Source organism: Cajanus cajan, chromosome 5, assembly GCF_000230855.2.
Source record: "Cajanus cajan strain Asha chromosome 5, NIPB_CcT2T_4, whole genome shotgun sequence".
Lineage (NCBI taxonomy): Eukaryota > Viridiplantae > Streptophyta > Magnoliopsida > Fabales > Fabaceae > Cajanus > Cajanus cajan.
In genome coordinates, this window is record NC_138521.1 from 21207892 (window position 1) to 21279980 (window position 72089).

Consider the following 72089-nt stretch of genomic DNA (forward strand, 5'->3'; position numbering starts at 1 on the left):
CAATTCAATACGGGCATACTGAAATGAATAACGGCCGTATTGGCAATAACAGAAATCCTCCCTCACGTCAATGACAAAAATTCCTCCAAGAAGAAGAGGATAGGGGGAGCCATTCATTTTTTCTAAAAAAAAAAAACAAATTAATAAAATAATTAAACTTGCATTTTGTGCATCACGCACATTAATTGCACATTCAAAGACCTCATCATGAGGCAGTCGCATAAAATAGAAAAAATAGAAAAATTGCCTGTGTATGACAGCAGCAAACAAAATGCAGAAATTCAGAAAATCAATAAAACGTACAGAATAATTGAGCCTGGAGAGGCTCGCCGAAATAATACTCCCTCGTCATACAGAATAATTGAGCCTGGAGAGGCTCGCCGAAATAATACTCCCTCATCATACAGAATAACTGAGCCTGGAGAGGCTTGCCGAAATAATACTCCCCAATCATACAGAATAACTGAGCCTGAAGAGGCTTGCCAAAATAATACTCCCCAGAGACATTTCTGTACAGAAAAAGCCAAAACCAACAAAAAAGGCAAAAATACAGAAAAAGCCAAAATCAACAAAAAATACAGAAAAAGCCGAAATCAACAAAAAGGCAAAAACACAGAAAAAGCCAAAATCGACAAAAAAGGCAAAATACAGAAAATCCAACAAATCATACAGAATAACTGAGCCTGGAGAGGCTTGCCGAAATAATACTCGTACAGAATAACTGAGCCTGGAGAGGCTTGCCGAAATAATACTCATACAGAATAACTGAGCCTGGAGAGGCTTGCCGAAACAATACTCCCACAGAATAACTGAGCCTGGAGAGGCTTGCCGAAATAATACTCTCAGAATAACTAAGCCTGGAGAGGCTTGCCAAAATAATACTCCCCAGAGATATCTCAGCTTCCACTCACGGGCCAAATTCCCCAGTGAAAGCTATCAAACCAAGATCAGCAAGATTCCCCAAGGAGGGCTTGATCGTCTAAACAGAATATCCAAGTCGAAAGGACTATGACCTCCTCAGTGGAGGATAGCTTTCCAACTCGAGCGACGAGTGAAGCTAAGCCTGAAGAGGCTTTCTAAATAATACTCTGGAATACATAAGATCTTCAATCCCCATTCGCCTACTCAGAGGCACCCCTTCAAAAAGCAAAAAATCAAAAACATCAATAACCATTCCCCAAGCGGAATCTGGCACTCAGCCGAACACTGAACATCAAGATAATTCGCCTACTTAGAGGCACTTCTTCAAAAAGAGAAAATCCAAAAAATAAGCGGAATTCGGCATTCAGCCAATCATTAAAACGTCAAGATGATCCGCTTAACAGAAGAGGCCAATCAAAATTAACGACAGAATCCCTCAGCGGATAACAGCCTACGCAGAGGCAACAAAACCAAGAAAATCAAAAAGAGTCACCCGAATAAGGATAACCGGGATACTCCACCAACGTCGAAAGGACGTCAGCCAATCATAAGGCACCGCTCACATCAGAAAGAGCATCTTTGTGTCTGCACCCCCAAGGAATCAGAAATTCCCCAGCGGGCACCAACTACGCAATGGAAAGTTGGGACACAAGAACCTATGAGTAACTGCTCATCCCCTAGACGGATCCCTGCGTTATCCAGCCCTCAGTGGCACAAAAATCAAAAACAATCGTCGAAGCAGCATCGTGGACTGTGGAGACAAAATCATCACAACAGAATCCCCCAGCGGATAACAACCTACACAGAGGCAACAAAACCAGAAAATCAAAAAGAGTCACCCGAATAAGGATAACCGGGATACTCCACCAACGTTGAAAGGACGTCAGCCAATCATAAGGCATCGCTCATCTCAGAAAGGGCATCTTTGTGTCTGCACCCCAAGGAATCAGAAATTCCCCAGCGGGCACCAACTACGCAATGAAAAGTTGGGACACAAGAACCTATGAGTAACTGCACATCCCCTAGACGGATCCCTGCGTTATCCAGCCCTCAGTGGCACAAAAATCAAAAACAATCGTCAAAGCAGCATCGTGGACTGTGGAGACAAAATCATCACAAAAAGCCTGGAGAGGCGGTACTCAGCTACCCAGATGTCAAGAGCACCGAGGTATGCACAAGCCTGGAGAGGCGGTACTCAGCTACCCAGATGTCAAGAGCACCGAGGTATGCACAAGCCTGGAGAGGCGGTACTCAGCTACCCAGATGTCAAGAGCACCGAGGTATGCACAAGCCTGGAGAGGCGGTACTCAGCTACCGAGATGTCAAGAGCACCGAGGTATGCACAAGCCTGGAGAGGCGGTACTCAGCTACCCAGTTGTCAAGAGCACCGAGGTATGCACAAGCCTGGAGAGGCGGTACTCAGCTACCCAGTTGTCAAGCGCACCAAGGTATGCACAAGCCTGGAGAGGCGGTACTCAGCTACCCAGATGTCAAGAGCACCGAGGTATGCACAAGCCTGGAGAGGCGGTACTCAGCTACCCAGATGTCAAGAGCACCGAGGTATGCACAAGCCTGGAGAGGCGGTACTCAGCTACCCAGATGTCAAGAGCACCGAGGTATGCACAAGCCTGGAGAGGCGGTACTCAGCTACCCAGATGTCAAGAGCACCGAGGTATGTAATGACCCTGGAGAGGGCAAACTCAACTGCCTAGGTTGTCAGAAACACCAAAGCAGAGCCTGGAGAGGCGGTACTCATGCTACCAAAGTGTACAGAAGCACGGAGGTATGCAGCTTCCGGCTCGGGCGGCGAGCGAAGCAAAGCCTGGAGAGGCGGTACTCACAACTTCCAGCTCGGGCGTCGAGTGAAGTTGAGCCTGGAGAGGCGGTACTCAGCTACCCCGAGGTTGTCAAGAACACGGAGGTATGCAACTGCCAGTGTCGTCAAGAACACGCTGGTATAGCCTGGAGAGGCGGTACTCAGCTACCCCGAGGTTGTCAGGAACACGGAGGTATGCAACTACCCCGAGGTTGTCAAGAACATGAAGGTAAAGCCTGGAGAGGCGGTACTCATGCTACCAAAGTGTACAGAAGCACGGAGGTATGCAGCTTCCGGCTCGGGCGGCGAGCGAAGCAAAGCCTGGAGAGGCGGTACTCACAACTTCCAGCTCGGGCGTCGAGTGAAGTTGAGCCTGGAGAGGCGGTACTCACAGCTTCCAGCTTGGGCGGCAAGCGAAGCTAACCCTGGAGAGGGCAAACTCAACTGCCTAGGATGTCAGAAGCACCGAAGCAGAGCCTGGAGAGGCGGTACTCACAGCTTCCAGCTTGGGCGGCAAGCGAAGCTGACCCTGGAGAGGGCAAACTCAACTGCCTAGGATGTCAGAAGCACCGAAGCAGAGCCTGGAGAGGCGGTACTCACAGCTTCCAGCTTGGGCGGCAAGCGAAGCAAAACCTGGAGAGGCTACTCAGCAATATTCCACCGGAAGACACTACAAGTCGGAAGGATGGCCTTATTCCCCGGACAATTGGGTCAACTCCTTTACTTATCAACCGGTACACTAAAAGGCCGTTTGACTAAGTAAAGGGGGGGCAGCTGTAGACCCTTAAAATTGTCCGGGTCGGAAATAAGACTCGAAGACTCTCGAAGACCAAAGGAAAGTCAGCCGGAAGGACTCCTAGAAGACCCTGGAAGACCCTAGGATGATTATTCGTAGGTTTAGAAGTCTTAGAATAGCTTAAAATAAGGATGTGGAAGGATTGAAGCCCAATACGGCCTCCCAGAAGTTCAGTACGGCCGTACTGGACAATTTGAACTACAATACGGCCGTACTGAAGCCAATACGGCCATACTGAAGTTTTTGAACTTCAGTACGGCCGTACTGAAACCAATACGGCCGTACTGAAGTTTCAAAAACTTCAGTACGGCCGTACTGAATTCAATACGGCCGTACTGTAGTTCAAATCTTCAGTACGGGCCGTATTGATGTCAGAGGCCGTACTGCGCCTCATCCCTATATATAGGACGTCATTTGGATGTCATTCCACACTTTTCCACACTTCTTGGACTCTCTTCTTGAGTATTCTGGGGTTTTTGAGCAGTGTTCTGCCCTAGAATTCTCTCCGAGAGCCGATCCGACGAAGTTCTTGAGTTCTGAGCATTTAGCTTGAGAATTCGAACTAGTCGAAGGGAAATCTTTTTGATTTCCATAGTAAAGATTAATTTTTAGGGAAGGAGCGAGCGAGCGTGTAGTGGGAGGGAGCGCCAAAAAGCCTCCTAACATTTGAATATATAAAAGCACGCTTCAAAGGTTTCTTCTTCAAAATCCTTCCTTTTACTGCTTTCTGATTGTTGCATCGCATGTTTAATTTATTCATCATGTAGATATCTTATTCATAGCCGTTTATAATAAATAGGGGTAATTTAGTAATTTCACACTGTTATTTATGAAATAATCCGTCATAGGGAACCCGAAAGGGGCGTTGTGGGGTGCTAACACCTTCCCCGCACGTAACCGACTCCCTTACCCAACTCTGGTTGTAATGGCCAAAGTTGATTTATAAAATCAATTGCCTTATCCCTTTTTCCAATGTTTTGAGTAAAACATTGGTGGCGACTCCAAAGAACCCTCCTTTTGCGAAAACCACTAATCCATGGAGGGTCCCGCTTGGGATTAACATGGATTGGTGAATCATTTAATAAAATTGTTAGTTCGACAAGGTCTCAGTTTGAGAATAAGTCGTTCTAACAATCCACCACTTTTAAAAATTAAAACGAGTCATGACCATCGTCGCGAATGCCAAGGTCCATTTCGGCGGGTGGCGACACTCACTAAAATCCTTTTCAACAAAAAGTCTTTTCACGTTTTTGTAGGGATAAAAATACCGAGTTAGGAAAAGAGTGCACCTAATACAAAACAATCAATTAACTATAATGTTCCCAGAAATAACTTGCAACGAACCCTCATGCTCCCTCCACAGATCAAAATTTGAGTGCGAATGTTCGTTAAATGTTGCTTAGGGTCCTGTGTCCCATCAAGTGGTTCCACCTGAGGTATTTTGTGATCTTGCGGGATGGCTTCAGATTCAATTGCCTCCGAAAATGGTCTAAAGTCCCTCAAAATATCCATCATGCTATCTTCTCCCATTGTCCAGAGATTGGTTGTGATCGTTGCTTGTATCTCATCAGCTTGTCTCTGAATTTTTTCATTTTCCCGTCTGATGGCTTCCTCCCTCTCCCTAGCTCGAGCTTTTTCTTCTCTTAAGTCGTTGATTAATTCCATCATCTCCTTCATGGTAGGGTGTTGCACGTCTTGATTTGGTGCACCGCCTCTCGCCATTTTTTGCAACTTCCGTTCCCTTTCGATTTGTTTTTTTTTTTGGGGAGGGGCGTAGGAAAAGTTTTACCGTAGCCCCACGGTGGGTGCCAAAATGTTCCGGCCAAGGGGGCATCTAGGGGTCTTCTCCTAGGTCAACCTTCCCAAGCCAGAGCATTCAAGTGTGTAATGTGTAATCTGCCTTCCTAGCTTTAGGGTTTCAGGTCTTATACTTTCTTCACCATGGGCCTCATGAATGCGGAGATTTTTATGACGGCTTTATTTGGGAATATTTGGTCATTAAAGATATGATTTTATCCTTGATATCGGATCAGTATCTACGTGGGAAGGTCATATCAGATTCTAACCGAGCCAACGCACCTACGCAAAAGGGTAAGATCAGATTCTGACCGATTTCATCCATGTAGAGGGGTTAGATCGGATTCTAACCGAGTGCACCCATGTAGCAGGGTCAGATCGGATTCTGTCCAAGACGGTACACTTGCCTTCCAGCCCCAGGCCTATAAGGCGTAAGGGCTCAGCTAGCCATGACATCAGATCAATGCCTACATGAGAAGGTCAGATCGGAATCTGACCGAGACGGTACAATAATAAATGTTTAGCCTGTCCAAATACTAGTATAATTTATATGTTTAAAAAAATTATTGTAAATTTTTAATTAAAAAATATAATAAAATTTATGTATTTAAATTTAATTATAAAATAAAAATTAAATCCGTATATCAAAACACTAAAATGATAGTAGTTATATATTTATTTTAATAAACTTAAGAGGGGTGGTATAACTTGAGGGTCTATGAAGTTGATTGAAAAAATTATTCATTATTTTTAATATTTTTATATATTTTTAAAAAGGTAGAGAAGTCAGAAAAACAAAAAAGGAGAGAATCTGATATTGAGGAGGTAAATAAATCTGACTTTAAAATTCTTGAGCATGCATACAATCAACTTCTATCAAATCTAGCAAAAATTTCTAATGCGTATAAAGATCAAAAGAAAAGAATTTTGGAACTACTTGAAGAAAATCGTTTGCTGAAAAATGAAAATGCAAAACTTTTAGAAAAGACAGAAGAAGATTTTTCAACTTCAGAAGAAGTAATTAGGCTTAACAAAGAGATTGATCTATTAAAAAAGGATCTATCAAAATTCACACTCAGAACCAAAAATCTCGAGCATCTTCTGAAACACTCTAGGAGTGGGAAAGATAGACCAAGACTAGGATATGTTAAATCTGATTTAGAAGCTAAAACAAGAACATACGCATCTTCTTCGTATGAAAAGAACGAACATTTTATTACGTCCAAGTGCAGTCACATGCATAAGAAGAGGGATTCCAAAACCTCCTGTACTAATACTCATGGACCCAAATCCATTTGAGTACCAAAGACTAAAATAGTGCCTGTTATAGATCTGTTCAACAAGAACAAAAAATGTCCAGTCATGGTACTTGGATAGTGGCTGCTCGCGACACATGACGGGCGAAAGGTCTATGTTCCTAGACCTCAAGTCCAAGAAAGGAGGGCAAGTCACGTTTGGAGGAGGATAGAAAGGACTTATCATGGGGATAGGTAAAATAGGTATCAACTCCTCTATATCCATTGATAATGTTCTGTATGTTAAAGGACTAATTCATAATCTACTAAGCATAAGTCAATTGTGTGATAGTGGTTACGAGGTATCCTTTAACAAAAATAAATGTACTGTGAGTCAACCTGATTCATCCGTATTATTTATAGCTAACAGATGCAACAACCTGTATAAAATAATGCTTAACGAACTATCAATGGTAAAGAGGAGTTCCTTGCCAAGGCCAAAATGGTGACCTTAATGGTGGACGTTTCTTCAAGGGAGGGAAAATAAGGAAGGTGGGCGTGATGATGTAGGTTTTGGGCGAATAAGAGAAATGAAAGGAGGATGGTGTTTTTGGATGTTCTAGTTGGCTCTCTTCACCAAGTGGAGATGAAGGCCACTCAATAAACCCTAAACTCACTCAAGGGAGGAGATAGGAGGGGTAGGCCGTGTAGACCTAGTGACTAAGGAGAGGATTTGAGGCACAAAAGGCTCACTCAAATTCATATATTCCAAAGTATTTACAAGGTGTGGTGCATTGGGTATTTATAGGAGTGGGAGGCATCTAGGGTTGCATTTAGGGTGCCTTGGCCGAAATTCACCTTGCCAAATGCACACCAAATGAAACCTAAATTAACCCTAAATGCAACTTGGTGGCCAAGGATTGAATCTTTGGGTTTAGCTAGGCTACATCAAGGTGCATCATAAGACCATGCAACCTTTGCCCTCCACTTGGGCCTAAGCCTTTCTAAGTCCAAAAATAGGTCCAAAGCTACCAAAAATGCGTCACCCTCCTAATTAAAACCCTATTATCTAAAGAACCCCATAATACAAGGGTAAAATGGGAAATACAAAAGAAAATAAGTCCTATGACTAAGATACCCCAAAATACAAGGGTGAAATTGGAAATACAAATAAAATAAATTCTATAACTAAAATACCCCAAAGTACAAGGGTAAAATTGGAAAAAATCAATAAAATTCTATGTTACTCAAATTAGGCATAGGAGATGGATCCATACATGATATCTTTTTTATCTTCCTCCATTCTCCTAGTCATGAACCATGTGATGGGTCTCACATGAAGCACCAAGGATGGTCCTCCATTAGAAAATCAAAATGTTGATTGTCTAGTTTCATATGAAAATCAGTGGGTCTGGCACAAGAAACAAGCCAGAGATTAATCTCAAAGCTGAAAATGCATAACCTTGTGAAAGGACTACCAAATCTTTGTACATCAGACGAATAGTATATGTGAAGCATGTCAAAAGGGGAAACAAATTAAAAGTTCATTTCAAAGTAAAAATCATGTTTCTACCTCAAGACCTCTTGAACTGCTCCACATAGACTTATTTGGTCCGACTAGGAAAATATTTATAAGTGGTAAAAGATATGGATTGGTCATTATGGATGACTGCACCAGACATAGGTGTTGCTCATAACCCACAAGGATGAGTCTTTTAAGGTATTCCATGTATTCTGTAAAAGTGTTCAAAATGAAAAAGGAATATCAATCGTTTCTATCAGAAGTGATCACGGGGAGAATTTGAAAACGATCAATTTCAAGAATTTTGTGAAGAAAATGGAATTAAACAATTTTTCAACACCTAGAACTCCACAGCAAAATGGGGTTGTAGAAAGAAAGAACCGCTCGTTACAAGAAATGGCAAGAACTTTATTAAACAATTTCTCCACCCCCAAACATTTTTGGGCAGAAGTAGTTAATACTTCCTGCAATATTCAAAATAGAATATATATTAGTTCCTTATTGAAAAAGACTCCCTATGAATTGTGGAAGGGACGAGCACCCAACATATCATATTTTCATTTGTTTGGATGCAAATGCTTTATTTTGAATACCAAAGACAATTTAGGAAAATTTGACTCAAAAACCGATAAGGGTATCCTACTTGGATATTCTAAAAGGTCAAGAGCCTATAGGGTATTCAACAACAGAACCAAAACTGTTGAAAAATCCATTCATGTTAAATTTGATGAAAACAAGCCTGATAAAGAAATATCAGAGCTAGGCAATTTCTTCGAGAACATGCAGGTGAACAATAATCAGTCGAAGAAGCCTGAGTCTAAAGAAACAACGACTCAACAGGATGAAAGAGAGGAAAAAGAAATAGTCAATCGCAACAGGCAGATGAAAGCTCATAACCTATAAGAAAAAATCATTGGAGAAGCAAAAGATGCAATAAGAACTAGAAGTTCGTTCAAAACACAAGCACAAATCGCACTGTTATCCCAAATTGAACCAAGAACCAAGGACAAAGCCCTATCAGATGAAAGCTAGGTTCAAGCCATGCAAGAAAAGTTAAGTCAATTCCAGAAGAATGATGTCTGGAAGCTTGTTCCAAAAATTGAGGACAGGAAGATCATAGGAACAAAATGGGTATACAAAAATAAATTGGACGAATCAGGCAACGTGGTAAGGAACAAAGCAAGGTTAGTTGCAAAAGGGTACTCTCAGCAGAAAGGTATAGACTTCATTGAAAATTTTGCACCTATTTTCAGAATAGAAGCCATTAGAATTTTACTTGCTTTTGTTGCATGTACTGGCATGAAATTATATCAGATGGATGTTAAAAGTGCATTTCTAAATGGAACAATTTCAGAAGAAGTTTACGTATTACAACCTCCTGGATTTGAAAACCAATTATTATCATCTCATGTTTTCAAACTAAACAAAGCCCTGTATGGACTAAAACAGGCACCCCGTGCATGGTATGAAAAATTAAGCTATTTTCTAACAAATAATAACTTTATAAGAGGTAAAATTGACAGCACCTTGTTTAGAAAATAAATAAAAGATTATTTCATAATAGTTCAAATCTATGTAGACGACATAATATTTGGCGCTACTAATGAAAATCTTTGTCAAGAATTTTCCAAGCTTATGCATGATGAATTTAAAATGAGCATGACGGGAGAACTGAAGTTCTTTCTAGGACTTCAAATCGTCTAATCGGAAGAAGGAATCAAAATTCATCAGACAAAATATACAAAAGAATTACTGCAAAAATTTAAGATGGAAGATACGAAACCAATGAAGACACCAATGCATCCTTCAACTACTCTTGGTTTGGATGAAGAATCACCAGACGTTGATAGCACGATGTACCGAGGAATGGTTAGTTCTCTCTTGTACCTAACAACGTCAAGACCCAACATCATGTTCAATGTCTACGTCTATGCTAGGTTCCAAGTACGACCTAAGGAGGTACACTTACAAGTGGTTAAAAGAATTTTAAGATACCTTAAGGGAACACCTAACCTAGGCATCAGCTTCTATAGAAGCCATAATTTTTCTCTTCTAGGATATTGTGATGCAGATTATGCAGGAGATAAATGGGAGAGAAAAAACACTAATGGAGGATGTCATTTCCTTGGTTGTTGCTTGGTTTCATGGACTAGCAAGAGGCAAAGCACGATTGCCTTATCAACTTGTGAAGTTAAGTATATTGACACAAGGCAGTGCCTTACACAATTGCTTTGCATCAAACATCAGCTGGAAGACTACGACAATTATGAAAGTAGTATTCCTATACTCTGTGATAACACTGCTGCAATTAACATTTCTAAAAATCCTATTTTGCATTCTAGAACTAAGCATGTAGAAATTAAACATCATTTCATTAGAGATCATGTGTAAAAGGAACATTTGAACTGGTTTATGTTAAGACTGAAGAACAACTAGCTGATATCTTCACCAAACCCCTTCAAGAAGATAGATATGTTTGACTGAGAGATAGGCTAGGAATGGAATTGATAGATGATCAATAGTCACTACAAGAAAAATCAAGATTATCTACGGAAAAATCCGTAGATAAACATAAAAATCCGTAGATAAGTGTCAATTATCTACGGATTATCTATGGAAAAAAATCCATAGATAATATGGTCGTAGATAACGTTATCTACGGAATTTTTCGTAGATAACGTTATCTACGGAACATTATCTACAGAATTTTTCGTAGATAATGTTATCTACGGAATTTTCCGTAGATAACTCACGAAATTTTTTATCTACGGATTTTATCCGTAGATAACTTTCAAGAAATTTTTATTTAATTTTAATAAATTTATTAATGTAATAACCCTCATATTTGGCCTCTCAAGGATGTTATTTCATTACACTTCACTTTTCAACATGTTATGTCCTTATTACACATTTTCTGGGAAACTTCCCAGAAGGTCACCCATCCCTATACTACTCCAGGTCAACCACGCTTAACTGTGGAGTTCTGATGAGATAGGCTACATAAAAGCTAATGCATGTTATCAGTATAAGTAGTACAAATTAATTCATTTAAGTATAATCTCATACTTATACTATTTTTGGATCCCTCTCATTTTGGTATGTCCAGACCGCTATAAAAATATAAAAATATATATAATAATTATATTACCAATAATAATTATTATTATATTATATTTAATTAATATTTATTTATATATATATACTTATTGTATAATTAACAATCTACTTATTTCTATTTAAAATTAATATTATGATACAATTTAAATTAATTATTATAAATTTAAAAGTTTAAATAATAATTTATATATTTTAAAATGATAAGGGCTGAAATAACACTAGTGCAACTTTTACTAAGTATTACACCGCTCAATAATGTTATATTAAATGTGAATTTTGTAAATTCAACCATTAAATTTAAAGTTCATATCACTTTATATGTTTATATCCAATTTTGTTAAAATTGAACAACAATTTGAATGTAATCAAAGTGTTCATATTTTAGTATATTTTGAAATGTATATATTACATCAATTTTATTTTACAAGAATGAAGTATCAAATCATCTTAAATTAATATAAAATTTTGTATATATGAGCTCAGAGTAGAAAACTTTTAATCTAACGGTTGAATTTATAAAATTCACATTTAATAAAAGTTACATTGATATTATTATAACCCTTCTCTTTTAAAATATTATTTTTATAAATTAAATTTTAAAATTTTAAATAAATTATTAATTAAATTAATATATTTATTCATCTTCAATCTAAGATATAAAATTCAAAAAATCTATTTATTCTTGTTTTATTTTCTAATTATCAATCATTAATAAAATACTAATTTAAAATCTTATCTAATTATATCATAATATTTTCATATCAAATTTAAAACCATATATTAGTATGTTATTTTTTTTATCATCAATTAATTTATAAAAATAAAAATTTTAAGATGACAATTTTTAATAATATTTATTTTAAAATATTATAATGAATTAAATAAAATTTTAAAATATATTTTAATCATAAATAATTTTAAAATATATTTTAATCAAAAATATATTTTTTTGGTCAATACGATAACTAAAAGTATTATGTTAAATAATTAAATTAAAAAAATTAAATCTTATAATGATTATTTTTTTAATGATGCTAAATTAAATATTCTGATTATTTTACAATAAATTTAAATGAAAAGATAATAAAATATGTTAATTGATGTTTCAAATAAATTGTAACCTAAGAAATTTATTTACGGGTGAAGTTATCTACGGAAATTTTTGTAGATAACTTATCTACGGAATAATCCGTAGATAAGTTACCTACGGATATTTCCGTAGATAACTTATCTATAGAAAAATCCATAGATAAATTATCTATGAAAATTTCCATAGATAACTTATCTGCAGAAATTTCCGTAGATAACTTATCTAATGACAATTTTTAATAATATTTATTTTAAAATATTATAATGAATTAACTAAAATTTTAAAATATATTTTAATCAAAAATAATTTTAAAATATATTTTAATCTAAAATATATTTTAATCTAAATATATTTTAAAATATATTTTAATCTAAAATATATTTTTGGTCAATACAATGACTAAAAGTATTATAATAAATAATTAAATTAAAAAATTAAATATTATAATGATTATTTTTTTAATGATGCTAAATTAAATATTCTAATTATTTTACAATAAATTAAAATGAAAAGATAATAAAATATGTTAATTGATATTTCAAATAAAATGTATTACCTACGAAATTTATCTACGGGTAAAGTTATCTACGGAAATTTTCATAGATAACTTATCTATGGAAAAATCTGTAGAAAGTTTCCTATGGAAAAATTCATAGATAAGTTACCTACGGATTTTTCCGTAGATAAGTATCTACGAAAATTTCCGTAGATAACTTATCTACGAAAATTTTCGTAGATAACTTATCTAATGACAATTTTTAAAAATATTTATTTTAAAATATTATAATGAATTAACTAAATTTTAAAATATATTTTAATCAAAAATATATTTTTTGGTCGATACGGTGACTAAAATTATTATAATAAATAATTAAATTTTAAAAAAATTAAATCTTATAATGATTATTTTTTTAATGATGCTAAATTAAATATTTTAATTATTTTACAATAAATTAAAATGAAACGATAATAAAATATGTTAATTGATATTTCAAATAAAATGTTTTACCTACGAATTTTATCTATGGGTGAAGTTATCTATGGAAATTTTCGTAGATAAATTATCTACGAAAAAATCTGTAGATAAATTATCTATGGAAAAATTCGTAGATAAATTATCTACGAAAATTTCTGTAGATAACTAAATATTATCTAGGGAAATAATTCCATAGGTAATATTCCGTAGATAACTAACAATTATCTACGGAAAAAATTCTGTAGACAATATTCCGTAAATAACTAGACATTATCTACGGAAAAAATTTCGTAGATAATATTCCGTAGATAATAATAATTTTTCTTGTAGTGAGTATAATTGATAGGCTAGCCCTCTATTTCTTTTTGATGATCACAAAGGGGGAGAAAAATCACCACAAAAATCTATCAACTGAAAAGGCCACAAAGTAAGGGGGAGAGCATAGACATAGGGGGCGGATCCCTAGTACTTTAGAAAACGCACATAGAAACCCCTTCACTACAATATCAAATGATATTTGTTTACTCTTTGTTTGATCCAGGATGCTTGATATGTATAAACATGTATGATAGATACATCTAAAAATGACTTGATAGATTATATTTGTCATCATCAAAAAGGCGGAGATTGTTAAGTCAGACGAAGCGCATTTGCAATTCCCACCAAGGTTTTGAATATGACAAATATAATACATATTGTTATTGCTAACATGTGTATTAGTGTTTCAGATAAATAACAATAAGTTCAAGAAAAATGAAGGACAAGTATGATCAAGCATAATCGAGTTGGACAAGACATTAGACAATGGCAAAAGCTAGTATTAAGACTAAAGTTGGTCCAGGCCTAAATCAAATACAAGATAAGATGAATCTATCAGCTGAAGCCTGAGGAATCAGATGTAATACCGAAACAAGCATTGTATGAGACTAAGTCAAGCATGAGACGAAAGTTGGCCAAACATCAACATGAAGGGGCGAAATCACCAGATAGAGCCTAATGAACTAGAAGACGAAGTTATCTCTCTCATGACCAGACGTAAAGGGTAGTCAAGATCAGATGAAGTATCATATATCCAAGCGCAGTTAAAAATGATGAAGTGCGTCTGAAGTCCACTAATCACAACTGAGTGAAATCATACAAGAAACACCAAAGTACATCAAACCAGAATACAAAAACGAAGAAAACTAGGCAAGCGTGGAGTTACAAGTCAAAGCTGCGTATGTCAGAGAAAAGACACATACTTTTCAGAGATAGACAGCACCGCAACAGCTAAACTGATGAGAGAAGTACAAAGATGCCTAGATTATGATTGAAATCAGACATTGGAGTAATCAACTACAAAAAAAGACTTCACGTATACCAGCAAAAATTTAATGCAAGATCAAATGCATTAAATGAAGAGATTCACATGGCCATGAACAAGCTTCCATCTGCAACGAAATGAAGCTACGCTCCAATGGGAAAATTTGAATTCAAACAACAGACAGATTTACTAAATGGTTATAAGTATCAAGGCAAAGAAAAAAAAAAGAGAACGAAGAAGTAGAGAAAACGTGCAATAAGAAAAAGAAAGCGAAAAAGTCTAAGCTATATTTCTTCTGAAAGCATTTCCTGTATATCTGTGTAAAAACTAAGATAGCTTATCTTAGTGAGTGTTGTTAATAGTCTATCCTCTCTACGAGAGTAAACAAACACTTAGACACTTATTTTTCAGAAACTAAGGTTACGCACCTTAGTGAGTGTAGAAACTACCCTATCCTCTCTGTGAGAGTTGCAAACGCACTCAACACCTTTATTTGCTGTAAAGCCTGAAAAGACTGATAGAAAGTGTACTTGTGAACCAGAAGTGGTTGAGAATACTAGTGCTAGTAAGTGAAGCTAGCGGGCCAGAAGTGGTCAAGAATACATGGAGAACTAGAAGTGGTTAAGAATACTAGCGTTGACAAGTGAAGTTGACGAGCCAGAAGTGGTTAAGAATACTTGTAATCCTTTGTGATTAGTGGAACCCTTCAGTTGAAGGAGATTGGACGTGGCTCAGATTAAGTGAACCAGTATAAACATTTGTGCATATTTTTTTTCTCACTACTGACTTTGTTTTCATCCATTCTTTTTTCAAAAAACCGACAAATTTACTAAATGGATATAAGTATCAAGGCAAAGAAAAAAAAGGAGAACGGAGAAGTAGAGAAAACGTGCAATAAGAAAAAGAAAGTGAAAGAGTCTAAGCTACATTTCTTCTCAAAGCATTTCCTGTATATCTGTGTAAAAACTAAGATAGCTTATCTTAGTGAGTGTTGTTATTAGTCTATTCTCTCTACGAGAGTAAACAAACACTTAAACACTTATTCTTGGGAAACTAAGGTTACGCATCTTAGTGAGTGTAGAAACTACCCTATCTTCTCTGAGAGAGTTGCAAACGCACTCAACACCTTTATTAGCCGTAAAGCATGAAGAGGCTGATAGAAAGAATACTTGTGAACCATAAGTGGTTGAGAATACTAGCACTAGTAAGTGAAGCTAACAGGCCAGAAGTGGTCAAGAATACATCAAGAACTAGAAGTAGTTAAGAATACTAGCATTGCCAAGTGAAGTTGACGAGCTAGAAGTGGTTGAGAATACTTGTAATCCTTTGTGATTAATTAGTGGAACCCTTCGTTTGAAGGAGACTGGACATAGCTCAGATTGAGTGAACCAGTATAAACATCTGTGCATTTTTTTCTCACTATTGACTTCGTTTTCATCCATTCTTTTTTCAACAAACTAACAGATTTACTAAATGGCTATAAGTATCAAGGCACAAAACAAAAAGGAGAACGAAGAAGTAGAGAAAACGTGTAATAAGAAAAAGAAAGCGAAAGATTCTAAGTTACATTTCTTTTCAAAGCATTTCCTGTATATCTGTGTAAAAACTAACATAGCTTATCTTAGTGAGTGTTGTTAATAGTCTATCCTATCTACGAGAGTAAACAAACACTTAGACACTTATTCTTCGGAAACTAAGGTTACGCACCTTAGTGACTATAGAAACTACCCTATCCTCTCTGTGAGAGTTGCAAACGCACTCCACATCTTTATTTACTCTAAAGCCTGAAGAGGCTGATAGAAAGAATACTTGTGATCCAGAAGTGGTTGAGATTACTAGCGCTAGTAAGTGAAGCTAACGGGCCAGAAGTGGTCAAGAATACTTGGAAAACTAGAAGTGGTTAAGAATACTACCACTGATAAGTGATGTTGACGAGCCAAAAGTGGTTGAGAATACTTGTAATCCTTTGTGATTAGTGGAACCCTTCGGTTGAAGGAGATTGGACGTAGCTCAGATTGAGTGAACCAGTATAAACATTTGTGCATATTTTTTTTCTCACTACTCACTTCATTTTCATCCATTCTTTTTTCAACAAACTGAAAGATTTACTAAATGGCTATGAGTATCGAGGTAAAGAAAAAAAAAGGAGAATGGAGAAGTAGAGAAAACGTGCAATAAGAAAAAGAAAGCGAAAGAATCTAAGCTACATTTCTTCTCGAAGCATTTCCTGTATATCTGTGTAAAACTAACATAGATTATCTTATTGAGTGTTGTTAATAGTCTATCCTCTCTACGAGAGTAAACAAACACTTAGACACTTATTCTTGGGAAACTAAGGTTATGCACCTTAGTGAGTGTAGAAGCTACCCTATCCTCTCTGTGAGAGTTGCAAACGCACCCAACACCTTTATTTGTTATAAAGCCTAAAGAGGCTGATAGAAAGAATACTTGTGAACCAGAAGTGGTTGAGAATACTAGTGATAGTAAGTGAAGCTAGCGTGCCAAAAGTGGTCAAGAATACTTGGAGAACCAGAAATGTTTAAGAATACTAGCGTCGACAAGTGAAGTTGGCGAGCTAGAAGTGGTTGAGAATAGTTGTAATCCTTTGTGATTAATCGAACCCGTTGGTTGAAGGAGACTGGACGTAGCTCAGATTGAGTGAACCAGTATAAACATCTATGCATATTTTTTTTCTCACTACTCACTTCGTTTTCATCCATTCTTTTTTTTAACAAACTGTTAGACGAAAACACAACTGCTTATCTTGTTAAGAAACAACTCTTTTTATTGGACGATAAAACCTTTTAGACAGAAAACAAACTCACTCAACTTGTTTCTTGAAATAGATGATCAATTTTGTTAGACAAATTTTTAATCAAACAAGGTTGCACAAGTTTTTCAACCGTGATTGAACACTCTATTCACTAAAAAATTATCGTTGCAAAGCAACTTTGAAAAATCTACCTTTAGAACATGCACACATACATTCAACCCCCTTTCTGTGTGTATTTCCACTAACTTCATCCATAAGTGGCTTGTAAAGAATACTTGTATCTTGGATAAGATAGTGGAACTCAATCTAGTTAGATTGAGAACTGTATGTAGTCTTTGGGTAAGAGATGAACCAATATAGAAATACTTGTCGCATTTTATCTACTTCATTACTTCGTTTGATTACTCTCTAGTACTCCGTCTGTTAGTACTCTTCACTCCTTCACTGCAAAAAAGCACAAGTTTTTGATATACACTATTCAACCTCCTTCTAGTGTGTATCTTTTTCTCCAAAAATTGGTATCAATGCTCAGGCTTTGACGGGGTTGAGCATCTAATAGTTCCAAAGGAAAAGATTTAGAATGGGAAGTAGTGATAGATAATATCTAACAAAAGGAGCTTCTCTCACAAGTCATTCAACCTTTAATTGAGAATCCCTACTAGAAGAAAAAGATGGAGATGTTCATCAACTCCACCCAATACCAACTCTAGAGGATCATCACAGAAGGAGATGTAGAAGTCACTAAGCCTGAAAATCAATATACTCAAGAAAACTACTACATCTTGTAACTAAATGCAAAAACAAGATATATACTTGCTTGCTCCTTATCCAGAATAGAGTACAACAAGTTTTACAATTCTCCTACTATAAAAGAAATGTGAGAAGCTATCAGGGTAACTCATGAAGGAAGTAAAGATGTTAGACTTAGACGAGTTGTCAATCTTCAAATACAAAATGAGTTGTTCTTAATGAAGGAGAACAAAACCATTGACAAAATTTATGAAAGATTCCAAACAATCCTAAATGGGCTAAAATCCCTAGGAACTGAGTTCTCTAAAGCTTAGAAAATTCTGAAGATCCTGGATAGCCTATCCGAGATTTGGGAGACAAAGGCCACAACCATTGCTGAAGCTTGAGATCCTAAAGCTCTCACTCTTCATGAACTTCTCAGAACTCTTAGAGTTCATGAGATTCACCTAAACAATAGAGAGGGATCTAGTGCAAATATTGTTATTGCTTTGAAGGGAGGTAAATTTGGAAAGAGTAGAGAAAAACTAAAATAGCTAACAGTTGTGTCTGAATCAAGCTCAAAAGAATGTTCTAAAAGCTTCACAAAAAATTCAAGAACATGTTGAAGAAGAAAGCAAGGTTGAGGGTTTTTCACTTGAAGAATGAGAGATCCAAAAAGCCTAGATCCCTTGAGAACAAGGACGTCACGTGCTATGAATGCAACAAACCTGATAACGTGAGGACAAATTGTCCCTCTCTCAAGAAGGAATATTAGACAAAAAGAAGAAGATCAAAAGAAGTATAATGACTACTTGGGAGGAATATGAAAATATAGTTGTAGTTCAGATGAAGAAAAGGCTAACATTTGCCTTATGACAGATGATGAGTCAAACACAACTAACTTGGAGCTAAACTTTGACTCTAAATATTATTCATATGATTTTGATAATGATGAAATGTATTTTGAGACTCTCCTAATAAATTCTCACATGATTTCTTTAGAGTACCAGAAGCTTAAAGAAAAATACAAAGCCTTGTCAAAGGAAAATCTTGAACTCAAGAGAAAGATGTCAGATGATGCTAAGGAGAAACTATGTCTAAAAAGTAAGATCACTAGTTTTATTCCTCTTGAGATAGACATTTTGAAAAATGAAAACATTCAACTCAGGAAGGACTTAACTAAGTTTGTAGATGGATCTTCCAAAATAAATCTATTTTTAAAATATAGAAGATTACCATCTGAAAAAAGTGGTTTTGGCTTTGGGTTTGACTCAATGACCTTCTCAAATAAGCCTAAGTCTATTTTTGTTAAGTCAGACGAAGTAATTCCCAAAAAAGTTTTGAACATGACAAATATAATACATATTGTTATTACTAAAATGTGTGTTAGCGTTTTAGATAAATATAAGATCAGGCAAAACTGAAGAAAGAAGTATGTGATATTACACATACTATGATCAAATCAAACGAAGCCTGGTTGGGCTATACAAAACATCAGAAGAATTCATCAAGCATCAAGATGAAGCCTGAAAAAAGCTAGACAAAAATACAACAAATGCAAGACAAGGCGCACTACTAGTCAAAGGTCAATAAAGTATCAAACGATGGATAACATAAGGCGGAGAAACATTCCAGACGAAATTAAAGTATTCCATCTTCACAACTGACCAGACGAAAGGAAAAGTTCAACCAGACGAAAAGAAAAGTCAAACCAGATGAAAGGAAGAGTCAAAATAGACGAAAGGAAAAGTCAAAGTCTATCCTTTAGACGAAGACTCAAATTCTAGACGCAAACGAAGAATATTGAAAAAGCGTCTGAAGTTTACTATTCATAACAAGAGATATCATATAGCATCTACACTCACAAGAAGAGCACAAGAAGTCATCAATATTATGAAAAGAAAGAAGAAAAATAGGCAAGCGCGAATCCACAAGTCAAAGTTGCGTGTGTCAGAGCAAGTACACCTACTTTTCATAAAAAGACAACGCCTTTGCAACTACAATGACGGAAAAAGAACAGATATGCCTAGGTTATGATTGAAGTCAGGCATAAAAGTGAACAAATTACGCAAAAGACTTCACGTAACACAGATTCGGCAAGAAAACATTTAATGCAAGATCAAATGCAATAAATGAAACATCTACATAGCCATGAATGAACTACTATCTACACCAACGGGAAACTCTGCTCCAACGAACACTTTCAAATTCAAATAAAGGGCAGATTTATCATAAGGCTATAAATATCAAGACAAAACAAGAGAAGAGTAGAGAAGTGATGCAACAAGCAATAAGCAAAAGTGAACGTTAAATCTTTTCTTGTACAGTCTTGTATATTTGTGTAGATTTAAGATAGCTTATCTTAGTGAGTATTGAATTTATCCTATCCTCTTTGTGAGAGTTATACACACACTCAAACCATTCATTTATTGTAAAACCTGAGAGGCTATTTAAAAGAATACTTGGAGAATCAGGAGTGGTTGAGAATACTCGGTGAACTAGAAATGGTTTATGAATACTAGCGTTGACGAGTGAAGTTGAAGAACCAAGAGTGGTTGATAATACACGAGTGTTATTCTGTGTGGCATATTTACAGTTGCTTTCAGCTTGGCCTCACGCGTCATCCTAATCAATTCCTTCTCCTGCTCTTCGTATTCCTTGGCGTGCTATTTGGCTTCTTCCATCTTCATAGCTTCTTTGACAACACTCATTCCTCTTTTGCTTCTTCAGCACTGACTCTAGAACAATTATTTTCACTTTTTCACTTATCTCAAGTCATGACCTCCTTTGCGAATCTTTGATGTTAAAATATCCGAGGATTTCACAATTACTCAAATCCTCGTAGATGAGTATTCCCCATTTCTTCATCTGGCTTATGTTGAAGTGATGTTCCTAGTGCATCATTTGTTTTCCCTTTGAGAAGAGGGCATGAGCGTAAGTGATGGCTTTACGCATTTTAGTAGGGATGATCATAGTTGGAGTAGGGTGAAGATGGTTTAAGGGACATAGCGATTTGGATTTCAAAAGGAATTTTGAAGTCTTTAGAGTTTAAGGTAAGTGAAGTAGGATACAGAGTGCAAGGGAATATATAAGGATTTTTGAATAGAGAAATTTTGTTTTTAATATTATCATTATGACATGGTGCCCTTTTATTTTCCTCGTTTAGTGAGACGTGCGACGTGCATTAAATTTGGGATAAGGGAACTATCTTTTCCAAGAAGAACCCTGAGTGACAATCATGCTACTCATTAATTTAAAGATTTTATCTTTTAAAAATAGAGACTATTTGTCTCTGATTGATTTGATAGGCTCTACGTTTGATAATGAAGGCCATTCATTAGGAGTATGGTAGACTGAATTCTTAGACGTCAGAACTGAATGTTTAGACGCAGGGAAATCTTCCTAGACGCTTCATCAGATAAGGATTTTTTAGACGCAGTAATTTCTTACTACGTTGGTTATCCTATTGTATTTCAAACAAAATTGGATATAAACATATAACATCCTAACCTATCAGATGTGATCTACTCTTATAACATAAACAGCATGCATCGTTAAAGTAGATGATTTGATACTAGGTTTACCAATACCAGTTGTTCGAGTTCCTTGCTCTTCAACTTTTCATTTTTCCTTTGTTCTTCCATGGATCGTTATGTACCCCTGCATTGTTAGATGCTCAACCTAACGGGTTAAGCTCTGATACCAATTTAAGTTGGATGAAAAACACACAGAAGATGGGGTTGAATGTGTGTGAGTGTGAACAAAGGAATTTTAAAAGCATTTTCACAAGAAGGCTCTTTTTTGTCCCATAAAAATATTACTTTGAATGTTTAACTAAAACTGCCCAGGATTGGTTCAACAAAATACTTTATTGGAATTAAATGTTTTCTCGTCGAGTTTGTTTTACATGAAGTCTTTCATACTGTTTGTTTACTTTTATGTCTGACTTTAATCAGAACCTAAGCATATCTATACTTTATTGGCATTGTAGCTGCAAAGGCGTTGTCTTTTACTGACTGGTAGGTGTTCTAGCCCTAACACATACAGCTTTGACTTGTGGATAAATGCTAGTCCTTTTTTCTTTTCTCTTTTCTTCTATTTTTTGATAACTTCATATGTTCCTCTGAGAGTGTGGATGATAAGCATTACTTCTCGTTGTGATTTGGTAGACTTAAGATGCAATCTAACATCTTTCATTTTCGTCTATATATTTGAGTCTCTCTCTAGGATGCTTTGATTTAGATTGTCCATCGTCTGTGGTCTTCTATCATCTGAGGCTTCATTATTTTCCTTCTTATGCTTGGTTTGTTTTTGTTTGATCTCTTCATTTGATGTCTTGTAGCTTTTACCCTGTATCTTTGTTGTTCGTGCTCTGTTCTTTATTTTGCGTTGCGTCTGTGTTGGGAAGGAAGGATTGAATTTTGCATGCAAGATTTGTAGTTTGTGGGTAACTTTGTCTAGTGTATATCTTTCTTTTGATCAGACTTCATCCAGTGCTTAGCTCATTTTGTCTTGGTTCTAGTGTAGAAGGTGGTATATGCATATTCTCTATTCTTCAACTTGTTTGTACTTATGTTTTTTTGAAACACTAACACATTTGTTAGAGATAACAATATGCATTATATTTGTCTCATTCAAAACCTTACTAGGATATGCTTCGTCTGGCTTTATAGATATCTTTACCAAGCCCCTTCAAGAAGATAGATACATATGGCTGAGAGATAGGCTAGGAATGGAACTGATAGGTTAACAATAAATTGTTTCTTTGTCTACCCCTATTTCTTTTTTATGATTACAAAAGGGGAGAAGTAGGAAAAAATCTATCAAACCTATCTAAGGGAGGGGTAGGAAAAGATCTATCAAACTTCCTATTTAAGGGAGAGGTAGGAAAAGATCTATCAAACTTGTCTAAAGGATAATCAAGTGAGGGGGAGAGCATATACTAAGGGAAGAAATCTTAGAACCCTAAATCCTTAAATACTTACTAATTGCTCAAATGTATGCAAAGCATGAACTTGATAAACCATATGATATGCATAAACTTGTATGTATGCTATATTGTATCTGAAACAAATTGATAGTTGATAGAGTATATTTGTCATCATCAAAAAGGGGGAGATTGTTAAGTCAGACGAAGCAATTCCCAACAAAGTTTTGAACATGACAAATATAATACATATTATTATTACTAACATGTGTGTTAGTATTTCAGATAAATATAAGATCGGGCAAAACTGAAGAATGAAGTATGTGATATTACACATACTATGATCAAATTAAATGAAGCCTGGTTGGGCTATACAAAACATCAGACGAATTGATCAAGCATCAAGACTAAGCCTAAAAAAGTCAGAAAAAAATACAACAAATGCAAGACAAGGCGCACTACCAGTCAAAGGTCAACAAAAGTATTAGACGATGGATAACATAAGACAAAGAAATATTCAAAACGAAATTAAAGTATTCCATCTTCACAACTGACCAGGCGAAAGGAAAGTAAAACTAGACGAAAGGAAGAGTCAAAACAAACGAAAGGAAAAGTCAAAGTCTATCTTTTAGACGAAGACTCAAATTCCATACGCAAACATAGAATATTGGAAAAACGTCTAAAGTCCATTATTCACAACGAGAGATATCATCTATCAACTGCACTCACAAAAAGAGCACACAAAGTCATCAATATTTTGAAAAGAAAGAAGAAAAATAGGCAAGCTTGAATCCACAAGTCAAAGCAGCGTGTGTCAGAGCAAGTACACATACTTTTCAGAAAAAGACAACGCCTCTACAGCTACAATGACGAAAAGAGAACAAATATACCTAGATTATGATTGAAGTCAGACATAAAAGTGAACAAATTATGCAAAAGACTTCACATAACACATATTCGACAATCAAACATTTAATACAAGATCAAATGCATTAAATGAAAGATCTACATAGCCATGAATGAATAGCTATCTCACTAGTGCAAAAATTGGATTTAAAATCAGTAACCGATCTTAAAAGTGACGCGGTGGAAATTTTGTAAATAATATGAACACTTTTAAGACCGGTTCAAATTTAACCGATCTTAAAAGTACTTTTATGATCGGTTATTTTATGACCAATCTTAAAAGGTATGTCTGACACAACTTTTAAGATCGGTTACAAAAGAACCGATCTTAAAAGTTATATCAGACATAACTTTTAAGATCGGTTATAAAATAACCGATCTTAAAATTTTAAGATCGGTTATTTTATAACCGATTTTAAAATTACTACTTTTAAAATCGGTTGTTTCAGAATCGATTTTAAAAGTAGCACTTTTAAAATCGGTTATTTCAGAACTGATTTTGTATGTAGTATACAAAATCGGTTCTTAAATAACTGATTTTAAAAGTATCGTTAAAAACCTTTTATATTTCCCTCCAATCTCATTCTCTTTAATCTTTCCCTCCATTCGTTTTTTTACTCTCTCACGCTCTCATTTTTTAAAGAGGTAAATTTCGTTGTCGTTTTCGTTTTCGTTTTCCTCCTCTTATGTCTCTTTTTGTTTTCTCATGTGCTTCTCTCGTTTCTATTTTTGTTGTAGGTTCATTTTAGCTAAATTTCGAAGCTAGAACGACCCATTCTGAAAGGAGAGCGGCTCGTTCTGCATGGAGAACGGCCCGTTCTCCTTTCAGTATGGGCCGTTCTGCTTGGAGAACGACCTGTTCTCCAAGAAGAACGGCCCGTACTGAAAGGAGAACAGGCCATTCTGATTTCGTTCTTCAAATAGTCTTTTTTCACAATCTGGAACGGCCTGTTCCAGTTTTGGAACGGCCTGTTCCAGTTTATTTTTTTTTCTTGGCCAGAACTTTTAAGATCAGTTATAAGACAACCGATCTTAAAAGTTAACTTTTAAAATCAGTTATTTAACCGATTTTAAAAGTCTAACTTTTAAAATCAACTCTTTTAAAATCGGTTACGGAACCGATTTTAAAAGTTAAAAATAACTGATTTTAAAAGCCTTTTTTCCACTAGTGTCTACACCAATGGGAAGCTTCGCTCCAACGAACACTTTCAAATTCAAACAACGGACATATTTATCACAAGGCTATAAATATCAAGACAAAACAAGAGAAGAGTAGAGAAGACAAGCAACAAGCAATAAGCAAAAGTGAACGTTAAATCTTTTCTTGTACAATCTTGTATATCTGTGTAGATCTAAGATAACTTATCTTAGTGAGTGTCGAAATTATCCTATCCTCTATGTGAGAGTTATAGACACACTCAAACCATTCATTTATTGTAAAGCCTTGAGAGGCTATTTGAAAGAATACTTGGAGAACCAGGAGTGATTGAGAATACTCAGTGAACTAGAAGTGGTTTAAGAATACTAGCGTTGACGAGTGAAGTTGACGAACCAAAAGTGGTTGATAATACTTGGGGAACCAGAACTGATTTAAGAATACTAGCGTCGACGGGTGAAGTTGACGAACCAGAAGTGGTTGATAATACTTGTAATCCGTTGTGATTAGTGGAACCCTTCAGTTGAAGGAGACTGGACGTAGCTCAGGTCGAGCGAACCAGTATAAAACTCCTTGCACTCTTTTTCTATTTTCAGACGCAATTTTATTTAGATGTTATATCATACTAAAAATTTCATCTACTAATTATTTTTCACTACAACTATCTTCAGACGAAAAATATATTTGCGTAACTTATCATCTTAAAGAACATTTTCCTTTTGAGAAACATTTTCCTTGTGCAGATGATAACCCTTTTTATGAAAAATCTTTTCTTGAGCCAACCTTGCACATTTTTCAAGTGCTCAAGATAATATTGTTTGTAGACAGAAAAGAGTCTTGATGTGAAAATGATTTTGAAGTCTAATGAAAAAAACATAGAATAGAGTGTTGAATGTGTGTGTGTATGTGAACAAAGGAATTTTAAAATCTTTTCGCAATAAGGCTCTCTTTCGTCTAGTAAATAATATTAGTGAAAGCTGAACAGAAACTACCTAGGGTTTGTTTAACAAAATCATTTTTAGTTTGGGAGTTTCATCGTCTGTTTAGATTAAATGGTTCTTTAAACACAAACTGCTCTTTAGGGTGAACAAATATGGTTTTCGTCTGAAGATGGTTTTAATAGACGATAATCATTGGACGAATTTTTCCATATTTAAGATCAATCAAATAAAGTGCATCTAAAACATTAAAGCGTGGTGCAAGTGTTTTTATACTGGTTCACTCAACCTGAGCTACGTCCAGTCTCCTTCAATCGAAGGGTTCCACTAGATAAACAATTAAGTACAGGTATTGTTTGTTCAACCTCTTCAGGCTCGCAGTGAGTATTATAGACCCCCAGGTCATGACCACTCATGGTCCCAAGTATTCTCAATCACTTCTGGCTCGTTAGCTTCACTCGCAGATGCTAGTATTCTTAAACCACTTCTGGTTTCCCGAGTATTCTCAACCACTCCTGGTTCGTCAACCTCACTTACTGACGCTAGTATTCTTTGCTCAGCCACTTCTAGGTCTCAGTGAGTATTATCAACCACTCCTGTCCCGCCAGCTTCACTCACTAGCGCTAGTATTGTTTAATCAGCCACTTCTAGCTCCCAGTGAGTATTCTCGACCAACTATTGGCCCGTTGACTTCACTCGTCAACGCTAGTATTCATTACTCAGCCACTTCTAGCTCGTAGTGAGTATTCTTTGACAAGCCTATCCAGGCTTTACAAGTATTATTTCCCTAGCCTCTTCAGGCTTTACAAGTATTTTAGACAAGTTTGGTTTGAGTGTATGGGTTACTCTCATAGAGAGGATACATATAGGTTTCTACACTCACTAAGGCATGCAACCTTAGTCTTTACAACGATTGAGTGTTTGGTTTACTCTCATTGAGAGGATACATAAATTGGTACACTCACTAAGGTTTTGTTCCTAAGATGCACGTGCTTGGAACTCCTTAGTCTACAGAGATGAATATCCTATGATACATTTGAATTTACACGCTTTATCTCTAGTTTCGTTGCTTCATGGGCTGGATATCACTCTTTTTCTTGGTTGAACCATTTCGAGCCGAACAGCCAACCTTTCCAGGTTTGATGTTGTGACCTATATATAGTATTGTAAAATCTGCTCGTTGCAAGTGTCTATTGAAGCGGATATAGTCGTTCATGACTAGTTTAATCTTTCATTTAATGCTTAGAATCTTGCATTAAATGTTTCTTCCTGTTCATAGACATTGCGTGAATTCTTCTTGCCTTGTTTAGCAACTGTGTCTGAGTTTAGCAAAGACCTAGGAACCTTTTTGTCCTTTTCTTGTCACGTAGCTATGGAGTGTTATCCTTATATGGAAAAGTGATGTACTTTTCCTGACAAATGCATGTTTTTACTTCTACACTTGATTTTCTCTTTCTTTTCTACTTTTATTTCTTTTTGATCACGCGTTTACGTTGAGAGCTTTTGAGAGATTATAGACGATGCCTTGGTTTGTCTTTTTGATTCTTTAATTGCTTGTGTTGCAGTCTTTGTCTGCGTCTATTAGTTCTATGCGTCTCACTCTTGACCTTCGTCTTAGTCTGATCATTTTGATAGATGGACAGACTTTGTTTCTGTCTGGAATACTTTTTAGTCTGTGTTATCTTTCATCTAATATGTTATTGACTTTCTTCTGATCTTTGACCAACCTTCATCTGAGTCTTTATGTTGCGCTTTAGGTTGTGCATGACACACTTTTGTCTTGTTCTTGATTTGTCCTTGTTGGATACTTGTGTTGGCCTGAAGCTTTTCTTTCTTTATCTTGGCATCTGCACATTCTCTATTCTTCAACTTGCCTGTACTTATATTTTTCTGAAACACTAACACACTTGTTAGACATAATAACATGTATTATATTTGTCTCATTCAAAACCTTACTTGGAATTGCTTCGTCTTCGTCTGACTTAACAGATTTTAAAATTCCTTCGTTCACGCATACACACATTCAACCCCCCTTCTGTGTGTTATTCCGCTAACTTTAATCTTTTATACTTTTGGCAGACGAAAGGGATAAACTAAGGCTAATGGGACTAATTATAAAATACTCAAGAAAATCTAGGTACCAAAATAAAAAATTATTCCCATTTCAAAGCTTTCTAAAAGAAAGAAGGAAGGGCTTAATCTGACAGTGGTTGTTCACAATACATGATGGAAGAAAGACCTATGTTTCTAGACCTCCAAAAGGGTCTGCCTCTTTTGGATAAAATAAAAGTATAGGTAAAAGCAGATCAAGCAGAAAGGTCATCAAAAGACAAATCAAACCTTCTAAGATCTTACCTTTTAATTTTTTTGTCTAAAGAGCACACTCTTCATCTGTTACGATTTTGTCTAAAGCTTATATTAAATTTAATTATGGATCATTTGTATTTGATTAATCTATGAAACTTGGCCATAAGTATGAGAAAGGTACACGTGAAGACGTGAAAGGACAGTTATGTGTCACATCATGCTCAATCTTGCTTGCTCACCTACCACATTTGCCTTGTTTCTCTCTCCCACGTTCTCTAAGTGTAGTAATGGACAAATACTTTGCCAAAATCATTTCGCATTTCACTATTCACTCGTCTCCTTCATTCACTCCCAAACACTCTCAAAAACCCTAAAATCTTCAAAGCTCATAACCATGCCCCCAAGAAAACCGCGTCTGGAAAGAAAGTTCCAATAGAGGCTTACTCAAAGTCCATCTTCCTCCTTGGGAAGACCATTGCCATTTAGTAAATGGAAAATGGATGTTTTCGTGTGAAACACTTTCTAGATTGTGTCAGATGGACTCCCTTTGTGGAGATGAAGTCTGATTGGTTTCATTCCCCATATGTTAATTTCTAAGCATCTACGATTCAAGAAGCACATTCTATCTCTGGAACCATGAAAAATGTGGCTATCAGAATCACTCCCTCGATCATCGCCATTGTTTTTAGAAGGATTGATCTACTCTAGCAACTAGGAGAGTGCCATCACTCATTAGAGAGAAAATATTTTATTTTATTTTAAAATTAAATTAAATTACTATAATATCCTTTATACAAATTAACCAAATCAAAAGAAATGAGTGGTTTTTTTGTCCTAAAACTTTGGTGTAGGTTGGTAACATACTCTAACTAAAAAATAGGTGAAAGTATATTAGCATTCTCCTATATATATATATATATATATATATATATATATATATATATATATATATATATATATATATATATATATATATATATATTTAAATACTAGTTATTAGTTGTATTATAAATTCTAATCCTAATCTAAGTTGCTCAGTCTTTTGCTTTATAATAGTTGTTTAGTAACAAGTGTGATGACTTATCAAGTCGTTACAACTATTAAAAAGAAACTCCTAAAAAATGACTAATAATTATAAAAAGTGATATATTAAATTACGAAGTAATCCATATTATTAGATACTAAAATAGTCATCGTAATAACTATATATATATAGTGACGGATCCAGAAATTTTAGATAGTGGAGACAATATTTATTTATATATTTATATTATTAAAAATTTTACATATAACTTTTAAAATTATAAATATATATTATAAATATTTTTAAAAACTTTAATATCAACGATTACGATTAAGGATGAAAATAAATTAGGTCAAACTATATTATATTATAATTTAGTAGGTTTAAACCTAACTTTTTTTAAATATGTGTCCTGAATATGTTAAATTGTATAAAAATCAAGTTTAATTTATTTATGATATAAACATACTTTTATATCTAATATAATTTTTTGGATGATAATTTATTTCAAAACAAATTTTATAATTAAAATTCTAATCAATGTATATATAAATAGATATATCTTCCAATATTTCCTATTTTGAATTTTTTAATCAACATATACAATCTTACAATCTTTACTATTTTGATTTTTTTAATCAATGTATACATAAATAGAAAGTATAAAAGGTAAACATACATGTTAAAAATTTTATTTTATAAAAAAATAAACTTTTTAAAAAAATTAATTTGTTATTAAGGAATACTTTTTGTCACATATAAGAACTGATTTCCTTCGAAAGTTTGATAAATATCAAATAAATGAACAATTATTTTAAATTTATATTTTATGCAAATGATAATTTAAATATATATTATATTATTATAATAGAATATTTATTTTTAAAAATATATTATTTTTTTATAAAAAAAATATATGTGTGTAAAATGGTAGTGGGGGCACATAGATCTCTCTCTCTCTCTCTCTCTCTCTCTCTCTATATATATATATATATATATATGTATATATATATATAATTGCAAACACTAAAGAGTTATAATATTTTATGGGCTAGATAATTTAATAATTTGATAATAATTTAGTATTATCATCATCCTCATAATTAATTTGATATGTGTAATTTTAAAGATAGATAGCAAAGTTTTTCAATAAAGATTAATTATAAAAAAATAAATAAATATTTTATATCAATAATATAGTGAAAAAAATTTTATTTGAAAATTTAATAAAATAGTATATAAGAATTTATATAAATTTAAAATAAAAAAAAATATTTTATTTTTGTAACATCCCGAATTTTTCTACTAATACTACGAATAATTATTATTTATTTTTATATTTATGAAGATTATTTCCTTATAATTATTGTGATTAATTAAATGGGTTTGATTGAAGTTTTAAAGGTTTTTAATAATAATCATTTATGAAAATTATTTTGTATAATATTATTAATTATGATATTTTTTTATAATTATTATTTGAAGAAAATCATGTTTTAAATTGTATTGATATTTTATTTTGATATATATATATATATATATATATATATATATACGTTATTTATTTATTTATTAATCAGTAATTTGGATTTTCATAGCTCTGGAACGGGTCGTTCCACTTTGGGAACGGGCCGTTCCAAATCAAGCATTCGTGGGTAAAATTTTAACCCAGAACGGGCCGTTCCACTTTAGGAACGGGCCGTTCCGGATGTGATTTTTAAAAGAACAAAGTTTGACTCAGAACGGGCCATTCCACATTGAAACGGGCCGTTCCGGAAACCCCAGAATGGGCCGTTCTGATTTTGGAACGGGCCGTTCTGGGAGAGGCTTTTGTACCTATTCCGTGTGCCTAGAACGGGCCGTTCTGGATTCGAAACGGGCCGTTCTGGCCGCGACCTGATGCCTATAAATAACGCGTTTTGCACTCTCTAAAACTCATTTTTTCATTTTCTAATCTTCTTCCTCCTTTCTCTCTGAAGACGAAGGGGAACCTAGAGGGGGCGACCAACAAGATTCGGCTCCTACTTATCGAGGTAAGGGGGGAGTGAGAAACCTCGCTCTGGGTGTGGGATTGTATGCTGGGTAGTGGGATTGGCCCCCAATCCTGTGTTTGCTGTATTTTTATGTATGCTCATGTATGAGGGGTTTCTCCCAATTGTATCTGTTTTGCTTATTATTTTTCTTATATGCAATTAATTGTATGACTTGAGATCTCTATGGGTTCCTATGGGAAACCCTATGAGAAAACAGGCAAAATATGAATGTTTTCTATTTTGCCTTCTGATTACTTTGTTGTGTTCCTTGTTGGATGTGATGCACGAGTATGTGGTTAATTTTGAAAATAAAGATGTTTTAATATGATGTAGAGTGCTATGTGGGTTCCTGCGGGAAACCCTATGAGAAATAGGAAAAATATGAATTATTTTCTGTTTTGATTTCTGATTTTTCTGTTATATTCCTTGTTTGATGAGATGTAAAAATATGTATTTAATTTTATAAATAAATGAGTTTTGATATAAATTAAAGTGCTCTGTGAAGGCTTGGTGAATATGATGAGATAATGCGATAATGTGAAATGTGATTGAGACATGAGATATGAAATGTGATAATGAAATATGATGAGATAATGTGATGATGTGATATGACCATGGGAAATGATAATGTGATATGAGAATGCATATAGTCTTGATTGACATGCATCATTTGCATAAGTGTTTTAAGGGTACGATATGGAATACACCGCCAGAGAAGGCCCCCTAGTGTAAAAGCTTTGGGGATTAGTCCTTGGGGATAGCTCGGTTTGGAAGTCCCAGTCTCGCCCATTGTGTGCATGGGATGTATCTTGCGCGGCTTAGCTATCCCGACGAGACTCTGGTAGTATATCCTTCTAGTGAGAGTGCGCAGAGGGTGTGACCCGGCATGTACTCCTAGACTACTCTTCGTGTATTGCTAGCGGCAATATGCCATGTGATGTTTTACTGGCGCCACATGCATGATAATGTGAAGTCCGTGTCCATGCATGTGCATCCTTATTATTAAATGATGATAAATTACTATTTGTATGACTTGGATGATTGAATAAACTATTGTTGTTGATTGATCTATGAGGTAACTGTATTGTTTGTGTTTGGCTATCCGGTGTGCGTTCTTACACCGTGAGCCAGAGTGAGATGTTTCTCACTTCCTTCTTTTGTGTTGTTTCTCTTATTTGATATACAGGTGATCATCAGCGTGAGGCTGAGGATGTTGGTGATGAAGCTTAGGCTTCTATGTTGGGTTTTGCTCTGATAGGACATGTGATATCGGGACATAGATCGAATTAGTTTAAAGATGTTCTTATTAAAGTATTTTGGAAAATTCAATTTTATTTCTTTGTAATTTTACCGGCATGTTATTTGGATTAAGTTTATGAATGTGAACTCTTTACCCTTATGTGGCTGGAAATTTGATTTTTAATGATGAAAATTCTTATATTTTTATAACTACTATATATGTATGTTGGGGTAGAGGGTGTCACAATTTTACTAATATTTTTATAATTTTTAAACAACCTTATATATATCATTTATGAGTTTTAATAGATGTTATTTTGTAAATATGAAGAAAAATACAAAGATTGTTACAATAGATATTAAATTTAGGTCCTCATGCTTCTATTTACTCCAACCTAACAGTGATAATGAATCAAATTAACTCAAAAATAAATAAAAACATGATTTGATAATTAACTCATTAGATTTACTTCATGAATCAAATAAGTTGAACTTGAACTAAAGATTGAACTTGGTAAATAAATTAATCAAACTTAGGTTGCATATAGTTTGACTCGCTTAGTTCATGAATTGACTTAACATATAAATATATAATTTATATAATTAACTTTCTATTTAATTTTACCTTATTAAAATTTGAAATAACTTTCAAAACTTAGTTATAAGTTAATAATAATAATAATAATAATAATAATAATAATAATAATAATAAAAGAAATAAATACTCTAAAATTTCATGGTTATAGATTGAAGGTTCTATTATTTTATGTAAGGTGCAGTAATTTTAATCTATATGGACTTTAATTGTAATTGTGTCTCATTAAAATCTTACCTTGTAATCTTGCAAAGTTAAGTTAATAGAATGAGTTATATTTTGTCTTCTAAAACAATTATTTTATCTAAAATCTATTATTAAATTAAAAATTTGAAGTGTATAAGATCAAAAATGAAAATTAAGCCTTAATTCATGTGATTTTAGCTAATAAATTTGAACCAAATTGAGTTTTAATTAAAAAAAAAGATTTGTTAAATTTGAGTCGAGTTAAAAGTTGAACCAAATATTATCAAATTAAGATAAATTAACTTAATTCAATTCGACACATTTTCAGTTCTGCTTTAAATGGTTCTTTAAACTACTAGAGTATCCTTGACGGTTTTAATAGATTGTTTTAATCATTATTTGTTTTAAAGTTTTTAATGAAAACAAATAGTTCGAATATCATAGCATTGAATGATTCAAAATTAATTCTATTTCCAAATTAAATGAGTTTTTCTTTATTATCCAGCCAAAAGAAATCCTAAAAGGATAATTTCTTTTTCGTTATCATATGTATTAGTATTATAGTAATCTGCAGGTAACCTATACACAAAATTTCTTTAAAAAAAATAATTAATGATAGAAAATGTCATAATATAACTTTCTTCAACTTTAATCCATATTCTCCTTCCTTATCGATTGCTTTCATTCTTCTTTCAATTAAATTATTTCACTTTTATATTCGTTTCCTTATCAAACACGATCGCATTGTCCAAGCATAAAAAATAAGGGTAAGATATATATACACACCAAATCCATCTTAAAAATATCTCAAGAGAAAACAAATATATATATATATATATATATATATATATATATATATATATATATATATATATATATATAAGGGAGCAATTATTTCTGCATAAAGACTAAATGATCATATTCAATGTGACACTACAATTTATACAGGTTAATATCAATATTAAATTATTCCTATTCAAATTTTACGTATTAAAAAAAATAAAGTGGCACCGATTGATTTTAAACTCAAATCCCACTTTCACTATAGTGCCGTTCTTACCAATGTTCTTTACTTCATAAAATACGATTCCACTGATGATACGTGACAAATAATAAAAAAATATAAAATCAGAAAGTTATGCATGAACAAGAACAAGAGGTAATCTAACTCCACAGCCTACCTTTTTGAATTCGTGAATCGAAATTGGAAAGGGGTTAAAAGTTAAAACACGAAATAAGGACAAGCTGTGGCATATCCTGGACCATTGAAAATGGCACTTCTGGTTGCATGTTCACTTTCAATCTTCCCACCCTTTCCATCGTTCATTATAAATAATTGTTGCACTTTGTTTCTGATAGCAAACACAACACCACTATTACAACTATAATTATAACGGCTCAATAGATAGCACACACACCAAGCTGTACTCAACTAAAACCACACCACTTCCATTTTTCTCTTATCTCTTCTATAACTATGGCTCATCTGAGCCACAAGACCTTGGTTTCACTTATGTCTGAACATGAAGCTGAGGAAGGCCAATCCAATATTCTTGGTTCCTTTTCTTCTTGGCCTCATCGTTTGGAGAAAGCTTTCCCCGTTTATGCCATGGGAATTCCCAACCCTGCGTTGGATTCTTCACTTCACAATTCGGAATGTCTTGATCCTATCTGGGACGCTATCAGAAAAGAAGCTAAGTTAGAGGTACACATCAAAGTGTAATTTTTTTCTTTCTTTGCTCTTTTATGCATTATGTTCCGTCACCTTTATGTTAGGATATAATCAAAGACTCACATCATTCAAACATAAAGATGAATATATATATATTTGTCTCCATTGGTTAGAGACCTTTTAAATGATGGGTACTAAAAACAAAATCATAAGTACTTAAGTATAAAGTGTACATTATCTTACCAATGTAAAAATATGTATGTGTGAGAACTCCTCGTGCACAACAAGTAATATCAAAACTGATATTATGATCAATTGATCACCAACTCGATCAGTATGATAGCAAGTAGATCCAAGTATAGGATTTCATGATCAAGAGTTTTCTCGATAATAGGGAGGGTTAAGATATGTGTATCAAGAGTTTTCTTAATAATATGAAGGGTTAGGATATGTGTTCTACTATCGTAAGTTAACAATGGAATAATGGTGCAAACACTTAAAGCGTGACTATGTTCTATGAGACCACCATCAAATATACCCGTGAAATAATCTATAGGGATAAATCATGGTTCTTTGTTTGAGGAGAGGGCATGAGTTTATATGCACACATGTCTTCATTGGTTAAAAGGTAAAATTATGAAAACTTATGCCTAAAGTGGACAATTTCTATACTAATATGGAGACATGTGTTTTTCTTTTAACAACAAAGAAATTTTATTAATAAAAGAAGATAAAGGGGTACTTGCTCTTACAAATCTATGATTGAGATATGATGATATAGTTCTATCCTCTCCTTCAAAAGTTGACTTCCCTTGCAAATTGCTAGTTACATATATATAGAAAATAAAACCCAACTTGGCTACCCTTCTATTTATGAAAACCAAATGCTAGATAGCATAAAACTATCCTATGCAAGGAGGTATGTGTGGGGACCGTATGCGCAACACTTTGGTGGCATTAGTGGGAAATGGAAACAATGAGAATAGATGTGTGACAACACAGAACAATTAATATAATGATTCTATATGAAGACACAGTGGTGTGAAATGATTGAGAAAAATATGATAAAAAATTAGTTAGAGTAGTTTGGACTTTCGACACATAACTGAAACCACGAGCCAAGAGTTTGATTGTATGATTTAGATGTGAAAAGGAGAAAAGGAAAATAAAGAACATTGATGGAACTTGTTAAGATAAATCTCATATCATGAATAATAATTCGGAAGATTTAATTTTTGGCAAAATCAACTTTATCCGTGACTAATAATCCTGGAAAACCTAACTGGTCACATCTTTAATAAAAAAAATTATAATCACATTTTTTCATTTACAATACTTGAATTAATTGGAGACTTTTTTTTTTTTTAAGAAAATTGAATCAAGTTCCAGTCAGACCAACGACTTATTAGTCAAAAATTTATTGTTTGTGTGCATATTGGATACTGAGAATTGGTGTGGATTATTGAGAAGTTCATGAATTGTTTGTTTTGTTCTTATTTACAGAGTGTATACTTTATTAATCATTTGATAAAATATGCATTTAGATGTTTATTCCTCTCATAATGTTAAAATAATGTTTAATAGTAAAAATTATAGTTTATAAATATATAAATTAGTCTTTCATTGTTAACTTTAAGACATGGTTTTAAATTGCGGTTGCGGTCGCGGTTGCGGTCGCGGTTACAGTTACTGTGGTTGCGGGTATTGCGGGTATTGCGATGCGGATTGCGGTTGTTGCGGTGTGAGATTATTAATTATTTTCACTAAATATAAAAAATTTATAATTATCAATATATATTTTATTTTTAAGGATTTATACATTTTAATTCCTTTTTTTAAAATATTCTATTATTTTAATGAATAATTTAATTTATTTTAAAATTATAGTATCAATTTATCGTATTGCGGATGTATTGCGGTACATTGCAGATGTGTTGCGGACGCAACACCGTTTACGTTGCGGAAAAATGTGTGATTTCCAGTATCATCGCAATTGCGGTCCGATGCCGTTGCGGACAAGGCCGCAACAACAATATTGCGGCCGCAACACGTGTTGTGGTCCGCAATTTAAAACCATGCTTTAAGATATGGATGAACTATGTCCATAAAAGAAAATGCTTATCGATCGATTTTGCTTAATTGCATATTTGATCAGTCGTGGGAACATTTATATGTTTCATATATATGCATCATGATATACCAGTATTTGTGTACAGGCAGAAAAGGAGCCAATTTTAAGTAGCTTCTTCTATTCCTCTATTCTGTCTCATAATTGCTTGGAGAAAGCATTGGCTTTTGCTCTTGCTAACCGTCTCCAAAAGCCTACTCTTTTGGCAACTCAGTTGATGGATACATTTTTTAATGTCATGAAGCAAGATAAAGGTATCCAGCAATCGATTCGATTGGATATCCAGGTGAATTAATGTTCTTTGTACTATTAGTAGTAAGACAAAGACACTCCGTACTTAAATTAGTACACTGTATTAAAAAAAATATTTTTATAAATAATTACTCACAAATAATTTCATTTTAAAAGCAAAAAGGATAGTATGAAAGTGATTTTAAGGAGTTGTAGAAAATAAATAAAGAGTAAATAACGGTTCAAATAAAAATAAAAATCACATGTAGTTATCAAAATGTGTATCCCTGTATAATATGTATTGATGTATAAATATAGGATTAGTATATGATGTTCATTTCGTGTATGATGGAATTTGGATTCTGTAGTGATCGAATTCAATTCATGTTGGTACTATTTTCTCACCAGGCATTTAAAGATCGGGATCCTGCATGTTTGTCATATTGCTCAGCACTTTTATATATGAAGGTATATGCAGTTTCGTTTTGGTTAAATTATATATTTTTTCTCTGTTTGTTTTTAAAATTTAATTTCGTGTTCATTGATTGTATATTTTTAAATATTAAACTATTTAAAAATAGTTAGATTAAATTAAATCATAAAAATAAATAGAAAATTCAAAATATAATTTAACCTTCTTATTTTTCATCAAGTTTCAAGTAGTATGCACTTGACTAGCGTTATTATGTGTTTTGATTAAATCCTATAGTATAAATGTTTGTTTTAAATCCCAAGTACTATAGCATGAGGGTGGTATTACCGTATTAGTCAATATTTCTGCATCATCTAATGGTACTGATTTGTTCATTATGCTGAAGCATTAGATTGAATAGCATGGTGCTTTTATGGAACATTCAATACATTTTCTTCTATAATTTGTGCATCTTCTCCAACATTTTCCTTTGTTCATGGGATTTATTCTCTGACAGGGTTTCCAGTCTTTGCAAGTATATCGAGTAGCCCATGCTTTGTGGGGCCAGGGACGTAAAATTTTGGCCTTAGCTTTGCAAAGTCGAATTAGTGAGGTAGCCTTTGCCTGTTGGTAAAAAATGGAGAAATATTACATAAGGGTATTTCATATTAATTCTTTTGCTGATGATCCAACCCCTTATTTTCTCTACTGCAGGTTTTTGGAGTTGATATACATCCCGGTATGTTAGGTTAATCTTTGAATGCAAATATAGAAATACTTTAGTAAGAATGATTTGACATTTTAACATTTAAAGGGACAATGTTCTTTAAGGTTCCCATCTCTCTTATATTCAAGATATTGAAAGCATTATGGTCACTTGTATCATTAAACTTTACATTTTTATGGTTTGTTATATAGCTGCGAAAATTGGGGATGGAATTTTAGTAGATCATGGGACAGGTGTTGTTATTGGTGAAACTGCTACTATTGGAAACAGGGTTTCATTGATGCAAGTGAGTGATCTTTCTTCATTATGTTTTCTTTGGTTATCTTTGGCTAGTTCTTTTCTCAAATTCAATTCAATTACAAATTCAGTTTTTGGTGGCCTTTGCTGTGAAGCATGTATGAATACAATTATATACTTGGAACAATTTTTGAAAGCTTTAGCCCTCCTCTCAAGAAATTACATGCTTCAAAAATCCTTTCAAAAAATTCATTTGTCAGAATTTCTAATAGAACAAACTCCATTTGATAGAGTAAAATGTCCGTAATTCTTTAAATATGTTATCATTAAATTAATCGCCTAAAAATTTTATGAGAAAATCTTTAAAAGATTATCTTGTGACGATTTAAAGTATTTTTAAGTATCAATAAAATATGACATAATTAGTAGATAATTTTATTCTTTAACATATGATCAAAGATTTAATTCTTGTTGGGTGGTCCAACATTTTAAGCACTATGAATATATGGTTTCAATCTATTACATTTGACACATTGTTGAGGTTCTTAATTTATGAAAGAAAAAAAAAAGTTGATAAAACTCTTATGTTGCATGGAGATTGAATGGAATTAAAGATACACAGTAGTACCTGATCATACAATAAATTTTCATACTAACTATGCTAATTCAATGATATATTTGATTTGACAGGGTGTAACCTTGGGTGGCACAGGAAAGGAAACAGGTAATCGGCATCCCAAAGTTGCTGAAGGTGTGCTAATTGGAGCTCATGCATCTATACTTGGGAATATAAGAATTGGCGAATGTGTGATGATAGCTGCTGGCTCCCTTGTGTTACAAGAGGTCTCTCCTCACAGGTAAGTGTAAATTAACTTTTAACAAAGTTTTTATTTAACAATGTTTCTAGTACTTGCAACTTGTACCAAGATATGTATTGTAATAAAGGGAATGTTTCTTCTGTTAAAGCATTGTGGCTGGTGTACCAGCAAAGGTTATTGGAAGAGTACATGACCACTATCCATCCTTAACCATGCAGCAAGGTAATTAAGCAACCATTAGAGCATGCATTGCCGTTGAAACTTGAAAAATCCTTTCTTTTACTATTTGAGAGAATTTTTATTGAAGGTGTTAACATTTTGAAATGAATGGACAGATGAAACCACAGAAAATGACTACATAAATTGAGGTTCTGAAAAAGGAAAAATAAAAATAGAGACAAGTGAAGAGAAGTGCAAATAGCAATTCATATTAGTTGAGTAAACACGTGTCGCTGCGTCCATCTCAGATTGGTGTACTTGAGATTTTTTACTGAAAATCTCAAGCTTCAATAAGTGCTTCGTACACTTAATAATTTTGGAGCACAACTCAAAGTCATGGAAGTCTCAAACATACTCAACCTTTCCATTCTTGAAGGATACATCACCCTCTTAATAAGTTTCAGTGAAGAAAGTGTTTGAAGTTTGAACTCTCAAACTCAAATAGTAGAAATTTGGAGTCTAGTAGTATAAATAAGTAGGCTCACTTTTTCTCAAAACCAGAGAATAATTGATTAGAATGATCGAATGATGAAGCTCAACAGATCCTATGTAGATGTTTCATCAGTTGAAATATATCTGCCAAGTATACGTATTAAATGAAAAACCAGAATAATTGATAGAACGATTGCGATCCATTGGTTGCAAAATCGTCAATTTTTTTTTATAAAGATAAAAAAAATTAAAAAATTTAGGAGGAGCCAAACACTTTGAATTTATAATAGTTATACGTAAATAGAATATTAGAAGCAAGTTATGTGTAATTATATTTTATTTTATTTTTTTTAGAATTATTTTGATTTTTTTAATCTCTTAAAATGTTACTTTTACTTTAAGATCATTTTCAATTTTGCAACACGATATTGAATCAATTTTTGATTAGTTTAATACATGAAAATTGTAATATTAAATTCAATAATATGTATGAAATTTTATAATATTTGAATACAAAAGAGTTATAAACATAGTAAAAATCTTATGAAAAATATATTTCACGAACAATTAGAAAATAATATAAAATTAAATTATTGTTAACTTTTTGGACTAATTTATATGTGAGTTTCAGCATATTTAAAACATTTTTTATTTGAACTCCAATTGCATCAACAGTTTTTATAAAAGTGGAATTAATGACACAAATAAATGATTCTTAAATTTAAGAGATAAAAACACATAAAAAAACAAAATAAATTTAAAAAATAAGATACAAAACCAAAAATATAATTTAATATAAAATATATAACCAGTTAAAATAATTGATTATATATTTTTTTTTTCCAAAATCTTTGTTATTTTTATGTGATCTTCTCATGGTCTCTATTAATACAACAAAATAATATATTAATTTAAACCTAAAGAGAGCATTTTGGAAGCAAAAGTTCCATCACTTTCTCTCTACTTTTACTTCTAAAATATTCTTTCAACCTTTTAAGTGTTTGGTATGGAAAAGAAATATAAAAGATAAAAAATACAATAAAATAAAATGATTAATTAATTATTTGATAGAAGATAAAAAAAATGAATGAATGAAAAAACATAAAAAATTAGATCAAATTAATTATATTTTTAGTAATTTATCTTATTTCTAAAACTTATTTAGTTTCATATCTTTTAAAATATTTATTTTATTATTTATCTCTTAATTTTGAGTCGATTTTATTGTTTTGAAATAATAATTATTTTCACTTTTGAAACACAATTTTAAATTATTATTTTGAAAGGACCAAATCAATTAAAATATAAAAGATAAATGATCAACATGAAATTCATGTTAACAAATAAAAGAACAAAATAAATCTAAAAACTAAGATAAATTACCAAAAATATAATTTAGTCAAAGAATTATATTAATAAAATAACATAAGTATTCTAAAGTAGAAAAAAGTATAATAAAAGAGATTTAGCTCATCTAAAAGTGAAGGGGTGTACTAAAATAAAGTACATGCACAATTATTAATTATAATATTCACCTTCATTTTTTAATCAATGATTATTATTAATATTTATAATATTTATTTTTAATTTTAAATATTTCTAATATTTTTAGATTATAACATATATATTTATTCATATACTCGTAACGTATGGATTAATATCTAGTTACATACCTTAAAAAGAAAGAAAAGTCCCGCTCCGGATAGTGTGTACTCCATTTCATCTTCTACCGTCGATGTCAATTTACTCCTATTTTATTCCCTCAGTATCGGTTACTCGGATAAAAAATGATATACTCATTATTCTTATTTCTTTTGTATATAGAAATCTTAAATTACAATCATTTTGTAGAAAAATGTACATAAGAATATAAGATATATTCTTTAGTACTAATTATAAAAAAATAATAATAATAATAAAGTCACTTTATTTATTTTTTTTTTTTTTATAATCTACATGATTCATATAATATATAAAAATCAATAATTAATAATTAATTTATACTCAAAATATATTAATTACTCATTTTCTTTTATATATTTGTAAAATCTATTAATGAAATACATATTTGAGCTACATGCACCGAATACATTTATTATTTATTAATAATACAAGCCACATTTATTGATGAAAAAAAATTCTAAAATGTAATGTTTTTATGTAAAATTACTACCTGAATGAAATAATTCAAAGAGCTTTAAAATAAAATTTAAATGTGACATTATTAAATATTAACTAAAATTAGCTAATTTAACTATTTTTATTGTTTGATTTAGGATTGGAGACGCCATGTCATTTGGTTAGCTCTCCTCTATAAATTTCACTTAAATTTTTAAATATACATACATTGCATGGAAATTGAAAACCTTGCTTATTTACTTAGGGAAATTGTGTACATTTTTCGTTAATTATTTTATGAAATAATTAATCGTTAATCAAATGAACACAAAATAGGAGTAGAAACTAAAATCATATTTTTAATCGGCTAATAATTGATTGTTTCAAACAAGTAATTGAATATATGACTTCTAGAATTTAATCTCGATCAAATTTTCAAACCAATTTGTTTCTACAATATTTCAAAACATTGTATTACAAACATTTCACATCCTATGTGAATGCACAATGCACATGTCTCACTTCTCTTATTCTGTAAGAGGCATTTAGGCTGTCAAAGTATAACATCAATATTAACAACTATTACATTTTGCACATATTATAATATTAAATATATATATATATATATATATATATATATATATAAATTAAAAAAAATTATAATAATTAGTAATTAATATTATATTTCAACAATAGTATAATTATTATAAATTTTTTAATTTATATATATATATATCAAATATTTTTATCCAAATTAATTACTAAAATATTTTTTCCATTTAATTTTGATATATATATATATATATATATATATATATATATATATATATATTCCGTCAATGTATAAAAATAATATCTTTTAACGAAATAATAGTTTCTCAAAACTCCCTCTAAATAAATCGAAATAAAAGGAAGAAAATAAATATTATGTATGCATTATATTATTATAAAAAAAACAAATACTTTTAATAATTAAAACAAACAAATATATCAAAATTCTTATTAAATATAAAATTTGTTATTTATTAATAATTAATAATTATTAATTATTATTATTATTATTAATTACTAATTATTTATCGTTCCAAAATTATTAAATTGTCCTAATGAAACTAAATAAAATAAAACTAAAGAAAACAAAGTAACAGAGAAATAAACTTAGAATAATATCATTAGAATAATGCTGAAGGAATCTTCTTCTTTTTGTTTTTACATATCTCAACATTTTTTTACCATAAAGAAATACTATTTTTATTGTTATAAATTTAATAATACTTTTAATAATTTTGAAATTGGAGGGTGATGAGTTTATGTTGAAATGTATGTTTTGTCTATTTTTATGAGCTATATCATATATAAATATAATTAAAAAATAATTTGTATAATTAATATAATTTTGATTAATAAATATATTTTATCTATAAATTTAATAACTTTTCTGCAATTATTTTAATTTAATATTTAATATAACATTTATTTTTCATTTTTAAATATTTCTAATATTTTAAATTATAATATATATATATATATATATATATATATATATATATATATTTGTTCATATGCCCGTAACGTACGGGTCAATATTTGTTAGTGTCAATTACGTGATCTCTGTTAATTACGTGATCTTAGGAGTTAATTACTCCTTGATTCTCTCAATTAGTTTCTGAATTTAATCTTTTCCTATTATTGTGATTGATTCGGTTGTATTGGATAATACAATCACATGTATATAAGTAACTTGAATTAATTTGAATAATAAGGGGTTTTTTTTTTCCAGAATTGACATGGTATCAAGAGCGGTTAATACTAAGGCTGGGTTCTGAATCAAAAGCTTAAATGGCAGACGAGAGCACGAGGAATGAACTTAAGGCATCCTCTAACATCTTAGAGGACCTCGTGCAGTCTCTAGCTACTACCATGGCTAAAGTCTTGGCATCGCAAACCAATTCACAAGAGTCAGGCAGCAACACAATTAACATAAAACTCGATGGATCCAATTATGATATATGGTCTTAGGTGGTCGAACTTCACCTCTTTGGGAAGGACAAACTGAGATACATAAATGGAGATGTCAGGAATCTACTGTGACAGATTCTATATATCGACGGTAGAAAATGGAGAATGCCAATGTTAAAAGCTTGATCTTGAACTCTTTAGTCCAAAGTTAGTGGGAAACTTCATACAATTCTCTACTGCAAAACAAGTGTGGAATGCTATCGCTACCACCTATTTTGATAGTAGTGACTCCTCTTAGATTTATGATCTCATTAGGAAAGTCAATAGCATGAAACAAGTTGGTGGAACGCTGGAGGCTTATTATAATTCTCTTCAAGGATTATGGAGAGAAATAGATTTTTGGAGACCAAATCCAATGGTATGTGCTCATGTTAAAGATTTATTGCAGGAAAATCGTGTTTATACGTTTCTTAATGGTCTAGATGATCGTTTGGATCGTGTAAGGGGAGATGTGTTGCAGATGAAGCCATTCACATATCTTGAACATGCGTATAGTTATGTTAGAAGGGAGGACACACAATAGAGTGTGATGCTCTCAGGCACTGATGTTGGATCATCTACAACAATGGCTACAAAAGGAAGCTTAAGGAATAGTGGTAAGTTTACCAAGAAGCAATCAAATACTAAAGGCGGGTGTACCCATTCATGGAACAAAAAGCACACCAAGGAGACATGCTTCAAGATACATGGCTACCCAGACTGGTGGCATGAACTTCAATCTAAGAAACAAAAGGAAGGAGGGATAGTGAAGGTCTCTTTAATACATATTGAGCCTCAATTATCTCTTGTTACTCAGGTTGAATCTTCCTCAATTAGCACCTATGATGATGGTAACATATACTTTACATACTTGTCTTCTAATAATGGTAATAATGGAGGGTGGATCATAAACTCGGGTGCTACCGATCATATGACATATTGTGCTGGTGATTTAGTAGAGAAATCACTACCTAGACAATCCTGTATCATAAATGCCAATTGAGAATCATACCAGTGACAGGAGCAGGGACAAATATCCTCACAAAAGAGATCAATGGGCATGGTACTAAGAGGGGAGGACTCTACTACATGGAAGATATGAGTTCTAGTAGAGTGAACAACGTGGGAAAGGCTAGCGACAACAAAGAAGGAGAGATTCAGGTTTGGCATGCATGTATGGGTCAACTATCCTTTTTTTAGATGAAGCATGTACTTCCAAAACTCTTTGCTGGTGTAGATTTTAGTAATTTAACATGTGACACTTGTATAGTTGCAAAAAGTCATCATGTACCTTTTCCCACACATTTGAATAAAATTAATACTCCTTTTGATTTGATATATACTGATGTTTGGCAGCCATCATCTTTGTCGTCTTTAGTTGGTCATCGGTGGTTTGTGACCTTTATCGATAATTGCACGCGTGTTACTTGGCTATATTTTCTTAAGCATAAAAATGAGGTTTTTGATATACTTAAAACTTTCCATGGTATAATTCAAACACAATTCAACACTTATATTCGTGTTCTTCATTCAGATAACGGAGGTGAATATGTTAATTATCAATTTTGGCCTTTTTTAATACTCATAGGATTATACATGAGACCTCTTGTCCTAACACACCTCAATAGAACGATGTTGCCGAACGAAAGAATCGACATATCCTAGAAACAACAAGAGCCTTGCTCATAGGTGCTCATATGCCATCAAAATATTGGGAAGAAGCTATTGGGACTTCTATTTATCTCATGAATCGTATGTCGTCTAGAACTCTTGACTTTAAGATTCCCTTTGAAACCTTGAACAAATACTTCTCAATCTCTCCCATTCACTACTTCCTGCCAAGATTTTTGGATGTGTGGTCTTTGCACATCTTCCTCGGCATCTACGTTCCAAGTTAGATCCATGTGTTGTTAAATGTGTGTTTTTGGGTTACGGGACACACACCAAAGGTTATCGTTGTTTTGACCCAAATAACCATCAAACATATGTTTGTTAAGTCAGACGAAGAAACTCCCAACAAGATTTTGAGTGAGACAAATATAATACATATTGTTATATCTAACTAGTGTGTTAGTGTTTTAGAAAAACAAAAGAACAGTTAAAATGAACAACAAGCATATACATCAGACGATACAAGACGACAAACGAAAGGCCAACACAAGCATCCCACAAGCCAAATCAAGAACAAGACAAAAGTGCTTCAAGCATAACCTAAAGCGAAACATAAAGACTTAGATGAAAATTGGTCAAAGATAATTTGAAAGTCTGACCATATACAAGTTGATCAGACGAAGGAAAAGTCAATGCGTTAATAACAAATTCTCAAACAAAGGTCAAGGCTTGAGCTACATATAAACTACCAGACGTAGACGAAAGTTGTCACGCAACCACCTGAGGAATCAAGTTTCAAAGGACAATTTGAATATCTTCCACACTCACAAGAGAACACACGAAGTCATCAAAATTGTGAGAAGAAAAGAAGAAAGAAGAAAAGTAAGCACAAAACGTCAAATCCAGAGTGTGTCTGAAAAAGGACACCTACCTTTCTGATAAAGATAACATCTCTATAGCTAATCCCTAGGATTTTGTGAAAGTTAGCATCTGCAGATTCAAAACAGTATACGCATTGTTCATAAACAGGAAACAACATTTAATGCAAGATCAAGTGCATTAAATGAAAGGATCAAATTAGTCATGAACGACTATATCAGATTCAATGGACAAATGCAACGGGAAAATTTTATAGGCCTATAAATATGCAAGAACCTCAAATCAAATTTTTTTTTCGGGGGAAAAAAAGGGGTAAAGAGCAACGAAAGAATGACTATAGGCATTGCCCTGGGCTTGTAACGTTAAGCACCAAAAGTACTATCAAGCCTAAAAGAAAAACAGAGAAATCAGAGATCGATTCTTCATAGTCAAATCTACAATGTATCATTGTATTCATCTCTATAGTCTAAGGTGTTCCAAGTGTAGACCCCTAAAATTGTCCGGGTCGGAAATAAGACTCAAAGACTCTCGAAGACCAAAGGAAAGTCAGCCGGAAGGACTCCTGGAAGACCCTAGGATGATTCTTTGTAGGTCTAGAAGTCTTAGAGTAGCTTAGAATAAGGGTGTGCGAGGATTGGAGCTCAATACACCCTCCTAGAGGTTCAGTACGGCCGTACTGAGCCATTTGAACTGCAATACGGCCGTAGTGAACTTAATACGGCCGTACTGAAGTTTTTGAACTTCAGTACAGCCGTACTGTAGTTCAAAAACCCAGTACGGGCCGTATTGACCTCCCAGGCCGTATTGCGCCTCAATCCTATAAATAGGACATCATTTGCACGTCATTCCACACTTTTTCCACACTTCTGGACCCTCGTGCTGAGTATTCTTGGGTTTTTGAGCCATTCTCTGCCCTAGAAATCTCTCCGAGAGCTGATCCGACGAAGTTCTTGAGTCATGAGCCATTAGCTTGAGACTCGAACAAGTCGAAGGGAAATCTCTTTGATTTCCGTAGTAAAAATTATTTTTAGGGAAAGGAGCGAGCGGACGTGTAGTGGGAAGGAGCGCCAAAAAGCCTCCTAAACTTCGTTTTGAATATATAAAAGCCCGCTTCGAAGGTTTCTTTCCAAATCCTTTCTTTTACTGCTTTTATTTATTGCTTTTTGATTGTTGCATTGCATGTTTAGAGTTTTCATCATGTAAATATTTTACTTATAATCGTTTCTAATAAATGGGGGTAATTTAGTAACTTTACGCTATTATTTATGAAATAATCTGTCATAGGGAACCCGAAAGGGGCGTTGTGGGGTGCTAACACCTTCCTCACACGTAACCGACTCCCTTACCCAACTCTGGTTGTAATGGCCGAAGTTGATTTGCGAAAATCAATTGCCTTATATCTTTTTCCAATGTTTTGAGTAAAACATTGGTGGCGACTCCAAGAACCCCTTCTTTTTGCGAAAACCACTAATCCATGGAGGGTCCCGCTTGGGATTAACATGGATTTGTGAGAGTCATTTAAAGAAAATTGTTAGCTCGATGAGGTCTCAGTTTGAGAATAAGTCGTTCTAACAATCCACCATTTTTCAAAACTTAAAAAGAGTCTAACCATCGTCGCGAATGCCAATGTCCGTTTCGGCGGGTGGCGACACAAGTGTTTCTTAGGAACGAGACCTTAGTGAGTGTTGTAATCTTATGTATCCTTTTTGTAAAGAGTAACTCACACAATCAGAATCTCTATAGGACTAAGGTAGTGAAACCTTAGAGAATGTAGATCATATATGTATCCTCTCTATGAGAGTAAACCAAACACTCAAACCTGATTATACGTCTATCACTTGTAAAATCTGAAGAGGCTAAGAAAAGAATACTTGTAAATCCTGGAGAGGCTAGTCAAAAAATACTTAATACTAGCCAGAAGTGGCTGATAAGAATATACTAGCATCGACGAGTGAAGCCGATGGGCTAGGAGGTGGTCGAGAATACTCACTGCTAGCTAGAAGTGGTTGATAAGAAAATACTAGCACTGGTGAGTGAAGCTGGCGAGCCAAGAGTGGTCGAGAATACTTAGGGAACTAGAAGTGGTTTAAGAATACTAGAGCTGGTGAGTGAAGCTAGCCAAACAGAAGTGATTGAGAATACTCGTGACCAGGAGTGGCCGTGACCAGGATGGTCTAGAATACTTAGGACCTGGAGAGGTCAAGAATACTTGGACCAGTAGTGGTTCTGACCTGAGTGGTCCATAATACTCACTGCAAGCCTGAAAAGGCTGATTAAAGAATACTTGTACTTAATTGTTTATCTAGTGGAACCCTTCATTTGAAGGAGACTAGATGTAGCTCAATTTGAGCGAACCAGTATAAAAATACTTGCACTATTTTATTAAGCTTTAGACTCACTTTCACGTAGTTGATTTAACCTACTAAAAACTTCGTCCATCGTTTATCATTTGTTACAACTATCTTCAGACGAAAACCACACATGTTTAATTTATTATCATAAAGGAAGGATTGTGGTTAAGAAGCATTTTCTTTAAGCAGACGATAAAGTTCCCAGACGAAGAATCATTTTGTTAAACCAAACCTGGGTAGTTTTTATTTAGCAATTACTAACCTCATTTTACAGGACGAAAGAAAGTTTTCTTGAGAAAAAGTTTTTAAAATACCTTTGTTCACACACACACATATTCGACCCCCCTTATATGTGTTTCATGTCTAACTTCAATTGGTATGAAAGCTTAACCCCTTAGGTTGAGCATCTAACAATGGAAGGGTACATAACGATCCATGGAAGAACAAAGACAAAGGAAAGCTGAAGAACAAGGAAGACGAACAACTGGTATAGGTAAAACAGGTATCATCTTATCTACTCAAATAAAGCATGTTCTATATAAAAAAGTAGATCACATCTGATGCACTAGAATACTCATACATGTACCACTCTGTACAGTCGGAAACATAGTAGGAAAGTAAACTCAATAAGCCACTACGTCTGTATATCCCTCAAAATGTTGTAAGAGATTACAACATCTGAAACTCTTCATCCAATGAAGAGTGTAAACCTCTTGCTCTATGTATGAAAATTCTGCCTGCAATATTTTCATTGGACAATCCTCATTAATAAACTCAGAAGAGTTGGAAACAAACATTCTCCACTTTTAAAAGAATAAAACGATTAAGTAAATAAATGACAAAACCGTTGTTTGGGATCTCCTCTTGAAAAGGCAAATTCCCTTCCTAATATTAATGCGTGTCATATGACATTTTACACGAGGAAGGCTAAAGGGAGCCACATCATGTGAATCATAAGGAAATAAAAACAGGGAATATCTTTCTATTTCAAAACCTTATATCTTCCCTCGTATTTGAAAAACGTACTTCCCATGCCTCATATCTTTGAAACTTAAAAACTTCGTATCTCTGTCACAAGAACTCTAAACCTTAATCCATCATCTCATAAACCCTTCTCTTCCACTAAAATGGCCGCACAAAATGAAAACATCGCCAAGATGGATATTCCCGCAGAAATGCGCGAAGCCACTAACTGCGCTCATACCTTCTCGATAGAGGAAAAGTCAATTATGCACTTAGAGCATCGTTTCAACATTAACAAAATTCATGGATGGGGTATACCTATTTCTGAGGATCTAGCCAACTGCAAAATTCTTGGGTATTTCAACATTAAGGAAGTAGTCTACCATGGTCTAATAAAGATTTTTTACGAATCCTTAAGGATCCATCAAGGATCCTTTGAAGGAGAGGTGCTCGGAGTAAAGGTCAAGGTCTGCCCCTCCACCATCGCTCAGGCCATTGGATGTGAGAAAGCTGGAAACACCTACTAGGAAGAGTGGATTTTCGATGCAGGTGGGTTAACAAAAGTCACCAAGACTCTTCACAAAAAGGGTGAAAAAAGGGCCAATAGTTTTACAACAAGCTTGATGACAAGGCCAAGATTTATCAACAAATTCTGAACAAATCAATCCTCCACAAGATAGGTAGCAAAGACAACATATCAGATATGCACAAATTCTATTTATTCCATATGATGACAGGAACTGCCTCTGACCTGCCTCAAACACTATTTCATCATTGGAAAAAGTGTTTGAAAGACCGCAAGAATTTCATAGTTCATATCATGCTTTTGAAAAAAATCCTCTGGCATCAAAACGTCTATCACACGTTCCACTTGCTTGAAAACAAGGAAGAGAAGCAGAAGATCATGGATATGGGGTCAAACAAATGACTACAGCCCATCGTCTTTGGAAAGGCTAATCTGGGGAAAATGCCTGTAAACTACATCATTCCTGATCCTACCGAAGCAATAGAAATAAAGAAGGAAATTAGAGAAGGGCAGCGTGCAATGCATTCAACAAGGAAGCTTCAATCATCTACATCTTCAATAAAGGTTGAACCTCTAGCTGCTACAGCACCAACAGCTAAATGGAAAATGGTTCTTCAATTGGATGAAGAATCCACGTCTGATGCTGAAGATAGCCAAGCCATTGGAAAGGTTGTAACAAGAAAAGCCTTGTTACCTCCTCCTGCACCACCTCAATCCACAAAGAAAAGGATCATAAAGCTTGCATAAAAAATGGTGGCTAAACCCGCGTCTAATGTTCTCACTACTTCAACTCAGATGAAAATGCCTACAAATGTTACCTCTTATCTCTCACTATACATTCCTCTTTCGTAAGTGACATTTCTCTATCTTCCCTTCCTTTGAACTCCTAAAACTCTGTCTGATTAGGAAATTTTTAATTGATATATCAAATCCTTATGAATCTTACCTAATATCTCCGTATAGGTTGTTTCTGTAAATACCTTGGCTATGAGAAAAAGGAAGATTGCTATCAAGAACAATCTCATAATCATGCCTCCAAGGCCTCCTTCCTTTCCATCATTTTCCCTCAAGGAACCAACAACCTCGCTAATTCCAGAAGGAATGGACCTAGGGATAGACGTATACTCCATCATCATCCATGGAACAACTAACCCAGATGGAAAAGCAGAATTGCTCAAAACTGACCACCTCACCACTGATAAGGACATTAGGAAAAGAAGTAAGATTGGTCTGCGATCAAAGCCACGCTCCTACATTATTGACAGGACATTTAGTGTGCTTTGTGGACGTTATCCCATCAAGTAGCCTGAGCGCTACATCTTGCAAAAGCCCACCACACACGCCTTGGGGTACTACAGACCAGTGTGCTCTTGGCTTAAGGAAGGCTCAACCATATTGGACACTTTAGGGAATCCTCTGCGCGACTCACACGGGAACACTCACAAGTATGAAGCCATCTTTCCCAACAAGCCTACATATGGGCCAAAGTACTACTACTTGGAGCAGCCTCCTCCTTCGACTCCATTCTCCATTCTTGTTCGTCCACCCGCTTTTGGACTTAAACAAGAATCTCCTCCATCCTCTTTCTTCCTCTTTCATCCTCTTCACAGCCAGTAGAAGATCAGCCCAGACATCCTCAATTTATGTGTTTTCTGTTGAAACACTTCCATGCACTTACTGACACTGACCCTCACGGTTAAACAGTTGAAAATTTCATTCCACTAGGCCAACATGTTCTACTTGTGTCAGTGTATGAATATGAGGAAGGAGTGTACAAGTGCACACCTTATTACCCAGATGTTCTCTTCTCACCATCTAAGGCTTACTTGGCTCTTCCACCAGGTACAATAACTGCTCTTCCTCCACCTACATTTAAGAGGAAAATCTATCCAGGAGGGGTAATTAAATCCAAATCTTCCTGGACCCCACCACAAGGAACTCTCCAACTCATTCGTCCACCACATCAACAACCATCATCCTTCTCACCAACCAAAAAGAAAAGAACTCCCTCCAGTCGTCCAAGAAAACCTTCATCCCCTCTACCAAAGGTGGAGCTTTTCAACTCACCGACCCAATTCCTTCTTGTACATATAGGTCATTATCGCTCACTCTCAACGTCGAATCATGCTACAATCGGCCATTTGCGCCTATGTATAGATACACCTTTACAGTTGTACATACCTCATTCTCTATACACCCTAATAGAAACACAATTGTATGTGTAACCTGATCGCCTATGCCTTCGTCTTCCTCCAGTTGATCAGAACAAAATAAAGGATCCTGCACTTCATCTTGGACCGATGCCCAGACCATCAAAGGTTGAGGTCCATCACTATAAAGGAGTAAGCTTAGATTGGCAATAAGATCATGCCAGAGCACTGAACTATACATAAGATCATGCTGAGAAGTTCTATCAGAACTTCGTGCACAAATGCAATCAGGAAGCTAGTTCGTCTGGTCTCTTAGACGAAGAAAAGGCCAAGACTCTCATGCTGTGTGGGTATCGCTGGATGACCCCATGCAAAGTAATGCACTTTAGCGACACATCTGCTACCTTTCTGCATAGAAGACGTGGGCCTAATCTTGACGCTCTCAGCAAAAGATATTTTATTCATTATGCGCTATTCAATCTTGATTTATACAAGAATGAATGGAAGGTTGTGACAAACACGTGGTATAAGGCTCCAATCTATGACTGGTGCAAGGACATTCCACCATGGAAACCAAGTATGCCTATGCCTTGGGATGCTCCTTCCAAAGTTGCACAGTCTGGATCACAAACATTTGAGCCTTTCTCTACTAAACCAATCTCTGCATCTACTCCTCTGGAGGTACTTCCATCTATTTCTGAACTGGCACAACAATATGTCTCAGTTAAAGAATGCAACAAGTTTAGAACATACCTGGATAACAAGTCTGACAGCTTGTTTAATTTGATAGCATCCAAGCTAACTAAGGATCCACCTTCATCTTGATGATCAAAGTGGAGAGAATAGAATAGAGTGTATTTTTCTTAGAGAAAACGAAATTATTTGTATTGTCTTCTCTGATGGAATTTTTTTATATACATTCAATACACCTTCCTAATTCAAATTTTCATTCCAATTGTTCCTTTATTTTTGCGTATATCTGTTTCTTATATCCACGTTTTTTTATGATCACAAAGGGGGAGAAACAGAAACAAAATTAATCAAACTATATACGAATTGATAAAATCAGACATATTAAACTGGAAGAAAAGTACTGAGCAATCTAGTCAGGGGAAAGTATATACTGAGGGGGAGAGTTACATCTCATAAATAACATAATGATCAACAAGGTTATAAATGAAATAAAGCACTTCAAGTCTTCAAGTTTTTGCTTCAAGTTTCCAAGGTTTATCTGAAACAAATTTGATTAATTATATTTGTCATCATCAAAAAGGGGGATACAAGTGTGTTAGTATTTCAGAAAAATATAAGAACAGGTAAAATGAAGAACAAGCATATGCATCAGAAGATACAAGACGACAGACGAAAGGCCAACACAAGTATCCAACAAGCCAAATCAAGAACAAGACAAAAGTGCGTCAAGAACATCCTAAAGCGAAACATAAAGACTCAGACGAAGGTTGGTCAAAGATAATTTGAAAGTATAACCATATACAAGTTGACCAGACGAAAGGAAAAGTCAATGCATTAATAACAAATGCTCTGATGGACTCCTTCCACCAAGGGGATGAACAAATGTCAATGGTGAAGAAGAGCTCCTTGCCAAGGCCAAGATGGTCACCTTAGGGGGTGGATGTCCTTCAAGGGTGAGGCAAAAAGAAATGTGGGCGTAGATGGTGATGGCTTGGGCGAATATGAGAAATGAAGGGAGGATGGTGTTTTGGGTGTTCTAGTTGGCTCTCTTCACTAAGTGGAGGTGAAGGCCATTCAAGGTAACCCTAAACTCACTCTAAGGAGGAGATATGAGAGGTAGGCCGAATTGACCTAGTGACTAAGGAGAGGATTTGAGGCAAAAAATGCTCACTCAAATTCATATATTCCAAAGTATTTACATGATGCATAGCCTAGGGTATTTATAGGAGTGGGAGGCATCTAGGGTTGCATTTGGAGAGTGCATGGACGAAATTCACAATCCAAATGCACACCAAATGAAATGCAAATGAACTCTAGATGCAACTTGGTGGCCAAGGATGGAATCTTTGGGATTAGTTAGGCTACATCTAGGTGCATGATAAGACCATGCAACCTTTGCCCTCCACTTGGGCCTAAGCCTTTATAACACCAAAAATAGGTCCAAGAGCCACAAAAAATATGTCTAGGTTTTGTTCCCACCCTAATCAAATACCTTAGCCCAAAAATAAAAACCTATGATCTAAAGCACCCCATAATACAAGGGTAAAATGGGAAATATAAAAGAAAATAAATCCTATGACTAAAATACCCCAAAATACAAGGGTAAAATTGAAAATACAAGTAAAATAGATCATATGTCTAAGATACCCCAAAATACAAGGGTAAAATAGGAAATTAAAGACAAGGGCAAAATAGGCATAAAAATAAATGCTATAAAAACGTAGGAGCTAAGGCCCAAAAGTAGGCTTACTCGTCCTATGGTTTTTCAACACTAACTCATTCCTCTTGCCTCCTTCAATATATCACCTCTTGGTCTTCTTGGCCTTAGTGTTATTCCATCATTCCCTCCCTCTTGAAAAGGATTTGACCTCAAATCAAGAGGTTCTTCATGGTGGGCCTCATGACCAATAAAAACATAAAAATAAGCATTAAAGGTGATAGTATATGATAGAAATGGAAAGTGTATCCTAAGAGGAGTTCCACTAAAAATGCTAAAAGGATTGTCTAAACTAAAAGGACTAGACCCTCTAATGCTAAGGATAGGATCCTCCCCATGGTGAAGTCTAGGTGTATAACTAAAACCTAAAAAGGTAAAAAGACTAAAACTATAGCACACTAATGTTTTAGTCCTAAAAACTAAAATATCTTGTTGGAGGTGCCCAATGTAATGACCTAGGTATGTATTGGAATATAAATAAAACTTAACTAAAAAATTACCTAAACAAATTTGTATTGCATAATTTGTTAGATACATATGAGAAAAAGGTGTTAAGAGGAGTCTAGAAAACTCATATAATCTAAGTTTGTCTTGTAGGGAAGTAACCAAGTTAAGTTCAAATAAGTTTGAACTTCCCTCAAGATCAAAAATAGAAAATAGGACACCATGAGATGTATCCAACAAATCATACAAATCTAAAGTTGGGTGCTTTATGAAGGGAACTAAAGTGGAAAGAGTTTTAAAGAAGGAAGGCTTATCTTCCTTGGGCACCACCAAGGAAGTAGCACAAGAAGTGGGACTAAGTGAAGTCCACTTCTTCTTCACTAAATCTTGAAGTTGAGATTCTTTTTCTTTAAAAAGGATTTATTTTTTAATCTCCACTTCATGACTAGTGGCAATGTGAGAGAAAGAGTTAAGGTCTTGATGAATGAAGAAAGTCTTTTTTAAATCATTTTCAATAGTAAAATGACTTTCTTAACCATAAGCCCTTTGGAAGAAACATTATCCTCCTTACTCTTCTCTAAGAGTATTGTTTGTTTTCCATTTTCTAACCACTCTTTAACCTTCTCTATACTTTTCTTTATTTTTTCTTTCTTTTCTATGTTCTTTTCTTTTTCTTTCCTTCTAAGTTCCTCCTCTCTTGTTGTATTTTCTTGCTCATGCATACTCCTAGGAACTCTAACTTCTTTGCCTTTTTGAGATCTAGTTGGAACAATCCTAGGTTGGGATCCACTAGTTTCTCTCCCCTCAACTAATTTTGCAAGTAGTTGTTTTATTTCCTCATTAATCATTGCATTTTCTTTTTCCCTTTTTCTAATTTCTTCCTCTCTTTTTATGTTTTCCTCTTCTTTTTTTCTTAGGTACTCTTTCAATTCCCTAAGTTCATCCCTAACACTAAACCTAGTACTACAAGAATTATGACCATGTACACTAGAATGATCACTCATCTTTGATAAAAAAGGTTTTCACAAAGTTGTTTTCAAAAAAAAGGTTGAAAAGGTTTTTACAAAGAGTGAGTGATAAAAGGTTTTCAAAAAGGTTTTTTTCAAGGTGCAAGATAGGTAGGAAAAGGCCTAAGTGTACAAAGTGAACTATCAAAGGGAGGTGGACTACTAGGAATCACTTAAAAACCAAGCCTTTTCAAGTAAAAATCACAAAGCATTTTCCACTTTTCTCACAAAACAAGTTGGCACAACAATAAAGTGTGTGTGTGCACGTTACCCCTAGTAGGCAAAGAAATCCTTCTAAACGTAATTGGGAACAAAGTTAAAACCCTAACAATTATACTACTAAAAATTATAAAACATGCAGAAGGAAAGCACTTAAAACATACTCTAGTCGAAGTCCTAGGTGAAGGTTTTCAAAGCACCTTTAACTACACGAACTAAAACCAAAGTGAAGAGGTTTAGAAATGGCCAATTACAAACTAAAAATGAATAAACAAAGGCCAAATACAAGTGGCCTAAAAGAAATGGTGCAAAAGATAAAACAATTCAAGAAATTGAGTCTTCAAGTCTCCCACTTGTCACCCATTCACAAGGAACAACCAAAAGTTAGCCTCTCAATGTGTATGCACTCTTTTTGATAGTAGAAATCCTTCCAAAGGTCTTGGAATCAAATCGGACAGCTCCTCCAATCAATTCCCCAAAAGAGTATGTGATGAGTTTTAGAAGCTTTCCACACCTAGATCAAGAAGAAACCACCCAAGAGTACAAGAGTCCAATGAAATAAAACTAAAAAGACACAATTAAAAAGGCTAAACTCAAGTAGAGATATATGTGACAAAAATTAAGAGTAGAAAGAAGACACAAAAACTAAAATTAAGGCACATTAAGAAAGGCAAGCACTCGAAAGATTAATTCCTAGAATGGCACTAGAATTGAGTAGCAAGTGTTTGATAAAATGTTGCACTTAACATGTTAAATTTTAAAGTCTCATTCAGCCACTAAAACATAGTCCAAAGGTCCAAAGAATAACTCTAATTGGTAAGGTAGGAAAAATTGTCCACAAGTCTAGCAAAGGATCCCTTTTGTTTGCATTTTTTTTTCACTTGTTTTGGCACCTTTTTTTTTAATGATAATGTCCAGCCACTTTCTTGCTTTTTTTTATATTAATATTCCTCCTTTGCTTGGTTTTTACACTTGTGTTTGTTGATTTTGATTAGCAAAAAATTTGGAGTATCCTTTTAGCAATTATTGATGGCTTAATGAGTCAATAATTTTAGTTTCTTTGAGCTTTTTGTGCAATAAAGTCCAGCAGTAAAATAAGCACATATAATCACTTTTCAACCTCAAATTATCAAGAAAAACATGTTCATATTAAGTGCAAATGGAAAAGGAAAGAAAGATGGCCGATTTTAGCAATGTGTGCAAAGATACAAATCACACATGAATGGTTAAATATCAAGGAACATGCTAGGACTAATTAGCATGAATGATTGACTCTCTAAAGCACTCTAAATCCCACGGCCATTTAAACAAACATATAGCATGCATATCATATTTTGATCATAAAAGTCTTTAGGCATGTGTATTTGGATTTTTCCTTCAAGAAAAATTAGGGAAAATCATACTCTTATGACAAAACTTAATAGATTATAAAATAAAACACATGATCATCATTTTTCTTATCATGCACAAAATTTTCCAGCCACCCAAACTTAAACAAAAATGGACGGATCCTACAAAGAAACCTAGGCACCAAGATGATTCATAAGGAAATTTATGGCATGAATCAATGAACAAAACAAGACACATAGACCATGAGAATATAGCATGAATATGATCTATCAAGCATAACTTCAAGACAAGCAAGAAGACACCATGACATGACCAGATTTTTAAAAGACTCAAAATAGACTAGAGATTACCCTTGAAGAACCATTAGCTCTGATACCAAATGATGGACTCCTTCCACCAAGGGGATGAACAAATGTCAATGGTGAAGAGGAGCTCCTTGCCAAGGCCAAGATGGTCACCTTAGGGGGTGGATGTCCTTCAAGGGTGAGGCAAAAAGAAAGGTGGGCGTAGATGGTGATGGCTTGGGCGAATATGAGAAATGAAGGGAGGATGGTGTTTTGGGTGTTCTAGTTGGCTCTCTTCACTAAGTGGAGGTGAAGGCCATTCAAGGTAACCCTAAACTCACTCTAAGGAGGAGATAAGAGAGGTAGGCCGAATTGACCTAGTGACTAAGGAGAGGATTTGAGGCAAAAAAATGCTCACTCAAATTCATATATTCCAAAGTATTTACATGATGCATAGCCTAAGGTATTTATAGGAGTGGGAGGCATCTAGGGTTGCATTTGGAGAGTGCATGGAAGAAATTCACAATCCAAATGCACACCAAATGAAATGCAAATGAACCCTAGATGCAACTTGGTGGCCAAGGATGGAATCTTTGGGATTAGTTAGGCTACATCTAGGTGCATGATAAGACCATGCAACCTTTGCCCTCCACTTGGGCCTAAGCCTTTCTAACACCAAAAATAGGTCCAAGAGCCACAAAAAAATATGTCTAGGTTTTGTTCCCACCCTAATCAAATACCTTAGCCCAAAAATAAAAACCTATGATCTAAAGCACCCCATAATACAAGGGTAAAATGAGATATATAAAAGAAAATAAATCCTATGACTAAAATACCCCAAAATACAAGGGTAAAATTAAAAATACAAGTAAAATAGATCCTATGTCTAAGATACCCCAAAATACAAGGGTAAAATAGGAAATTAAAGACAAGGGCAAAATAGGCATAAAAATAAATGCTATAAAAACGTAGCAGCTAAGGCCCAAAAGTAGGCTTACTCCTCCTATGATTTTTCAACACTAACCCATTCCTCTTGCCTCCTTCAATATATCACCTCTTGGTCTTCTTGGCCTTAGTGTTATTCCATCATGCTCAGACAAAGGTTAAGGCTTGAGCTACATATAGACTACCAGATGCAGACGAAAGTTGTCACGCAACCACCTGAGGAATCAAGTTTCAAAGGACAACTTGAACATCGTCCACACTCACAAGAGAACACACAAAGTCATCGAAATTGTGAGAAGAAAAGAAGAAAAAAGAAAAGTAAGCACAAAACGTCAAATCTCGAGTGTGCTAGAAAAAGGACAACTACCTTTTTGATAAAGATAACGCCTCTGCAGCTAATCCCTAGGATTTGGTGAAAGTGAGAATCTGTAGATTCAGAACAGTATACGCATTATTCATAAATAGGAAGCAACATTTAATGCAAGATCAAGTGCATTAAATGAAAGGATCAAACTAGTCATGAACGACTATATCAACTTCAATAGACAAATGCAACGGGCAAATTTTACAAGCCTATAAATATGCAAGAACCTCAAACCAATTTTTTTTTAGGGGAAAAAAGGGGCAAGGAGCAACGAAAGAATGACTATAGGCATTTCCTTAGGCTTTTAACATTAAGCACCAAAAGTAATATCAAGCCCAAAAGAAAAACAGAGAAATCAGAGATCGATTCTTCATAGTCAAATCTACAATGTATCATTGTATTCGTCTCTGTAGTTTAAGGTGTTCCAAGTGTTTCTTAGGAAGGAGACCTTAGTGAGTGTTGTAATCTTATGTATCCTCTTTGTAAAGAGTAATCCACACACTCAGAATCTCTGTAGGACTAAGGTAGTGAAACCTTAGAGAGTGTAGATCATATATGTATCCTCTCTATGAGAGTAACCCAAACACTCAAACCTGATTATACGTCTATCACATGTAAAGCCTGAAGAGGCTAGGAAAAGAATACTTATAAAGCCTGTAGACCCCTAAAATTGTCTGGTTGTAATGGCCAAGGTTGATTTGCGAAAATCAATTGCCTTATCCCTTTTTCCAATGTTTTGAGTAAAACATTGGTGGCGACTCCAAGAACCCTTCTTTTTGCGAAAACCACTAATCCATGGAGGGTCCCGCTTGGGATTAACATGGATTGGTGAAAGTCATTTAAACAAAATTGTTAGCTCGATGAGGTCTCAGTTTGAGAATAAGTCGTTCTAACAATCCATCATTTTTCAAAACTTAAAAAGAGTCCAACCATCGTCGCGAATGCCAAGGTCCGTTTCGGCGGGTGGCGACAGATGGCGATTCTGCTGGGGAAACCTCGAGAGTCAGTCCCATTTAGTGATGAATTATTTCTAAAATAATAGTTTAAAATTACTTCGTTACCCCTCGCTTGAATGATAACATGTTTTACCTAGTTGGCTTTAATAACTGTTGGATGTTTAAATTTCCGCAATCGTTTGAAATACAAACTGCACACAAACCTTTGCACACAACAGTTCTCTCTATACCTGGGGGCATGAGTGGAAAGCCATAGGGAGTGGATGCTAGTACGGCCGGTTGTCGAATGGGTCTATAGGTGCCCGTAGACCGTTGTCGGAAAACATCACTCAAGGTGATAACCATGAACTCAAGTCCGACAGTGCGTTGGAACTTTCCATCGACTTACGACGAGAGGAATTGGGTCCCTATAATGGGGGCACCTTGGGGGCCTCAGACCAGTGAGAACAGTTAGAACCTCCTTGAATATGCACTTTTCTGCAGGATACCCCTACCTCGTGATTCGCTCGTGACTGTTCGTGGATGAGTGAATTGTTTGTGCATTGTTTATGTGACATTGTTTGAGCATACATTGCATTCTTTAAACATACAACATTTCCTTTTAAAATAAGAATAAATAGGAATAAGAATCTTCCATTACATGGTGTTAACATCTACCCTCATCACATTCATGTAGGTAGTTTCCCTTTTCACCCAAAAAATACAAAAAAACAAAATACCCAAAAAAAGAAAAAAAATTATTTATCCAAACCAAGCAATATCATGCATCATCTTAGGAGCATCCCGAAAACATGATAATGCTTAGTTGAATAAACATAATGCATGCATATTCAACGTCATCATCTCATATCATGCATTCTTATCGAAGATCATGGAGGGATCTAGGTTTGCATTTCATACATCCCTCCTAGTAATTCATTAATAAACATTAATAAAAAGAAAGGATTAATCGATGCGTATGTTCAGAATGGATCGCACGCCATTTGTTATTAAATGCAAGCCAACAACCGCGCCAAGCGAACGCACGTCAACTCCGTTGTTGGTAATCATGACAAATAAAGGGGAAGGTCCGACACCGTTAAGGATCACTGCTCCAAGACCTTTCCCCTACGAATCAAATAAGGTTGTGCCGTGGATATACGACATCCATTCTTCTGCCGACAGCGATATCTCTAACATCGCTGGACTTGGGGGCATGACTAGGAGTGGCAGGATCTACACTCCCGAAGATCTTCATGACAAAGCTCCCAAGAATAAAGGAAAAGAAAAAGAGAAAACCGAGGAAAATAAAGAATCCGAGGAGGAGACAGACGAGCTGTTAAAATATATCCGACAGAGCGAGTACTCCATCATGGATCAACTTCATAAGACGCCAGCAAAGATTACTCTGTTGTCGTTGATCCTATGCTCCGAACCGCATCGGCAAGCTCTGTTGAAAGTCTTGAACGAGGCATACGTGTCGCACACTATCTCCCAAGACAAATTTGAGGGGATTGTTAGTCACATCACGGCTAATGATCACCTCACTTTCACCGATGAAGAAATCCCCGCTGAGGGACCAAACCACAATAAGCCCTTGCACATCTCTGTAAAGTGCAAGGAATACCACATCGCTAAAGTCTTGGTGGATAACGGATCTTCCTTGAATGTGATGCCAAAAAGAACGTTTGATCAAATGGCAATCAAGGGAATCCAAATGCGCCCGAGCAATATGATCGTCCGAGCTTTCGACGGTTCTAAAAGAGAAGTGGTGGGAGAAGTCAATCTTCCAATCCAAATTGGACCCACCATCTTCAACGTCGAATTTCAAGTGATAGACATTACTCCCGCATACAGCTGTCTCCTCGGCCGACCTTGGATTCATGATGCGAAAGCTGTTCCCTCTACGCTCCACTAGAAAGTCAAATTCATAGTGGATGACAAGCTGGTGACTGTACAAGCTGAAGATGACATACTCATCAGCAAGCCATCTGCCATACCTTACGTGGATGCAGCAGAGGAAGCTCTAGAGACCGCCTTCCAAGCATTGGAGATCGCCAATGTCGAAACGTTTCCCCGAGAAATGAAGAAGGTAGCCTACATGCTCACCAAGAACGGATACTTGCCTGGACAAGGACTTGGCAAGGATTCCCAAGGAATTCCCGAGCTACCCATTATTAAGGATAATCCGGGGAAACAAGGGTTAGGATAGAACCCTAATAAAGATCAAAGGACGAAGAGGAACCAAGATCCTTCTCGACGTTCTTTAAGCCAGATCTTTAGGAAAGTCGGTTCACAAGCGTCAAGGCCGGTCGTCGTCATCAAGTGCTCTTCTCCTTCTGATAGGGATGTACAGACCTGATGACTGTTAGAGATTACTCCTCGGGGACAGCCTGACCCCTGAGCCTCGATAGGGCACATGTTTCCGCTATAATTATAATAAAATCGTTTTTTATTATTTCTTATTGCTTCTTTTCTTGCTTGCAATAAATCTCTAGACCACATTATTTTAACCCTGTTTGAATAAGCATGATTGAGGTTAAAATCGTCTTAATAACAATAAACCCGCATCATTTTTATGTGGAAGTGTGTGACAACTTGGAGCACCATTCCTTGGCCTCGACAAATGCCATCATGGATAAAAAAGAATTCCTTTAAGAACAAAAATCATAAAAACAAAAAAAAGCTCGGCAGGAAACCCAAAAAGGGGGCTGCACAAAAATAAAAGCAAAGAACCCGCTAGGAATCCCACGAAAGGGTGACCTAGGCAAAAGTTAGGGTTGCAAAAATGAACAAAAACAAAGGTCCACTGAGACGCCACAAAAGGGTGTTTTAGGCAAAAAAATAAGGACAATCAAAAAAGCAAAAGAAATCCATGATGGTACCATGAGCCGAATTCAAAAAGAAAGGTTCAAGGGAAGCTATCTAAGTTGTCAAATCACAACGTCAATAACAGGACTTTCTTAACTTCATAAGTGTTTAATCAAACAAGCCTAAACACATGAGCCTACCTTGGCCAGCCATTCTTACAAAAACCATTTTCAATAAATAATCCCCTCTAAAACACAAACTTTTGAACAAAAAATATCTTTCCTTTCTTTTCTCTTGTCCCAAACGATTTTAGAATAATCTAGTGGAAACATGGAGATATAGTGGTCAATAAGAAGGTTAATACATCTTCTAAAGGAAGGGAAGAATCATTGGGTCAATGACACCAAATCTCACGCATCATTCCTCGGTTACAGAAATCGGCAGCGCACAGCCCGTCTAGAGGAATAGCAAGAATCCAAACAAAGAAACGCATCGGTTAATTCTTTTGAAAAAATGAATCAAATAGAATTAGGTGCATCATACCGCATACATGCATACAGATGATAGGTGTACTGGAAGATCACTTATTCTCTGTTTATTGAAAAAACAAACAAAAAACAAAAAAACAAAAAAAAGCAAAAACATATAAACTTCAGAAAAAACAAAGCGCCCGTACCATGTTCAGTACACCCGTGCTAAAATTAGGGTTATGAACAAATTTTCAACTCAAATACGGGCGTATTGAAATGAATACGGCAGCATTGGCCATAACGTCCACACCAATACGGGCGTATTGAATTTAATACGGCCCGTATTGGCCCATTCTTTTGTACATCAACAACATCTTCATTCCTCTGCATACTTTATCTGTGAGTGTGTTTGAGATCCTTCCGTACAGAAAGAGCCAAAAATCGACAAAAAAGGCAAAAATTCAGAAAATCCAACAATCGGACAGAATAACTGAGCCTGGAGAGGCTTGCCGAAATAATACTCCCCAGAGACATCTCAGCTTGCACTCTTGGGCCGAATTCCCAGTGAAAGCTATCAGAGCAAGATCAGTAAGATTCCCCAATGGAAGCATGATCATCCAAACAAAATATCAGAGTCAAAGGACTTAGACTTCCTCAGTGGAAGATAGCTTTCCAACTCGAGCGACGAGTGAAGCTAAGCCTGAAGAGGCTTTCTAAATAATACTCTGGGATATATAAGATCCTCAATCCCCATTCGCCTACTCAGAGGCACTCCTTCAAAAAGAGAAAATCCAACAATCATACAGAATAACTGAGCCTGGAGAGGCTTGCCGAAATAATACTCCCCAGAGACATCTCAGCTTGCACTCTTGGGCCGAATTCCCAGTGAAAGCTATCAGAGCAAGATCAGCAAGATTCCCCAATGGAAGCAATGATCATCCAACTACGAGATATCCGAGTCAAAGAACTCAGACTTCCTCAGTGGAAGATAGCTTTCCAACTCAAGCAACGAGTGAAGCTAAGCCTGCAGAGGCTTTTTAAATAATACTCTGGGATACATAAGATCCCCAATCCACATTCGCCTACTCAGAGGCACTCCTCCAAAAAGGAACCCAAAAATATCAATACCCATTCCCCAAGAGGAATTCGGTATTCAACCCAACACCGAACATCAAGATGATCCGCCTAATAGAAGAGGCCAATCAAGATCAGCACGACAAAATCCCCCAGCGGATAATAGCCTACGCAGAGGCAACAAAATCAAAAATCAAAAAAGACTCCCGAATAAGGATAACCGGGATACTCCACCAACGTCGAAAGGACGTCAGCCAATCATAAGGCACCGCTCACATCAGAAAGAGCATCTTTGTGTCTACATCCCCAATGAATCAGAATTTCCCCAGTGGGCACCAACTATGCAATGGAAAGTTGGGACACAAGAACCTATGAGTAACTGCACATCCCCTAGACGGATCCCTGCATTATCCAGCCCTCAGCGGCACCAAAATCAAAAACAACCGTCGAAGCAACATCGTGGACTGTGGAGACAAAATCATCACAACAGAATCCCCCAGCGGATAACAGCCTACGCAGAGGCAACAAAACCAGAAAATCAAAAGAGTCACCCGAATAAGGATAACCGGGATACTCCACCAACGTCGAAAGGACGACAGCCAATCATAAGGCATCGCTCACCTCAGGAAGAGCATCTTTGTGTCTGCATCCCCACGGAATCAGAACTTCCCAGTGGGCACCAACAACGCAATGGAAAGTTGGGACACAAGAACCTATGAGTAACTGCACATCCCCTAGACGGATCCCTACGTTATCCAGCCCTCAGCGGCATCAAAATCAAAAACAACCGTCGAAGCAGCATCGTGGACTGTGGAGACAAAATCATCACAATAGAATCCCCCAGCGGATAACAGCCTACGCAGAGGCAATAAAACCAGAAAATCAAAAAGAGTCACCCGAATAAGGATAACCGGGATACTCCACCAACGTCGAAAGGACGTCAGCCAATCATAAGGCATCGCTCACCTCAAAAAGAGCATCTTTGTGTCTGCATCCCCAAGGAACCAGAATTTCCCCAGTGGGCACCAACTACGCAATGGAAAGTTGGGACACAAGAACCTATGAGTAACTGCACATCCCCTAGACGGATCCCTGCGCTATCTAGCCCTCAGCGGCACCAAAAAAAAAAAAAACAACCGTCGAAGTAGCATCGTGGACTGTGGAGACAAAATCATCACAAATCCCTGGAGAGGGCAAACTCACGCTACCAAAGTGACCAGAAGCACGGAGGTATGAAACCCTAGGGAGGGCAAACCGCAGACCCTGGAGAGGGCAAACTCACGCTACCGAGGTTGTCAGAAACACCGAGGTATGCACGAGCCTGGAGAGGCGACGACTAATACTCAGCTACCCCGTCGTCAGAAACACGGAGGTATGCAGCTACCGAGGTTGTCAGAAACACCGAGGTATGCACGAGCCTGGAGAGGCGGAACTCAGCTACCCCGTCGTTAGAAACACGGAGGTATGCAGCTACCGAGGTTGTCAGAAACACTGAGGTATGCACAAGCCTGGAGAGGCGGTACTCAGCTACCCCGTCGTCAGAAACACGGAGGTATGCAGCTACCGAGGTTGTCAGAAACACCGAGGTATGCACGAGCCTGGAGAGGCGACGACTAATACTCAGCTACCCCGTTGTCAGAAACATGGAGGTATGCAGCTACCGAGGTTGTCAGAAACACCGAGGTATGCACGAGCCTGGAGAGGCGGTACTCAACTACCCCGTCGTCAGAAACACGAAGGTATGCAGCTACCGAGGTTGTCAGAAACACCGAGGTATGCACGAGCCTGGAGAGGCGGTACTCAGCTACCCCGTCGTCAGAAACACGGAGGTATGCACGAGCCTGGAGAGGCGACGACTAATACTCAACCTGGAGAGGCCACTCAACAATTTTCCCACCGGAAGACACTACAAGTTGGAAGGATGGCTTAATCCCTGGACAATTGGGTCAACTCCTTTACTTGTCAACCGGTACACCAAAAAGCCGTTCGACTAAGTAAAGGGGGGGCAACTGTAGACCCCTAAAATTGTCCGGGTCGGAAATAAAGCTTAAAGACTCTCGAAGACCGAAGGAAAGTCAACCGGAAGGACTCCTGGAAGACCCTAGGATGATGCTCTGTAGGTCTAGAAGTCTTAGAGTAGCTTAGAATAAGGGTGTGCGAGGATTGGAGCTCAATACACCCTTCCAGAGGTTCAGTACGGCCGTACTGAGCCATTTGAACTGCAATACGGTCGTAGTGAACTCAATACGGCCGTACTGAAGTTTTTGAACTTCAGTACAGCCGTACCAAATTTAATACGACCGTACTGTAGTTCAAAAAAACTCAGTACGGGTCGTAGTGAAATCAATACGGCCGTACTGAAGTTTTTGAACTTCAGTACAGCCGTACCAAATTCAATACGGCCATACTGTAGTTCAAAAACCCAGTACGGGCCGTATTGACCTCTCAGGCCGTATTGCGCCCCAATCCTATAAATAGGACGTCATTTGCACGTCCTCCCACACTTTTTCCAGATTTCTGGACCCTCTGGCTGAGTATTCTGGGGTTTTTGAGCAGTGTTCTGCCCTAGAAATCTCTCCGAGAGCCAATCCGACGAAGTTCTTGAGTTCTGAGCATTTAGCTTGAGGATTCGAACTAGTCGAAGGGAAATCTCTTTGATTTTCAGAGTAAAAATTATTTTTAGGGAAGGAACGAGCGAGCGTGTATTGGGAAGGAGCGCCAAAAAGCCTCCTAACGTCTGTTTAAATATATAAAAGCACGCTTCAAAGGTTTCTTTTCCAAATCCCTTCTTTTACCTCTTTCTGATTGTTGCATTGCATATTTAGAATTTTCATCATGTAAATATTCCGCTTATAATCGTTTCTAATAAATAGGGATAATTTAGTAATTTTACACTATTATTTATGAAATAATCCGTCATAGGGAACCCGAAAGGGGCGTTGTGGGGTGCTAACACCTTCCCCGCACGTAACCGACTCCCTTACCCAACTCTGGTTGTAATGGCCAAGGTTGATTTGCGAAAATCAATTGCCTTATCCCTTTTTCCAATGTTTTGAGTAAAACATTGGTGGCGACTCCAAGAACCCTTCTTTTTGCGAAAACCACTAATCCATGGAGGGTCCCGCTTGGGATTAACATGGATTGGTGAAAGTCATTTAAACAAAATTGTTAGCTCGATGAGGTCTCAGTTTGAGAATAAGTCGTTCTAACAATCCATCATTTTTCAAAACTTAAAAAGAGTCCAACCATCGTCGCGAATGCCAAGGTCCGTTTCGGCGGGTGGCGACAAAGCCTGGAGAGGCTAGTCAATGAATACTCATTACTAGCCAGAAGTAGCTGATCAGAATATACTAGTGTCGACGAGTGAAGCCGATGGGCCAGAAGGTGGTCGAGAATACTCACTGCTAGCCAGAAGTGTCTGATAAGAATATACTATCATTTGTTACAAATATTTTTAGACGAAAACCACACATGTTTAATTTATTATCATAAAGGACGACTTGTGGTTAAGAAGCATTTTCTTTAAGTAGACGATGAATTTCCCATACGAAGAATCATTCGTTAAACCAAACCTGGGTAGTTTTTATTTAACATTTACTAACATCATTTTATAGGACAAAAGAAAGTTTTCTTGAGAAAAGTTTTTAAAATACCTTTGTTCACACATACACATATTCAAACTCCCTTCTATGTGTTTCATGTCTAACTTCAATGTTACCATGGATGTGTCTTTTGTGGAAACTTAGCTCTATTATGGTAACCCTACTCATCTTCAGGGGGAGAAGAATGGTGAAGATTGCAATGTAGGAGGCACATTTGGAACATATGGCGTGTTTACATCTGATGTACCATAGGGGCCCGAAATTATTGGAGTAAATCATGATATGAATATTAATATAGGACCGGTTGGTATTAATGAGGCAACTTCTATTAGCAATGGTTCACATAATGTGTTGCACAATGGGGGCAACTCTGACAACTCTACTACATACATGTCAAGAGACCATCCATCCGAGGAATTGAGAGAAAATCAAAATCAACCCACCTCATCCTCTATTCCATGTGGGATGGATTCACAGAATGAAAATGCATGTCGAATTGAACTAGGTAAAGCAATGCAAGGTGACATAACACTGTCTTCTACGCCTCCCTCTGTACCCACTAATAAGTCTTCTGAGGATATCCAGGTACACATTACTTATGAGACTAATTTGCCTAACACCTCTAGAAAATATACATTTTCGTTCAGGTCCAATAGAGGTAAACCTCCTCTTAGATACTCTCCAGATGTGGAAGGGAAAGGAACAAAGCATCCTACAGCAGACTTTGTTGCTACTAAAAGGCTCTCAGATTCACTTATGGCCTTTTTATATCAATTATCTACTCAATCAATACCTACTAGAGTCGAGGAAGCTTTAAAAGATCAAAATCGAACTCAAGTTATTCAAGCAGAAATGCAAGCTTTACAAAAGAATAACACTTGGGATCTTGTACCTTTACCAGAAGGGAAGAGTACAATGGGTTGTAAATGGGTATTTTCCATAAAGTATAAACCTGATGGCCTATTGAGAGATACAAAGCTAGGTTGGTGGCTAAAGGTTATACTCAAACGTATGGAATAGACTACCAAGAGACATTCTCTCCTGTCGTAAAACTCAATACCATTCAAGTGCTACTATCTCTAGCTGTAAATTTAGATTGGTCTTTACACCAACTGGATATGAAAAATGCGTTCTTACATGGGAACTTAGAAGAGAAAGTGTATATGAATATACCACCAGGGTGTACTATTTCAACAAATGGAAAATTGGTGTGCAGGTTGCAAAAAGCTCTATACGAGCTGAAATAGTCACCTCGAGCATGGTTTGGATGGTTTAGTTTGGCAATGAAGAAGTATGGATACAGACAAAGTAATGTTGATCATACTCTTTTTTTAAAGAAGAGGAAAGGAAAGCTCACGACTCTTATCATCTATGTAGATGATATGATAATCACAAGGGATGACTCTGAAGAAATTAACAGGATACAAGAGCAGCTTAACTCTGAATTTGAAATGAAAAATCTTGGGGAATTAAAATACTTTCTTGGAATAGAGGTTGCAAGATCATGCGAAGTAATTTTTATTTCTCAAAGGAAGTATGTGTTAAATCTTTTATCTGAAGTTGGGTTGCTAGATTGCAAACTAGCAACGACACCTATTCCCCAAAATTTGAAAGTTGTGGAGACTAATGACCCGATACCAGCAAATCGAGAGAAGTACCAAAGATTAGTGGGAAAGCCAATTTATCTTTCACATATCCGACCAGACGTAACATATACAGTTAATGTGGTTAGCCAACACATGAAGAACCCAAGGGAGGAACATATGGAGGTAGTAACCAGAATACTACGGTACTTAAAATCTTCACTAGGAGGAGGGTTAATATATTCGAAGAATAATCATCTAGAAGTAGAAGGTTACTCAGACTCTAATTGGGTTGGAACAAAACCAGATAGAAAGTCCACTATAGGCTATGTTACTTTAGTGGGTGGAAACTTGGTAACTTGGAGAAGTAAGAAGCAAAAGAAAGTCACAAGATCAAGCACTGAAGCTAAATGGCGAGGCATGGCAAATGGGATTTGCAAACTACTTTGGCTTAGAAGATTATTGACAGAATTGGGATACAAACCAAAGTCATCCATGAAGTTACACTATGATAATCAATCAACCATTGAATTATCTAAAAATCCCATACAGCATGAGCAAATGAAGCATGTTGATGTGGACAGAAACTTCATCAATATAACCTAGATGATAAGATTATTAGTTTCCCATATGTGAGGTTTGAAGACCAGCTGGCTGATATGCTGACTAAGGTAGTATTTGGAAGGATCTTTCATGACTCTCTTAGCAAGTTGAAAATTAAAGATATTTACTCCCCAACTTGAGGGGGAGTGTTAGCTTAGCTGCCAATTACGTGATTTCTGTCAATTACACGATCTTAGGAGTTAGTTACTCCTTGATTCTATCAATTAGTTTTTGATTGTAATATTTTCCTATTATTGTGATTGATTCGGTTGTATTGGATAATACAATCACATGTATATAAGTAACTTGAAATAATGAGAATAATAAGAGTTTTTTTTTCTTCCAAAATTGGCATAGTTTTATTCCTTGAAAAGAAAGAAAAGTCTTGCTCCTCATGTGTGTGTGGCCGTGGTTGAGCGCTATAGTGGTGGGGAAAATGGAATGACAGAAATCCAACATTGTAGTAATGGTTGAGCATCATAGCCATGGAGAGAAAACTTAGCTAGTAGAAATCCAATGCTAAAGCGCTGAATTGAGGTTGTAGTGATAGGGGTAAATGACTAAATTTTGTCTTGATGTCTTCATGAAAGTTGTAGAAAATCTTCTTGTGTTTCATATGAGATAAGGATGAGCATGATAAGAGTAGTAAAACTCCTTATGTACTGTTTTATGTGAAGGTTTCCATTTAAGATGATTAAGTTGTAAGTTGTTCTAGTTGGTTAAGTTGATTTATGATGTTGTTTTCTTAAGATGTAAATGTTGTAAAGATGTATGTTGTTTACATTGTTTAAGCTAACATGATGTGAAGTTGAAAGTTGAATCTAGTATGTTGTGAAGTTATGTAGCTATGTTAGGATTCTATATGAACAATGTTGATGTGTTGTTGAGATGCATGTTGATCATAGTGTTGTAAATGAGTTGTGATGATGGTGATATGAGTTGAAAAGTGTGTTGGTTGAGTTGCGTTGAAAATTATAATGAGTTGTTGTGTTGTTGACTTATGTTGTTGATTTGTATTGTTGACCTATGTTGTTGAGTTGTGTTAACCACTTAGGACTAGAGGAGATATTTTAGAAAGTTGCATATCTCATTGTGTGGATATTGTGTTGTGGTGTTTTGAGAGCCCAATT

General features: G+C 35.3%; 2 protein-coding genes across 4 annotated transcripts; both read left to right on the top strand.

Moving 5' to 3' along the window:
* The first annotated feature begins 34600 nt into the window (after positions 1-34600).
* Positions 34601-45700, top strand: LOC109798522 (serine acetyltransferase 4). 3 transcript variants are annotated; one of them, XM_083075078.1, is made up of 9 exons: positions 34601-35091; positions 37275-37472; positions 37826-37885; positions 38347-38442; positions 38544-38568; positions 38748-38842; positions 39484-39650; positions 39760-39833; positions 44161-45700. In XM_083075078.1, the coding sequence occupies exons 1-9, from the start codon at positions 34864-34866 to the stop codon at positions 44217-44219; spliced, it is 1002 nt and encodes a 333-aa protein (XP_082931204.1). In that variant the 5' UTR covers positions 34601-34863; the 3' UTR covers positions 44220-45700. The 3 variants fall into 3 exon arrangements, with proteins under 3 accessions (XP_082931204.1, XP_082931205.1, XP_020214431.1); XM_020358842.3 differs by lacking the exon at positions 44161-45700 and adding an exon at positions 39947-40452 and having other exon boundaries at positions 34614-35091; XM_083075079.1 differs by lacking the exon at positions 37275-37472 and having other exon boundaries at positions 34612-35091.
* Positions 45701-70056: 24356 nt separating this feature from the next.
* Positions 70057-70962, top strand: LOC109798521 (putative mitochondrial protein AtMg00810). The gene has a single exon (XM_020358840.1). The coding sequence runs from the start codon at positions 70057-70059 to the stop codon at positions 70960-70962; it is 906 nt and encodes a 301-aa protein (XP_020214429.1).
* The last annotated feature ends 1127 nt before the right edge of the window (positions 70963-72089 follow it).

Coding starts and splice junctions, on each gene's coding strand:
- LOC109798522 (XM_083075078.1), top strand. CDS start 34,864: ATGGCTCATCTGAGCCACAAGACCTTGGTTTCACTTATGTCTGAACAT. Junction 35,092..37,274: donor GAAAAGAAGCTAAGTTAGAG/GTACACATCAAA, acceptor ATTTGTGTACAG/GCAGAAAAGGAGCCAATTTT. Junction 38,843..39,483: donor ACAGGGTTTCATTGATGCAA/GTGAGTGATCTT, acceptor TTGATTTGACAG/GGTGTAACCTTGGGTGGCAC.
- LOC109798521 (XM_020358840.1), top strand. CDS start 70,057: ATGAAGAAGTATGGATACAGACAAAGTAATGTTGATCATACTCTTTTT.